The sequence below is a fragment of the Etheostoma spectabile genome, chromosome 1, assembly GCF_008692095.1.
Source record: "Etheostoma spectabile isolate EspeVRDwgs_2016 chromosome 1, UIUC_Espe_1.0, whole genome shotgun sequence".
In the NCBI taxonomy this organism is placed as follows: Eukaryota; Metazoa; Chordata; class Actinopteri; order Perciformes; family Percidae; genus Etheostoma; species Etheostoma spectabile.
The window spans coordinates 1,135,892-1,194,422 of record NC_045733.1 but is presented as its reverse complement, the minus strand read 5'-3'; the positions used below and the strand labels follow the sequence as shown (position 1 = coordinate 1,194,422).

At 39.5% G+C, this 58,531-nt stretch overlaps 3 protein-coding genes across 11 annotated transcripts; 2 read left to right on the top strand and 1 right to left on the bottom strand.

Annotated features, from left to right (window-relative positions):
- Positions 1–1,129: 1,129 nt before the first annotated feature.
- On the bottom strand, positions 1,130–5,042 carry nudt19 (nudix (nucleoside diphosphate linked moiety X)-type motif 19). 2 transcript variants are annotated; one of them, XM_032515901.1, is made up of 3 exons: positions 4,127–5,040; positions 3,297–3,504; positions 1,130–2,531 (listed from the first exon to the last, which is right to left on the bottom strand). In XM_032515901.1, exons 1-3 carry the CDS (start codon positions 4,913–4,915, stop codon positions 2,314–2,316), a joined length of 1,215 nt encoding a protein of 404 aa, XP_032371792.1. In that variant the 5' UTR covers positions 4,916–5,040; the 3' UTR covers positions 1,130–2,313. The 2 variants fall into 2 exon arrangements, with proteins under 2 accessions (XP_032371792.1, XP_032371799.1); XM_032515908.1 differs by having other exon boundaries at positions 2,290–2,531; positions 3,191–3,504; positions 4,127–5,042.
- A 1,831-nt stretch (positions 5,043–6,873) lies between these two features.
- Positions 6,874–20,307, top strand: slc7a9 (solute carrier family 7 member 9). Of its 5 annotated transcripts, none has more exons than XM_032515887.1 (14): positions 6,900–7,027; positions 7,428–7,429; positions 7,740–7,862; positions 9,899–10,046; positions 11,233–11,475; positions 13,234–13,359; positions 13,457–13,556; positions 15,897–15,941; positions 16,153–16,276; positions 17,714–17,817; positions 18,129–18,225; positions 18,506–18,655; positions 19,293–19,467; positions 19,671–20,307. In XM_032515887.1, the coding sequence occupies exons 3-14, from the start codon at positions 7,749–7,751 to the stop codon at positions 19,730–19,732; spliced, it is 1,488 nt and encodes a 495-aa protein (XP_032371778.1). In that variant the 5' UTR covers positions 6,900–7,027; positions 7,428–7,429; positions 7,740–7,748; the 3' UTR covers positions 19,733–20,307. The 5 variants fall into 5 exon arrangements, with proteins under 5 accessions (XP_032371771.1, XP_032371764.1, XP_032371778.1 ...); XM_032515865.1 differs by having other exon boundaries at positions 6,901–7,027; positions 7,743–7,862; XM_032515880.1 differs by lacking the exon at positions 7,428–7,429 and having other exon boundaries at positions 6,874–7,027; positions 7,743–7,862.
- A 10,818-nt stretch (positions 20,308–31,125) lies between these two features.
- Positions 31,126–48,092, top strand: LOC116689505 (AN1-type zinc finger protein 3 homolog). 4 transcript variants are annotated; one of them, XM_032516086.1, is made up of 6 exons: positions 31,126–31,524; positions 38,445–38,485; positions 39,330–39,521; positions 41,348–41,410; positions 43,239–43,439; positions 45,991–48,092. In XM_032516086.1, exons 1-6 carry the CDS (start codon positions 31,442–31,444, stop codon positions 46,143–46,145), a joined length of 735 nt encoding a protein of 244 aa, XP_032371977.1. In that variant the 5' UTR covers positions 31,126–31,441; the 3' UTR covers positions 46,146–48,092. The 4 variants fall into 4 exon arrangements, with proteins under 4 accessions (XP_032371977.1, XP_032371961.1, XP_032371969.1 ...); XM_032516070.1 differs by having other exon boundaries at positions 31,128–31,524; positions 43,233–43,439; XM_032516078.1 differs by having other exon boundaries at positions 31,130–31,524; positions 41,345–41,410.
- The last annotated feature ends 10,439 nt before the right edge of the window (positions 48,093–58,531 follow it).

The following is a 58,531-nucleotide window of genomic DNA, read 5'->3' as shown; positions in this document are numbered from 1 at the left end:
ACGGACTCTCCACCGCAAACAACACAGAAGGTTGAGTAGTGTTATTTCAACTCGCCCCCTTTTTTGCCACCACCATCCTACGCACACACAGCACTCTAGCAGGAGATGTAGTGTGAGGACAGAGCTCAACATGGGACCAAACCTCAGCACCCCACTGCCACGCTGACAGATGAAATGTGCCAAAACACTTTTTTTTTAATTGAATCCGATTGAGCCGTGCTGACCTGTTCTAGTGTCTCATCATTCTAGAAGAAAATGTTCCAATCAGGTCAGAGTGACTTAAAGGAATTGTTTGGATATTTTGAAGTAGGGTTGTATGAAGTACTTCAGTCAGTGTATTACTTACAGATGGCAGTCTGCACGGCCCCAGTTTGGAGAAGCAGGTGGGAATACCGACAGGGAAGCTAAGCAATGTACTGCTGTTAAAGAGGGCAGCAGATAAACGTATTTTTTAGACACCTAAAAAAAAAGCAATGTCACTCGTGTTTTAGGTTAGAACCTTTGTTATCACATACAGCAAACATCTCCTCACTATCCGTGAGCTGCCTGTCCCCAGAACACACTGTAAAAAAAAAAACACGGTCTCTGTTGACAGCCCAGGGTCTATATAAGGCAACAAAATCAAACTGTGCCCACCTGCACCACGAAGCATACACAAACAGTGTTCTAGCGTTCCAGCAAATAACCGACAAGAAGGATTTGAGGATGGGGGTTAGGGGTTAGTGCACGGAAGCACAGAAGGGAAGGGACGGGATGAGGAGGGAGGGGCAGGCTAGTCCTGTTTTATTTGAAAATACTTCTAACGTCAACGAGAAGTAACGTACCCTACATCGCTTAGAGCATCTTTAAACACTATATATAGATCTTTCTGTCTCTTCCTCTTTCACAGCCCCCTGGTCTGTCCCTGGCCAAAAAGATGAAGAATTTAGGCCATACTGTTACACAGATACTCCAAATAAACTGCCTGTTAGAGCAGGCACTGCAATAGTAGATGTGGAAATTTGTCACACATTAGACTTATTCTGTTTTATTCAGCTCACTCACTTTGTGCTCACATGTGCATCACACACTATCATAAGCATAAATCACCTAAAGGCAGTGTGAGACAGCATCAGTTAAACAAATCAAATTAATAATTAATACATTGATCTGATTAATAATAAATTAATTTATAAATGGCAGCCACAGGGAACAATCCATTCGACAGATTATTTTCTATGAGTTATCAATTTGCCATGGGAGACACTGCTGTGAGCAGGTAGACACCCAAAGGTGAAGCCCTGCAGTGCAACCTGACCCCCCCCCCCCTTACTGCATCTTGCATCACATTTGCTTAGATCAATACAAAGTTTAGATGAGGGCTTTTAAGGTACTGTAACCATAGTTTTCCTTTTTATAGTAAGTGTATGTGTGTCTTGTAATTGTGGGCCCCCACCTGGCAACTGCTTAGACACAATAAATTATATATGTAAATGTAATATTCATTCGTAATCAGCACATTTCATAAGAAATCGAACAACAGATCTCTGTATGGACTCCAGGAAGAATAGCTGTGGCTATGGCCCACGCTAATGGAGATCCCAATAAATCAAACTAATTTAATTTAAAATCTCTCTGATGACAATGACTGTGACATAACATGGACCTGGAGTCATGAACACAGTCTGGTTAAGACCAGTCATTGGTCATTGACAAGGTAACAATAAGCCTTTTCCATTTAATACATTTTGACATGTCAAGGTAGAAAAATCATAGAGAAAATTTATGATGAGGGAATTCCTTATAGCTGCTTCAGTTTCAGAGTCCTGGTATTGTACATGTGTCACAATGTCCCAGCTTTAAGGCCAGGACATGCCAACAAATATTTTTCAGCAAAATTAATTCCAATAGAATTACCGTGATCAAAGGATCGGCACAAGGAGGCAAAATTAATCCACGAGAATGGTCCACATAGAGTTTGACCTTGCTGAACTTTGACAGGCGAATTTGCTCTGTTAATCCACAGCAAGCTGTCTTGATACAGTGCTGACCTTTGTGGGGACGGAGACACAGCTTATAGCCGTGTGGCACCATTCAATTTTAGTTTACGTCGGAGTAAAAACTCTTCCACAAACAGCAATGGTTAGCAGACAGTTATGAGATAGGAAATATGTCTTCTGATTAAACTGCGTGAATTCATAATAACATTAGCGACCAAGTTAAACTAACCAGTTTGCCATCTGGTTGCCATCTGATATTATCAGAGTAGTAAACTTGTCTTGCTTCACAACATGTGCACAGAAGAGTTGTGGGGCTTGTCCAGCGTAGTGCAAGTCAAAGCTGACTTTCTGAGTCACGTGGGAACGTTTGCTCTACAACAGGTAGCAGATGTTTGTACTTGGGTGTGATGGTGATCTGTAGAGTTATAGTGGAGGGATCTATGATCACAAGGCGGTGCAGTGCAGAGTCGTCCTGAGGATCCTCCAGCTGAGGGTCTGCGCTCGTACCCACCTCAGACGCTCCTAAAGTGTCCAACGGGTAGTGTTTGTCACCTGGAAAGAGTGGAGAGCCCAAGAGAAAGCAGACAGAGATGGAAAACAAAAACAAATGGTTAATCTACCACAAGCATTCACATTACCGTTTCATCACTAACATTATGCTCATAAGTACGACGATGATAACACTAGAACAGCTATATATAGCAATAGCAGAGTCCAGCCACTACTGCTAAACTCTTAATCCGGTTTGTTTCTTACTATGGCCAAGTCTTAAAAAAATGAGGTTGATGATATTTTATATTTTACTTTTAACAAAGACCAAAACCAACAATACATCTGTCAACTTCTCAATACTTTGCAACTTTCACACCTGGTAAGCTAATTCCTTTGTACTACAGTATATATTTATCTTTACTGTGGTAATTGGGCAGTGTAGTTTTTAGCAAACATTACTTGAACAGGAGTACATTTGTTGGAGACATTTGTTATTTTCAGCAACAGATTTGGAGTTATAGTCCATATTTACGGCTTCAAGGTCGATGGATGTTGGGTTTCACTCAAAATAAACTACAGTGCCCATGTTTATTAAATAATGTGTCAAAAGTGTGGCTCACTGGTGTGTATTTCATAGTTTTTGGACAACAATGGAGTCTAATAGCACAGAGGAATAATACCACTTCTAACTATAGAATACAACTTTCACATTCATTCACCATATTATACAGCTGAAATGAAGATATCATTTAATTAATGAAACAGTCATTTGGCATGCTTCAATGTTGGTTTGGATGCAACTTAGACGTGATAGACAATCATCACCCGGCAGCAGTGATATGTAGTGTTGATCTTTTAGGTAAACCACAGGCAGCCACTGTTCACAGCCCTCTGTGGCCCGCTGGCTAGAGAAGTTGTGGAGGTCATTTAGCAAAGGGAGGCGGCACATGCGGCTGAGCTCATAGAACTGCGGAGGGGCGATCCATATCTCCCGTGCCTGGTAGCTCTGGAGGACCTCTGAGGGTGTGGACCACTGCAAACACAAAGAGAGACAAAGGTAGTGTTTAACAACTATACAAGTGTGTTTTCCATCTCCACTAAATACTGTAGTGTCCATTACCTTGATCAGCTATTGTTATGGAAAAGACACCAACCAGAGCCACTGTTATGTTGTGCACACAGTCTTGTACCTGCTTTCATAGTCAATGAAAAGTGCCTGGCACAATTTCCTAGAGTGAGTGTGTCCAAAGTGACATTTTCACATCATCTTATCTATTTATTTCCCTGTAAAGCACTTTGGTCAACATAGACAGATAGATAGATAGATAGATAGATAGATAGATAGATAGATAGATAGATGTTTATTGATCCCAAGAAAAATGGGAAATTCCAGTGTTACAGCAGCAAAATTAGTCACAAAGCACAGAAAATAAATATAAATGAAATACTAGGAAAAATATATATACATAAAAATATACATGAAATAATAATATGAATAAATTAAAAGAACAAATATTTGAAGGATGTACAGGATGGGAAAACAAAAATGTGCAACAGCTTAAATAATATGCTAAAATGTAAATAAACCAATTGTGCAGGTTGCACTTAGTGCAACATGTGATGTGTTCTATACATTTATTTGATTTATGTATCACCTGAAAGCGCACTATTTCCTTTTCATCTTGAAGTGTGTCGGGGATCTCCTGCAGGCAGCAGATGAAGAAAGCTGTGTCAAACCTCGTCACACCGTATCGGCCGGTGGGAGTCAGCCAGTTGCTCCACTCATGTAAAGCCCAGATGTTGGGCAACACCTCCAACTCTCTGCACATCCTGATGAAGTTGGAGGAGTTCTGGTTCACCAGAGCCCTCCACTTGGTGAGTTCACTGCTGCACAGATCACTTGCTTTGTTGTGTGGTACTTGATCAGTGGCACACCTGTCCTCTATGTTTTTTAACAAACTTTTCTCTTCCACTTTAGACACAACCAGGAGCACACCGGACTCCTCAAACGTCTCCCTCAAGGCGCAGATCCGGAAGGCGACCTCTCCCGGGATAGGAGAGCCTAGTTTCAGTCGGTCTGTGGCGAACATTGGAGGTCTAGTCTCCACCGGCTGGGTGACACTTCTCAAACCAAAATTAGGAAAGTTCCCGAAAGATGTAAAAATGTCCAGCCATTCACTCGAAAAGTCCGAAGAGTCCAACATGCCGCCGGGAAACACATACGCATTAGGCATGAATCCACTTTTGCTGCTTCGCTTAAGCAGTAAAACGTCGTAATCAAAGCAGGACTCGTGCGGCAGATGTGACCGTCCGGAGCTGCCCAGCGGAGAACCGCGGGCGGCTGTCACCGGTGTCCTTGCCGATAAACAGTCTGCACCGAGCCTGTGGCCTGCGACTAAAATAAGAGTTGCCGCCTCCTTCCAGTGCTTCAAATTGGTATTCATCCTAAAACTACCGAGTGTTGTCTTAATTACTACCGAGCGTTGTCTTTATTTTCGCTAAACGACACTATACCATGGCTGTGTTTTGGAAGCTTAGGGTTACCAAAGAATTTCAGCCGCCTACTACCTCGCGATATTTCTTCGAAGGGACGTGATTCGGGGAGGACACGAGTTGCTATCGCCATCTGCAGGCTGGATGACCTACCGAGATGCAAACATTAAACATTTCATAGAACTGATGGATTTGATTATGTTTCCTCAAGATATTCAAATCGAATAATTATTATATTTCACCCATGCTGGATGAATCTGAAAGCCCAAAAATATTCCTATTGTTATTGAGTTAACAGAGAAGAGACTGACAATAAAACTTTGGAACTTATGATGTAAATGTTTTTTCTTTTCTTTTACGAAGTACCTGTACAACATAGGTACTTGCCCACACAAACAAACAACTGAATCTAGAGTGGTGAAAAAAGATCTCCTATCAATTTGGTAAAGTTGTTTCAATTAACTAAGGCTACAACAATACAATGTATGGCCCGTATTTTGAATAAAATATGTAGTATGGACATTGAACTTTGTTTATGTTTTACATTCTTCACATGTCTTTCAAAAATTCAACATGATTTAGATAATTTGGATTTTGTTATTTAGCTCAGCACCCCAACCTTTGCTATAACTGATTAAAATGTGTAACATTTGAACTATGTCTGCTTTCTGGCAGGTCAAATTTAAGTGAGTTAAAAATGGTTCCCAGTGTTCAAATTATCTCATTATGTTCTACACACAGCAAATGTCTCAGATGCCTGCAAAACTGTTTAACTGAAATATCCCAATTCAGTAAATGAATACAGTCCATGACTGATTCCTGCTTTCTCACCATCTATTTTCTAATCTTTTGGGATTATTTTGCCCCAGTTATAGTTGATGTGCAGTGCTAAAAGTACACAGGCTCAAAAACCTGAATTCTGTAAATGCACTTAGTCAGATCTTACGCCCTAGTGGACATGTCTGAAACTTGCACTCTGTTATTAGTCATATATTATTGTTCTCAGGGTTGCTGAGATCATATGCTATTGTATTAGCTGATTACCACGAGCAGGCGAGGCTGTCTGTTTGAGGCAGCTGTTCAATTGCTTTATTGAGAACATGGCCTTTGAATGTGTGCAAGTGCCTCAAGAGCTGCAGCCACCAGATGAAGTCTGTGATATAAATCAATAGCAGATTAGAAGAACCTGCAGGTATTCGTGCATGTCCTTTTGTTGAGGATGTCATCTTTGAGATTAAGTGCCTTAACACAGACATTGAATCCGAAAATAACTGAACTTACATTTACAATATTATAAATAGTGTAAATACAGAATACACTGAAAACAATCACAAGAAGAAAGACAAGAAAGTCAGTGTACACGATATGGACAAGTTCTTCTTATATTCAGCTCAACCCATTCTTATTTTGAAGGCTACAATGGTCTGCAACCAAATGTTGGAGTCAAGTGGGTACTTCATTTTATCAAAATTTATGCTAAAGTGAATACGCGTTCATAAAACAATCCAATAATTTACAGATAGAAAAGTCTATTTGTGAAATAAACAGAAGGAAGAACATTACAGTGTAAAAGTTGTCTGACAGAGAGAAGTAGAGGCAGAGTAGAAATGGAATGCAACACACAAACCCATGAATGTACACACACACACACACACACACACACACACACACACACACACACACACACACACACACACACACACACACACACACACTCAGGTGTCATATATCCTTATCAAAGAAGCATTGTGAAGAAGGTCAGGTTAGGTCTGACTCAGAGGGGAGGAGGTGTTTCAGATTTTTCTGTTGAAAATTGAAACTTTTCCTGAAAGTGTCTACACCCACCTCCCATTCGTCCAGGGCTATCCAGGATGTCCAATCAGATCTGGGAACCTCCCACTGAAAGAGTGTGCTCACAGGGAGCCCCAGGTTTTCATTTGCATTAGACATTCCTGCTGTCCTTCATTTAACTCAAACCAGTAGAATTTGTGGGTTCATATCACTACCTGGTCTGAAACATTCAAGGTTCATGGAGCATCACTGAGGTGGTTTACATCAGTCATGTAAGTAAAACACTTTTTGAATCTATCTATCTATCTATCTATCTATCTATCTATCTATATATCTATCTATCTATCTATCTATCTATCTATCTATCTATCTATCTATCTATCTATCTATCTATCTATCTATCTAATATATAATATAGTAATCTATACACTAGTAAAAAGTCTCATAATACTTGTACTGAACTGCAGTGATTTGACTTAAAATCTTTGCACAAACATATTTATACAGAGTGTGTGACTTCTTTGTAATAATGGTGGTCCTCTTACAGCAAAGCAATAATCCACCCTAAACCAATATAAAGGAGTTTAGCTGTTTTTCAATAGATGAGATCTTTAAAATACTACACCTGTCAAACCTTTTGTAAGCTGTTCCACTAACAGTTAATCTTGTAAGATGTCTCTTGGTGGGGCTAGATTTGTGGCTCAGAAACATTTACAGTTGTCTTCATCTAGGAACGTACAACTTAAAGTCAAAAACTGGATAATTGGCATTTTATGGTAATACAATCTGTAAAATCACATTTTAAATACATTTGCTTTAAGTGGATTTTCACTGACTTGTTTTTACTTGTGTGAGCCTTATTGTTTAGCTACATACGAGGAGAGGGCACAGTGTTCCCCTATAATTCCTAAAATCAGATAACTTAAGCAACATAAACTTGAGCAACTTCTCTTATCAAAGTTAATGTAACTGGTTCTTCTCCAGCAGACAGAAATGGAAGAAGGAAACATCAGGAAGAGGAAAGAGTCGCAGAATGGATCCACCGGCTACAGCATGGACTGTCAGAATAAAGAGAAGCAGCCGAAAGCTACTGTGCTTCAAAAAGATGTGAGTGTATCTGTTTGCTTGACTTTGTGTGTGTGTGTTCCTGAGAACAAGTCTGATTAGATGTTCACACAGTGGGATCCCACCATCAGTATCTTTTTGCAATGAGGGGGTGGGGGGGCTGAAACTGAGTACCAGGCAGTACCTCAACAACTGTCTCTACATATTAACTCCACAATGATCCACTTAGTGGTGCTGTCTAGGCTTCCTAAGCTTCTGAAACCCTAAAGTGAATTTAGGGTGACTGAATGGATAAATCTCACTGGATAAATTAGGATTACTATGACAAATGAATACCTCATTTCCCCTTACTTTCTAAGGTAACATATCTGGTTAGTTGAGATAAAAAAAAGAATCCATGAAGACACACACCTTTGACATGTCTGCATGCTTGTGGTGGAGTAATTTGTCTTCTTCTTAAGCATTCGTTCCATGTGCAAATGGACAATAATCACATGATAGTGGTAATTATTAGGTTTGTGTGCTCAGATAAGTCTACAGCTATGAGATCAGATGAGTAAGGCTGGATAGTAATCTAAAGGCTAATGTCAACATACTAACATGCTTACATTTTGCAAGTAATGTTTATTCATTAGTGTTTTAGAACGCTAACATTTGCAAGTTCATACTCAACCAAAAACACTGCTGAGATTAGAGGAAATATAAGTAGTTTTGAAAGTATTTGGTCATTATTGACCTGCTGGTATTGCTGCCATACATGAAAGCCAGTGGCCCATTAAAGTTAGTAGAATACAGTATATCCTATGGTCACAATGGCTATGTGTACCAAAATTCATGGGAATTCATTGATTAGTTCTTGCGACTTTTTGAAAAGTCAGTGAATCACCAGTCAGGGTGCTTCATCCTCTGGAGACCATGAACGTCTGTAAAAGCAATCACCACAACCTCCAATAGCTGTTGAAATATTTCAGTCTGAATCAAACATCTAAACCAACCAATTGATCCCCATCATTGGACCCACTAGTGTGGCTGAAAAGTTAGCTTGATGCCAGTAAATATAAAAGTCAATAGAAAATAAAATATTACATTTTTATTAGCATAATAACAAATGGTGATAGGACTTTAGCACAAGCATATCGTTTGGATTAGAGTACTTTTCCAGGTGTTTATAATTCTGTCTGTTACCACAACATAAAATCACAAACGTGCAAGACAGAGTCACAAGACTTTACGTATGTGTGAAGTTCTTGTAAGCGTTTCATTGCATTCTGTGAAAACTCTGAACCAAGCCTTAATCTTCTGACTTATGTGATTGGTATCATACATTGTTACACATTTTTACTCCCTGAAGAATGATCTGCAGGAACCTACCTTGGAGCAATCCTCCTTTCCTCTGCTGACCCTTTCTATCTGCTCTCACATCATTGAAATGAATAAAGCGAGTTGTTGAGTTTGCATACGTATGTGTATTTATTGTTGGGTTTCTCATTAAACCTTTAGAACATCACAAAACAATTGTGATCGGATTGTTTCATGACAGTACTTGAGATCAAAATGAAGGCTGAGTTTGATAGGTGTGGTCTGAGCAAGGGGGGCCTTCACCTGATTTATTAGTGGGTTTACAATGATCTTTACACCTGGCTGACTTTGTGTGGCAAGATAGTTTAGATAAGAGGAACCTTGAGGATGCGGTATCCTTCAGATATCAAAATCAGTTTCCGCATTAGATATCTCCTTATGACGTGTTTTACAGGACCCTGTGTTGAACCTTTTAGCTGACAGACTAGCTGTCTGGCCAGCTGACCATTTATGTTTAAATAAACTGTAGGCTTAAAGTATTAACCAAGGTAAGGATTGACCCTAATTACAAGTTGTCCAGATCATAAATAACATATTTAATCACAACCTCAATCCCAGACTGTTTTAAGAACTATTTACATTAAATAGCAGAGAGCATGTAACAAAAAGTAGGTTTCTATATTCATATATTCATGTCTGGATGAATTTCACGGAAGCATTCAAGAAATTCAACTGTGAGCATTGAAGTAACCCCTCCACGTCTTCATCTGTGTGCTCAGGTTGGTCTGTTAAGTGGCATCTGTCTGATTGTGGGGACGATGATTGGCTCGGGCATCTTTATTTCTCCCAAGTCGGTTCTGCTGTACTCTGGAGCTGTGGGACCCTGCCTCCTCATCTGGGCTGCCTGTGGCGTGTTAGCCACTCTGGGTGAGAACGGCAACCAAAACCAGTACATAACTTTAGGCAGATCAGAGATGTCTGTCTCTCTATTTTTATATCAATAACCTGGATACAATACTTACAACAGCGTTTTGGTTGTAACACACTTATCTGTGAGATTTTTTCTATTGTTGAGGTCAATGGTGTACGGTACAAAGATATTAAGATATAATTTTGTGTTTGCTTGGCATCTTCTTTTGGGATATTTTACTAAAGCAAAACATACTATTTATGAGTAAAACTTGATTCTTAATCTAACTCTTATCCTGCTTAATGTTATTTACTTATGTACAGTATGTGTATGGCAACATCCTCTACAGAGAATATCAGGTACTAGTTTAAAATGTCAGTTGGTGCTTGCGTCCATTTTGTCTTTGTAACTTAAATAATGTAAGGTTCTGACACAATGGACACTGGACAGAATTATGTCACTGAAAGGACACACAGAGAAATCGACACAATAAACTGTCAACAACAAAAATGAATTGCTTGGTAAGGAGACTTTGATCGCTGCTGCAATTCAGTAACTGTTTTTGTATTGTACAGTTATGTATTAGACATGCTGGTGTTTTTTGCAATAGAAAAATGCCAACATTTCCACATAACGATGCTGCTCTTTATGGGGATTGTAAAATAATTTGTGTTAGTGTGTTAAAATGGGAGAATTTAGATAAACATAACTTTGCTCTTTAGTGTGGAGGTGGTAAATGTGCACAATAAAGGGTTGGTTTGCAAGTCTCACAAAGAGCAGCATTGCTGACTGGTCTGTGTAAAGAACATGTACAGTATGAGCTTCAGTGGTTTGTCTTCAAACGACTTTGAACCTTTATGACAGTCAAACATAATTTTATTTCACCATGGTACATGTTAGTATAGTTTATGGTCACTATGGTCTTGGCACACTTGCTTGACTTCTCCCAAATCCCAAGAAAAACACTGGATCTGGATTATAACACAGATATAACACAGCATTTTTTTTTACTGTCTTTGGCTTTGATGGTGTGCAGAGGGTTTGTTCAAATCCAATGTTTCTTGGTAGGACACATTTTAAAACTTTCCTTTAATTGTCTACCAAAAGAAATGATAAAAGTCCCCTTCAAGTTTTATTTAATTTTTACATCTGTCCTCTTCTCTCTGTCTCTGTTTTTGTATTTATTTGTATGTGTCGCTACAGGAGCATTGTGCTATGCTGAGCTTGGCACCATGATCACCAAGTCGGGGGGAGAGTATTCATATTTGTCGGAGGCTTTTGGCTCCCTCTTAGCCTACCTTTACTCCTGGACCACTGTCATGGTGCTGAAGCCCTCCTCTTTTGCCATCATCACTCTGAGCTTTGCAGAATATGCCTCTGCTCCTTTCTACCCCGGCTGTACGCCTCCTCTTGTTGTTACCAAGTGTCTTTCAGCAGCAGCCATATGTAAGTTTTACTTTTGAGCCTTGCGATTTAATGGTAAAAAGAAGTACAACACATTACTTGTTGATCACATATTTAAAACTGTTGTAATAAATGTTTTATAGTAACAGCAGATCAAACAACTACATGTAGGCTAATGTGAAATGAGTGACTCAGTGAGTAATGATAAACCCCAAGAGAATTACTGGCTCTGCAATTCCACCACATTTTAGCAAGTTTTAGCATTGTTTTGGTTTTACATCCAGTTAACCGCTTGAGTTGAGTTACAGCATCATTTTCAGCTAACAGGAATCTGTTTCAGCAAAAGGATGTTATAAACCCATTGTTCACTACCTGCTCAATCACATGACAGAAGACAGACAAAGTTGGTGACTGGCTGGAGCATTTAACAGCGAAAGAGACAGCCATTACCCTCAGGGGTTGGTGGAGACCAAAAGTGAGCTAAAGCTACAGTGAAAGTTGGGCTTCCTTTGTCAGGTGGCCAAAAACACAACTCCAAATAAATCCTAATGCTGCTTTACATCTGCTGGACTGTACGTATATAAGCAAGTGTTTTCTGCTGCGGTCACACTGAATTTTGACCTTGCATTACTCTTGTTGACCGAACAATCATTTGTGTTAAAGGAGAACTACTGGAAACTGGAAACTGGAGAAACTGGAGTTACTGCAGCTAATGGCCAGAGCTCCCAGTTAGCTACTGGTAAATCAACTACAAGTTGTTGTCGCAAAGGCATGACATGTTCTCTGAAGGACAGACCACAGACTCTGTTGCGGACTCTGTTGCGGACTCTGATGCGGACTCTGTCGCAGACACGTGCTTCACACCGTGAGCTGGCTCACGCGCCACCCCGCAGAAAAAAGAGAAAGAAAAAGATACGTTGTCCTTTGCTGTCTGGAGCCAGTTGATATTGCATTTTGTGTCTGCTAAGAGGCACACAGGCACACTTTAGAACATGCCCCCACAACTGGCACTGTAGCTAACTGGGAGCTCTGGCCATTAGCTGCAGCAACTCCAGTTTGCTAAGACCGTTTTTGGTCATTTTTTTCCCCTATCGAGAATACTCGTAGACATGTAGCCTTCAAGATTAATTAAAAAATTGGCCGGAACTCTCCTTTAAGTCGCTTTAGCCTACTCATCAAAAAGAAAGAGGGTCTCCTTGTAGATACCGTTGTTTTTTTGGCTGCAATGACTACTATTGCTGCTTTAAACGATGTTGTGTAAATCCCAGATATGTCGGAGACATTGTTGCGTCTGGATTCATAACATCATCCTGAGGCGCACACAACTCGGTTTCCCCATCACCAGACAACCACAGTACATTATTATTATTTCTACTACCCCCTAGTGGCCCCAAACTTTATTGTAGGTTGAAATGAGTTTCCCTGTCAAAAACATTGGCTAATCATTTTAAAGTGGACTTGCAATTTGCAGACTTGAAGAAAAAGGATCTAAAATGAAAGTAATTAAACAAAACAGCTAACCTGGTGGATGGTGTTCAGTACAGTTTGCAGTTAGCTTGTCTTGGGACTCTGGGAAATAAGAGGCAACGCAATTCACATAAGGGTTTGACAGGAGCCAACAAGACAAAGGAAACCAATTGTGAATTTTTACAAAATTGTCTACATCTATGTCAAAGGGTAATATTCAATATTTGAGTAATATAAGTATAGAAATAATCTTCTTTGAGGGACACAATTCATTTCAAATGTCTAAGTAAGAATGTTATACTGTATATTCTTCAGTTTCTTTTGTCTTCTCAGTTTTGATCGTCACCGTCAACTGTTTAAGTGTAAAACTGGCAAGTTACGTGCAGAACTTCTTCACTGCAGCCAAACTTTTCATCATTCTTGTCATCGTGGTTGCCGGCATGGTTATGTTGGCACAAGGTGGGCTTGCTTGCACTATCAGTGTCTTTGATACACAACTCCTCTTTAAATGAAAACGTTTGAATATAACCAGTGATATTTATGTCTTTGTGTCCAGGAAACACTGAGACATTCTCAAATGCATTTGAAGGCTCAGCATCGTCTTTTGGAGCAATCGGGCTTGCATTCTACAATGGGCTTTGGGCTTATGATGGATGGTAACGGTTATACTTAACTTTTTTTGCCTTTCAACATGATGTACAGTATAAGATTGACCACACTGATCTCTAAAGCAATGCATTGAAGTGTACTTTTTTAACCGATATGATGAGCAATGAGCATTTTCCTGCTGTACTAACTTTATATACCAAGCATTGTGACTAGCCTGTTCAACAACTATTTAGCCTTGTGCCCTTTCTCCAAATGTGTGGGTTCAACCCTCAGACAACTTTATTATTATCTCCAGAAAAGACCATGTTTCACAGTTAACCAACAGTTAACCAAGTTAGGGTTCGTCATCTTTGGCGTGTTCACCAGGTAAATGAATTCTATATCCACATGACGATAAAATACAGGTTGTTGGATTGTAGAAACATGGCAGTACCGTTGGGCCCAGTGGGTGGCAGCAACTTCCCCAGCGGTTTACTCAGGTCTTGTGCATATTAGATGCCTGCGGGTGTGGTTTGTGTGCAGCATTTTACTATTCCTCCATTCCACCAGTCAGCCATTGGTTGCTGTGTTTGCATCTGTGGTTGTACTTAAAGAATGCATTTACTGAATGGTTTAGAATGTTTAGGTCTGCCGTTTTGCGTTAGATTCTCCTCTTCAGGGGTCTCATTTATAAAACTGTGCGTAGGATCCTTACTAAAAGTGTACGTACGCCCAAAATGGCCTCTTATCCCGTCCTGTCAACAGCCACGGTGCCAGAATAGTTTAAGCCCTGCACACAGGCAAGTGCTAAAATCTAACTCTCCACAGTCTTACCCCCAATTTGTGGATCCGCTCCAGAACGGCAGCGGAGTCCTTAGGTTTCCATTAAAGTCAATGTGTGTATTTTCACTGACTGTGGAACGGCTGCATTCCGACTCCGTCCCAGCTCCAGTAGTCTGCAGCCCTCCGGAGCAGATACGCAGAGCTTCTATTTTAGCTGGAGGTTGGAGAGCTGGCTCTATTTCCTAATAAAATAGACCATGCTCACTGCGGATCATATCTCACTGCACTACACCTTGAAAACACAACACAGAGTTGTTTACCGTCTACTCCTTTGCCCTTAAAAGTATATGGCCACATTTACATGGGCACATTCTATGAGACAAAGCACCACGTGAATGCTGATCAGTATGTTAATGACCCTGGCAGTTTTTTTATTACACCGAATCATGACAACTGGTGGGGAAAAAGCAAAAAACTTCTCAGACGCTCAGAATTGCTGGAAATTGAAATATAATTTTGGACTGTTCTTTCACAGTGTAGGTAAACCTGATGTATCGACTAACTATATTAATAATACCATCCAAAATGGCAGGCAATGCGGCACTCGTGGACAGTTTTGATATACCAGACCTACATAAGATTTAACAGAACTTTATATTATGTCCAAACAAGCCTTACCGATAAAGTTGAAGATTATTATATTTAATTAAAACACTTATCTGTCTGCCATTTCCCTCTGGAAACAGCAGGTTGCCCCCAGAGTGGCGAGGACCTGTATTTGGACCAGGATGGCACGATTCCGGCGCATTGCCCTCAATACTGGATCCAATTTAGTACATAGATCCAAGAGCACAGCTTTAGGGAACTTGTATCAGCATATTAGCCATTCATTGTCACTAAAGCCTTTTTCTCTCCTGTTTCTTCCATTGGCATATTACTCCTGCCGTGCCAGCAGTGCCATCATGCAGCATTAAGCACAGGGGTCACCGCAGTATTTAAATGTTTCCAACAATTTGTGATTGCCAAAATCACAGCATCAACAAGTGGTATCCCCCACTTGAAAGTCTAATACGCAAACACATTGTTCATCATGCACGCTTTGTCATAAACAGTATTAAAGTTTGGCCCAATAATAAGGACATAAGTGTAACGGTTGCACGAGAGCTTAACGGCTGACTTTGACACTTAATGAGATATGCACAGTATTGAAGACAGATATTTAGTTATTTACACTGTGTTCTGCAGTTATCTAATGGTAGGGTGTTTGATGCTATCCTCTATTCTATGCAGTCGGGCCATCGAGGATTCTATTCTAATTATAGAGTGTCTAGGCATAGTCTAATTGCAAAGTGTCCTGAGATAACTGACGGGATTTGACCCTATAAATAAAATTGAATTGAATTGAATGTTGAAGGGGTTGCAGGGATTTCTTACGTAGGACTGCAGAAAATAAAAAATAGTGGCTGACTAAATCCATGCAAATTTCAATTTGGTGCTCTGCAGAGGAGAGTGATTAAGCTTTTGTGTTCTTTGTATCTGTGATTGAATAACCATAGTTGTTTGTATTTGTTATTTTATTGCATTACGCTACCTTAAGAAATGACACACTGTCCTTGTTTTCTTAGGAATCAACTCAATTTCATTACAGAAGAGTTAAAAAACCCCTTCAGGTAAGACAAACTAAAACTCATCTTTCCATGTTTATGAGTTTTTTTACAACTATTTACTACTAATAATGTTTAAGAGGGATCTTTACATGTGAAATCTGAATTTTTTATTACAATTATTTAATGTTATATGCAAATTCAGAGCAGCATGTCTGTCAGAGTAGGCTGCACAAAGTGCACTTGAGTAAATAGATTTTCTGTCAATTCATCTCAGGAACTTGCCACTGGCCATCCTCATTGGGATCCCTTTGGTATCTGTGTGCTACGTGTTGGTCAACATCTCTTACTTTTCTGTTATGACCAGCACTGAACTGCTGTTGTCTCCAGCTGTTGCTGTGGTAAGAGGCATATGTGTTGACATGGTTATAGAGAAATCCGGGTTTTTAAATTTGTTTTCAATATCTTAGTGGTGTTGTAAAATGGATTTACAGTAATGAGAACTGCCTATAGTAGCCAACAGAGATGGCAAAAGTACTCACTTACCGTACTCAAGTACAACTACAGATAATTGTGTTAAAAATGACTAAAAGTAAAAGTAGAAGTACTGATTTAACTTCTTTACTCAAGTAAAAGTAACAAAGTACAGGAAATTTACTTCAAGTATAAAAGTAAAAGTAGCCTTGTGAATGACAAAGCTACCTGGACCACAACCATGTTACAATGTTGGCTACATTTTAAATGGCTGTCTGCCAATAGGCTTAAAACAAATAACCTGTTTATTGTGACAGAGACTCCAGGTTAATACGATTCTGACTGAGTAGCAAGATATGAATTCAATTGTGAATCTGTGAGAAGTCTGTACATTACCATCCACTTAGATTAAATTTTGATGATGCAAAAAATAACGGGAACTCCACAGTGAAATGATTTGAAACTTGTTAGTGAGGACTAAATTAGGACTGTATTTAAAGCCCTAGTTGTGTCTGTTAAAAAACAGACGGAGACAACTTCTCTCTGTTGATATTACAATCAAGCAACAGTACAAACACGGGCATGGGTAGTTCTGCTATGGCTGTGTTTGTGTGTGGTTCTGCAAAGAAATAAATAAGGTTGTAAAGGCTACATGTAGGATTTAAATAATACACCTAAAGTACAATTGTGAGCAAGGGCGTTCAACAAACGCCATTATGATTTAACAGCCAGGTGTAAGGTAACAGGTGAAGCACACAAACAACAAAATCACTAGCTAACTTTAACTTTGCCAGAACTATAGACCAATAAAATGAAGTGACAACATATTGTAAGTTATACGACTTAAAGTTCTCAAGGACGCACACACACAATCTCAGCTGATTATCTTCCGGAAAGCTAGTCTCTTTTTCTTTTCTCTCATTTTTTTCTCCGTGTGCTGTGCGCGCCCGCTCGCGGTGTGAGGCGCGTGTCCGCGCTATTCTCCGACATGCAGTCACAATCCCACCTAGTAGACAAGGTTTTGTACAAAACTAAATTAACGAGCCAATTTTGTAAAATGCAAGGAGTAGAAAGTACCGATATTCATGTTAAAATGTAAGAAGTAAAAGTAAAAAGTTGCCAAAAAAATAAATAGTAAAGTAAAGTAAAAATATCTGAAAAATCTACTTGAGTACATTGGCAAAGTATTTGTACTTCGTTACTTCCCATCTCTGGTGGCCAATCTTTTTTTCCCACATGTTTACATTGTGTGTAGACAGTTTTTGTTCATTCCAGATAATTTTATATGAAACCTCACTAACTGCTCAGAATTCATTTACTCTGCTCCCTTGTCTTTTCTGGAATTTTTGCTTGTGCCTTTTTAGACTTTTGGAGACAGAGTCCTTCACCCTTTGTCTTGGATCATTCCTCTCTTTGTTGTCTTCTCTACATTCGGATCTGCCAATGGAAGCTGCTTCACTGCTGGCAGGTAAAAGAGACAATGTGACAACTGCCACATTATTTATAAAATACAGATGCAAAAGAAGTCATTCTTCTGTTTGTGTGTGTTAAACTATGTGGTGTGCATATTTGAATGTATGATAAATAAAACACAAGTAAACAGTTTGAAAGTAAAAGTGAGCATACTGACTTGCGCGAGGTAGAAAGACTTTGACAGACAAACAGATGAAAAAGATAGAAGTAGACTACAACAAGAATACAACGGCACAAGACATATTTCTATCTCTCTCTCTCTCTCTCTCTCTCTCTCTCTCTCTCTCTCTCTCTCTCTTCTCACAGGCTGGCCTATGTATCTGGTAGAGAGGGTCACATGGTGAAAATTTTATCGTATATTAGCTTGAAACGCTACACTCCAGCCCCTGCTCTCATATTAAATGTGAGTCCTGCATATTTAATGAGTTCCCTTGTATACATTTCAATTTGGTCACAGTACATCTGACTTTTTAAATGTTTAAGCAATTGCATGCTCTTTCAATATGTGCTGTGTACAGTTTGCGACTCTTTTTCAACAGGACATGAACCTAAAACATATTTTTAAAAGTCTCATCCATATTACCCCTAAAATATCCCATGTAGGTTTAGATAAATAGTATATTTACTGCCATGTAAAGTCAACAAGATATTTGAATACAATATTTGGTTTCTTTCTGTTTCAGGGTATGTTGGCTATTTTCTACATAATCCCAGCAGACATTAATACCCTCATTAACTACTTCAGCTTTGCTCAGTGGGTGTTTTACGGTCTCACAGCACTAGCGCTCATAGTCATGCGTTTCACCAGGAAGGAGCTTCATAGACCAGTAAAGGTGAGGCCCGCTGAGCTGGCAGACTCTGGTTTCCAGACTAGTGTTCTGCTCTGATGCATTGCTAACTTGACACTACAATCTGTAACTTTACACCAAAACACAAAATCGGATGAGTCTGGTGCCATGTTTCTGATGTGGTTTCAGGTCATTGGATGTTGCTATGCAGTGGAATTGTTATTAACTGATCATGTAGCAAGACAGTGAATATAAGACACACAGATGTGGTGAATCTAGACAACATCTGCATTGTACACTGGACAGGTGTGACCTGGTCAACATTTTCTAATAGAAACCCCAATATAGGCTTATTTTTTGAAAGTTTAACCAAGCTTTTGCAAATACACTGTTTTATTTGTGTCACCCCTATGCAATAGATCATATTTTAGTCTTATTCTTCTCTTCTGTTTTTATTGGTTGTCAATCAACCAAGTTCATTTTTGAATATCTTGAGGCTAATGTAATATTTGTTTGCAGTTGCAGGAATTGTAAAAGAATTCACCTGAAACTATATTTTGTTTTAAGGGAAATATACTCTCATTTACATAACCTTTTAGGAGATTTGGTGTTGTGAACACAGGGCAGAAATACAAATAAATACTAAACAGTGGATGTTGAGTAATTGTGTGATTACTTAAAGGTGCCGATTGTCATAGCAGGCCTAATGGTCGTGGTGTCCTGCTACTTAGTCCTGGCTCCCATCATTGATAAGCCAGAGCTGGAGTACCTCTACTGTACTATCTTCATCTTCAGTGGACTTCTTCTTTACTACCCCTTTGTCCACCGGAAGGTCAACTGGGCACGCAAACTCATGAGTAAGTTTACTTTTAAAAACTTATTGACAATCAAGTGTTTTTTTCTCAAAATGTTAGCTATTGAAATATTAATATTAATTATTGACCATCAGTATTGAATACATGGAAAAAACAGTGCTCAAATTGTCAAAAGCAAACCAATGAAATACAGTGTTATGTTGTGCTGATGTCATTGAGTCCATGTGACCTCCATCCCCCTATAGGGCCCATTACCATGCATCTCCAGCTGCTGATGGAAGTAGTTCCTCCTGAGAAAATTGAATGAGAAGGGACAGAGCTTACAACCAAGGTCAACTTCTGCTGCTTGTCGTGAATGGTTTTGGAAATTGAATGCTTCAAATCTGATTCCCAAAGTGGATCATAGCCAAAAATCAGAGCTCACCTCCGCTGAATAGCTGCATGAAAAAAGTATAAGGGGATGCAGTGCACTGCGGAGTGTCTTTCCACATAAAAAAATAAATCATTTACAAAAATAACTTTTGTTATGAATTTAACCAGCACCATCGTTAAGCAACCATGGTAAACATTTCTTCTTGTAGTTAATGTGCAATTAAGTTTTTACTGGGCCAAAGATCACTTGATGTAGAACTGCACTTCAGCAACAAAACATTGCATTTTCAATGCATTGCAGAGACAACGTGAAGGCTCAGTAGATTATGCAACAAGATGTGGAAACATGTATTTATGGTTTTGTGGTTGTAAACTGACACAACAGAGTTTCTTTGAAGATGTCTGCACATTGTTTAATAATAGTCTCACTCATAGCTCTAACACTGGAACATGCTGGAACAGTGCTGCATTGTTTTAGCTGATGGTTATTAAATGTATCAATCTTTTTGAGAGCAATTTGACATCAGTTGATAAAAAAATACAAATATCTCATACTTCTCTTGTGGTAAAAATGAATTTGGTGGTCTGTTCCTGTATTTGTGGGCTATGTGTAATACTTGATGCAAGAAACGTTTTAATGGAAAAGACTGGGTGATTATGTTTGTGCCTACAGTTATTAGTGAGAGCAATAACATTTGTGATTTGGTCCCAATTGTACACCAGATGTCAGAACAGCACCGCTGTACGGAACTGCAAAGGCATGGAGGGTCTGTGCTATCATTACCATATTTCTACAGTAGTAATATTACTATAGTATGCATTAATGTATGCATATTCAATATTTCTAATGATAGGTAATCATACTTTAATGTTATTGTGATTAATAACAGTAGTGGTAGCTATAATAGTAGTCAACGGGCAAAGATGGGGAGCAGTAGTCTTCATGATTGTTGTCATTATTGCCATAATATGTGAAAACCTTACCTTGGACAGCAGAATGAGTAAAGGTGACATGTCCCTGGCCAAGTACACATTCAACACTATAGTTTCATAAAGAACTGAGGCTATGAAGAAACTGCATTTGGTCTTTGTTGCCCTCTAGTGGCATACAGTCTTTCCTTACACAGTGAGTCAAAGTAGGATCACTCATGTGCAATTCCCTGGTGTAAAAGTGAAGGTTGTCTACAGTAAGTGCCACAAAATCTGCATTGGCTGTGCTGAGTGAGAGGGCATTTGCAGAGAAGCTGATTAGCAACTGATGCCAAATTAGAATGAAACTGTACCTGAGAAACAGCATGTTGGTTATTTAGCCTGTTGCATTTGGCTCCGTTTATAAATGTTCATGGTGCTTTTGTCAGAGAATGCTGTTGTCCCACAGAAGCAAGGCAAAAGGTCCCACATGTAGACTGAGGACAAGACGCAGGACTCTCTTGGCAATGGTCAGCTCCAAGTTTGAGTTGTGAGTCAATGCACACACAGTGGCTGTAACACAAATGCTCTGGCTTACTCAGTCATATCTCCTCCCATATACTTTTGGCTTTTTGAAATGTTGCACTGAGCTGAGATGAGTCGTTGCATTGCATTTCATCACTCTTTAATGGACATTACACTGGGTTCCAGGATGAAAGAAGCAACATTTTTCATTTGGGTCCTGGGAAAAAAAGTAAAACCACCCTGAAATTTACAAAAAACAACAACTTTGTGAGTGTGTCTTTATAAGGTTTTGGTGCTTTAGCGATGATGCAAGACAACTCATCGTCAGTGTAGTTTGGGTATTTGATGGCAATACTGGATGGGACAAGTGACTTACATATTTGTACATGTGAAATATAATTATTCATGTACAGAGATCCACACTAAACACTCAGTATACTTGACAATATGAGGTACTATTTATCCTGCAGCTGATGGTGTGGGGGCCACGGCAGATGAAGCAGTTTACTGTTCAGTTAAATGTCATGAATATAAGCCTGCTAAAATTGATAAGGCGCATATAAATTGCATTTAACATGTTTGATATTTTCACCTTTCAAAAAGCACATAAATCTGTTGACATTCTGTTACTTTGGATCTCTGGTGGAAGAAAGCACTAAAACTACCAATACAACAATGTATTTTTTTGCTTTTTGTGTAAAATGTGGGATAATTTTACATCTTTTTGCCTCAAACTGTTGTTTAAACCATACATTTTTATCTTTAACAATGCGTTGCATGTTATAAGCTTAGATCAGAATTGTAAACATTATATTGCAACTTCTAACTGTATATGTTAAATAAATGTAGTGCAAGCACAAGCTTTTGCTCTGAAATGTATTAGAAGTACTATATTAAGTAACAGAATGTATGTACATGTAGTAAGTACCTCAACATTTCACTTAAGTACAGTTCTTGAAGAAGCATAATACTTTTAACCATTGCTTTGAATTCACATTTAGAAGTTTATTGTAACACTCACCAGCATATTTTGCTATTAAAATGAGCTGAACCCAAATCTTTATAGCAGGCAAAGGACGTAATCAGAAATGCTACACAGTATCTGATGCTAACCTGAATTACAACCCATTCTGAACGTACAAAATCTTCACATGCTCACACATAAGTTTTCCAGACTGTATATCTTCATTTGAAAACTTTTCTATAAGCTGACTGTGATTTAAGTTCAGTTGCTTCCTGTCTGTTTATTACCAACTGGCTTGTCTTAATTAAACTTTGCATCAGTGCAGTGGTAGATTAATTGAACATTAATATGCTAAATATTCTGATGAAAGTGAATGCGCACTCTAACATACACACACTTTCTGTACATATGCATGCAGCCTTGTCTTCATTGACGCACACACACACACACACACATACGTACAGTACACTCAGATATCGTCTCATTAATGGATAGACAGCTCTGATGAGAACTCATCTGCATATTATTATCATCACATTACTGTGCTTTTCCAATCAGTTACTGAATTAGCATTTGGATAAGAACCTCGCAATCATTCAGCAACCTTTCCAAAAACTGCATTATAATGTGTCACTAATGAACATATGCTACGAACGAAGTCTGTGATTGTTCTGATTGTTTTGAAATAATGCTTCAAGACCTCAGAGAGAAAAAAGTATTCAGTGCACAAAACCTTTGAGTTTTTAATTTTCTAGGCTAGCTCAGGGTTTGTTTGACATCCTTGATTCACTGTATGATTTGCAATATTACTGTAAATTAGATTTAGAGATTAGAAGTGCCTGCAATTTCAGAGGTTAACTGTAAATGCACTGAGGTCACTGATTTTGGCACCTGAGGGCAGAGAAAATTAACTTACAGTGATAAATTACATTTTCGTAGAGCTCAAACACAGGTGGGGAAAACGCACCAAGAATCACTTCAACATCAAGCTGAGGAGTCTGTTTTGTCATCATGACCTGTTTTCCTCCATTGGAGGGCACACTTGAATCAGCAGTGGCGGTGAAGTGAGCAGAGCCATGCCATGTACACTGGGATTTTTTTTTACAGTACAGGATCCACATCCGTTTTTCCCTGACACATTCCCCAGATTTGTGGCTCACCCCCACCTGGCACTGCTCCCAGAAATGTCCTTGCATTGCCTTTAGTGTTAAGAACATTATGAAAAAATGCTTTTCATTTGAATTATTAGGTTTCAAATGACTGTCCTCTCACAAATGTCTCATTAATAACTTTGTTTGACAGCCATTCTCTTACCACCATCAATGCCTTTTTTGTCTCTCTTTTTTACACCTAGAAGATAGGCCTACAGCTGATTCACTTAAAGTGGGGTTATGTAACGTTTGCTGAATGATGTCACTTATGGCATTTATGGTATAGCCCTAATGACAATTTCTAAAATGTAGTGTAACAGAAGCAAAAGTAGAAAAGAGTATTGAAATAAACTCAGTATACTTACAGCAATATTTATCTAAACGTTGCTAATGTTTGCGGTAGCTAAGTTTAGCCACCATGAGCTATTTATCCTACCCAAGTCAGGCTGTAGCAGTGTACTGAATCAAGCAAAGTTGTATTTTATTACCAGCTGCAAAAGCGATGCTGGTATAGTTTTCAGCTAACCTGTCTGTCTGTCTGTCTGTCTGCGGACAGATTTTGTTATGGTGTCACAATCGTACAAGATGCAGCCACGTAACTTTACAGGTGTGTAATAAAGATCAAAATCAAGGATAGTTCGAAGATGTGTTTGGTCCGAGCAAGGGCGCCAGAAGTAGGGGGGTAGAAAGTAGGGAAGTGGCCATTGGGCCCCCCACTTTATGCCCCTGGCCTAATTTGGCGTGACCGCTGGTGTGATCCCATTGCAAGATGGGCGCTAGTTGCTTTGAACTTATGAGATGAATGTGCTCTTTTGTATTGCAAAAACTTCCATAGTGTTGCTTGAATTCCCAAGCATTGTTTGTCCTAAAATGCCACGATCATTTATTTGTTAATTTGGCATCTTGACTTGCCGTCTCACTCTGCACGCAAGCACACACACACACACACACACGCATGCACGCACAAAACACAGTTGCTCACCAATCTTAAAGAATGAGGATTTGTTTCAACCATTTTCAGGTGAGGGAGAGCTGCACCCAAGGCGGTGGATATGCTGCTGTTAAATTGTGAATGATATGAGTTGACCTCTGTTTTGTTACAAACAGCTGACAGGTTTTTACAATAAAAATGACTTTTGCAATGGCTCCTAAATCACTTAGTGGAGAGGCAAGTTATTACAACAGAAACTCAAATATCAGGGTGACGTTTTTGTGTGTGATGCCATCCTTTCTTTTTCTCATTTAGTACACATTCTGTCTCTCTTCCTCTACTACCCTTCTCTTTCAATGTCATCCTCCCCCATTGCCTTTCTCTCACTCGCTTTCTGTGTGCACTTTCTCATACATACTCTTCCTCTCTCTCTCTTTATCCTGCCAGAATTTTCTCTGTATTCCTTTTGATCTTCCTTCTCCTCCCCTCTCCTCGCCTTGTTAAGGCTCTTCACTAACTTTAATTGAGCAACTTAGAGATCAGTGGCTGATGCCATGAACAGTCATTCACAGGTGAAACCACAGTGGATTTAACATTGTACACACATCAAATATTAAGATGGCGGTTGAGATTAAGACATACTGTATCGATCACACAAAGGGAAATTTCATTTTTTTCAATCTGTTGTTAGTTATTACACACATGTATAAAGTACTTCAGACACAGATTTGAGAAAAAGTAAAAAGTCAAAAAAATGGCTTGCGTAGAAGTTGAAGTGCTTTATAGGCACCACATTTAAGTGGAATTACTAAAATATTCAAAAAAAATTGTGCTTAAGTGTTACAAGTAGTTTATTTTAAAATGTACTGCTCAAGTACTGAAAGTAAAAGTACAAGTATTGTCTTTTATAGTTATTAAAGAAAGCGGTCAAAAGTTTTAATATCCTATTTACATTATTTTGAATGTTTAGCCTAAAGGACATTCACAGTTCCTTTGCCTGTAGCAGCATGTCATGAACCATGGGTAGCTAGTTAGCTAACGCTTACCGATAGTTCAAGCTGGTGTGCCATTTGTGTATTATATTTATAGCTTACCTTGACATGTTTCTTCCAATTTGACAGTGAATTTTTGAAGGCCATTATTTTGCAATCTTTCGGGAGACAGAGTGGGCACTTCATTCTATATGAATTGTCTTTCACTCCAACAAATGAAAACATGGACGCTAAGTAGGGCCAGGGGTGGTCTCCTTCCTCATCCTCACCAGCACGATCACTCAAAGTTGAAGGTGTTGAAGGTGGTGTTTCTGGTTCTTCCGTCTCGAAGTGAACTAACAAAGGTCATGTGTTCTCAATACAGGCAGGCAGCAGAGCGAACGGCAGAATGAGAGCTAGCGCGGTCTTCTTGTTAGACAGCTTGATCGCTTGATTTGCTGATTAGAGAGCTTCATCAAACCTGGTGGCAGAGCCATCCACCACTCTGGCAGTGATAATGTGAACACACATTATACATGCACTAATATATATTTAATACAAGTAGAGATAATTGCATGTTTGCTTTTATAATTCCAAAATTTGTATGCACATATATGCATGCTTGTGTTTGTGTGTGAAAATTTCAGGGATCGGGAGTGAAATAAAAAAAAAAAAGCAGTGCTTGCAAATTATGTTTCCGTGCATGCTCCGCTCCCTGCTGTAGTTTCTGGCTGTTTAGCGGCTCTTTGATCAGCAGATAGTGAGGTGGTAGAGAGGCTGGTTATGCTGGCTCCCCCGCCTGATGCACGGGTGGCATCACCACACATTCTGCACGCAGTGGAAAAGCTGGACGGTTGATGTGTGTGTTTGTGCATTTGTGTGTGTAAAAGAACGAAAGAGAGACAGAAAAAAGAAAGAGTGTTTGTGGTAAAAAGAGAGGAAAGGAGAGACAATGAGAAAGACAGAGTAAGAGAATGACAGGGAATAATTAGGTGGCTTTCCTGGCAGGGTCCTCTCTGATGTGTATCCTGCCTGTGTGTACTTCTAAACATTACCTACAGCCACTGCTGCTTCGCAGTCAAGCTATGATCTCTCAGCTCCTTGTCAAAGATGGTTTTCCTCGTCTGTCAGTGAGCATTTTTGCACCTGAAAACGCCATATTGATGAAAAGAATTACGCTTAACATCATTTGAAGTGCAATACATTACGCTGCATTGCCAAGTGTTGCAAAAATACAGCAAGAGGAATGTCGTTAGACACTGAACTAGAATAATACTTTTAGGCAGTCTGCATTGGCTGCCTATACTCCAGATCGTTTTTGTTTAGTAGCAGGATTGCTATGTCAATTTGTAATTATTTTCCGGAGAACCTGGCCATCAGTAAATACCATGTAATCAATAATACTGCTTTCACAGTTATCTAACTAAACCAGGTAATCCTGCTTTCTGATACACCCCCTCAGAGCAAATCTACAAGCATGACATGACATGCTGCTTGTCCTCCAGTCAATAACACCCAACCTGCTGATCTGGTTAAGACATTGAAATATAAGAAGGACTCTCATTTATTGACAAATGTGTTTACAAAGACTTCCCATACAATTTATCTATAGCTTGAGAGAGAGCCTGCCTCTCACATTTGCAGCCATGAATCAACCCTTATTATCGACACATGGAGAAAGGCAAGTGTAGGGTAATCTGCATGCACACGGCTGGCTGTGAATTGTTTCTGTACCTATATAAAGATATTGTATTGGTCAGATGGATGAAGAAGTAACACCTTGGATAGTCATACTGGGTTACCCCAAACATAAATAAAATGTGCTGCAAAGCCACTTCTTTATATTTGATGTGAGTCATTGAAAACAATATTTGGGAACTGCCCTTGTGGAAGAAAGTCTGTTTAAAAGAACAAGCCTTCGAGGACCAGTGGCTGTATCAAAGTATTTATATTTGCATTTTTACAGAGATAAGGTGTTGTCCCTTAGTGTGAGGGGAAAAGCCTGCAAAATATCCCTAACCGTATCCCTCAACAAATAAGAGAGGGGTCAAGAGTCTGCTAGTGTAAGTTGTCCTGCTGGATCAGAAATGAAATACAGGCTTCCACATACATATCAAAGATACCCATCATGACAAGTTATCCCTGGTATCTTTATTGAGCTGAATTTACTAACTCGTGTTTGATCCAGTGTCTAATTAATTCCTTAAGTTCTTGTGTTTATAGCAGGAGAGGGGAGAGAGGGTATACGGTATATAAGGAGAGGGGATCTGTCTTTGAAGTGGTGTTCTGCAAATCTCTAGAGGATAACCAAGCCTGAGGCTGGACTCCGGCTGTGGGGAGAGAAGCAACAACTACTTTTCCACCGCAGGGCCAAAATTGGGGATTGCCATGGTCATGTTTTCTACACCGAATTACCATTGTCATCTGTTTATTTAAAACAATAAATCCCATCAGAAATACAAAGTCTTAAGGTGGCAAAAGGTCTACTGAGAAAATTTTGCTTTAATCAAGACTGAGAGGCAAATAAAAACTAAGCCTTTGCTAACGTTGTTTGGCCCTGCACTGGAATATAGGCTCTTAGCAACACTGAAAAACGAGACTCTGCAATCCTCTGCGGTATACCCCTCCCTGTGACTAACTAGCTAATGAACTATCAACTATCTATCTTCATTCCACCCAGGGCCCACTTGTCCTTCCCTGCAGAAGCTACTTCTTGGCAGGTCTTGCTTCAGGGCATCCAAACCTCCTGGCTCTAAAGTAAAGTGTTGCATTCTTCTGAAAGTCATTTTGAGGTGAAATACAGAATCCATTGATGCTATTTCTGTTGTTGCAGACAGCACCATCAATATTTGTGAACATGAAACAACCTCATCCCAAAGTTAGGTACCAGACATCTGCAATTATCTGTGATGTCAGCAAAATACTAAATTAAACTAGGGTTTCTTCAGTCATAACAAGTGGCAGACATTTTGCAGAGTAAATTATTTCTCAAAATTGATCTCACATGGGAAGCTACTGATTTGTAATTAATTGAGCAGCACAAACCTTGGCTCTAGTTTTGGTTGACTTGTCCCCAATTCAAGACCAACAAGAGACACTGTTATTGACACAATGTATTTAACTTCTCTTTGCAAACTGATGTTTCATGATTAGGCTACATTTTGTCAAAGGAAAACATTCTACAGTTAGAAATCAATTGGAAGCCATAATGTAGAGTTTAATGGTGCTATTTTTTTTTTTTTTCACAGAACCACCTGGGAAGCCGTCAGTGGAAACTGTTTGGAAAAGGGCAGGCACTTTCAAATGAACCATTTGTCATCATGTTCATCATGTTCGCCATTGTTGTGAACAAACCATTGCGGCTGTCAAACACACACACCAAATCCACGGCAATAGCTGCCAAGAGCTCCTCATTGGACGCTCATTGGTTCGGTTCGCTGCTGTTTGGATTACGGGCTACTTGAAGCCTGACAAGATGGATTGTTGTGTGTTATGCATTGCAGTCTGTGCAGTGATATGCGATCCCGCAATTCTCGCGTGATCTTGTGATATCCCAATAATCCAGCTGCCATGCAAGGTAAACTGTAGAGACACCCAAGACAAAGATGTCCAGTGCATACCAGATTAGAGTTTAGATGCTCTGCCCGAGCCTGGGCCTAAGGCCTGTGGGACGTTGGCCGGGTCGGGTTGGGTTGATATTTCTTACCACTATCGTTGGGCCAGGCCCTTGATCAAACATTTTTGTTTTTTTAATCATTATTTTATTGGCCTAACTGGGTGGGGAGAAAGCTATGCCTCTCGAGCTTCTCCCGTAGCTCTGGGTATGTCCTGCACTGACTTGAGTGTGAGGTAAACTGTGCTAAATTGTGTCTCCCCCATCTTTAGCACTGTCTTTGATAATTGCACAACCAGGCCAGATTGTTTCAGACAGAGTGCTTTAGCAGCAGATATGGTCTCTGCTACAGTATATCCGGCGCATTGTCGGCCTGTGCGTTGACATGCAGACTGTGGCGAAGGACAGTATTAATTAGGTGGTCGAGACAAGAAACTCTCCTATATGGTTCCAGGGCTTTGATTATGTTGCTGCCTTGATCTGTAACCCACACTATTTGGCTGAGGAAGCTAGTGTCAAGAGTTTTTTTTTTTTTTTTTTACGTTTCAGGCTTTATCTCAAAGTTCAGCTAAGGTTGAGAGGAATTCGTTCATTAGTTTTAGATGCGAGTGGAGATTCTGACCTGTTTGTTGTATTGCTCAAAAAATTCCAACTGTGACCACTACTTATTGGAATTCATCCTCATGGCCAAATACATTCAAGGCATTTTCCCTATTGTTTAAAAATTTTACTTGCATGTAATAAAATGTTGGACAAAAAAATGAAGGAATCTGACGACCGGCGACATTGAAATGGAACTTGGTTTAAAATTGTTCCCCACAATATTGTATTGCAGTTCAACGCACCCCTTTTGTGAGACTATTTCCTCCAGCATTATATGTATTATTTTATTTTTAAATTTCCCCGTTTTTTTTTGTTTTAGTGAGCCCCTTTTGTAAGTTTTTTTTATGTTTTGAGTAATATTTAAATTCAATCCAAAAGCACACTTGCCCAATAAAACTAATTCTAATTTTAAAGCCAGCAAAGATGCAAAAAACTGGTAAAGCAGTCCTTCACAGTTTAATTTAAGGCAAAAAAGCATTCAATTATAACTTGCAAAATAGACCCTATTGAAGGCATGCATGTTGTGTAAAGGCTGCATTCAACTTACTCCTAAAAGTCACAATGTGCAATACACATAAAGGTATACTAATAACTGGAAAATAGATCCCAAAATGGCACATATTAGGTTTATTGGAGTTGCTTGTCTGGGGGATATGCCAAAAAAGGCCCGGTGAACATGTGCAGAAGTGTTTCTCATGCTCGTCCCATAGACTTTACATTGTGGTGACATCACAGGTTTTAAAGTTGCCATTCTCTGCTCAAGCTTTTCAAATATTAAAATCCATGAAATAAAAATTCATAAAAGAAAGAGTCATTATCAACCTTGTTTGCAGTTTGAGGAGTCCTGGGGGATTTTTTCCTTGCAATTCGCAAGTGGCCACTGGAAAAGAGAGGCTGCAAGGCTGACCGTCCTTCTTGGGGCCTCGCAATACATCAAAACAGATATGTTATGCCAGACATTTTGACTTGTCATAGTAGGAAAAGCACAGGTGTTACTTAAAACAATACATGACTGACTGTCATAGTGCAAGTAAATTATAACACTGTGACAGGCAGGCAGCATGCACTATAAAAAGAGAATCCTAAAACCGAAGCAGCTAAATGGAATTCGGCCATTAACTTTGCACTTGTAATTTTTCTATTGTGACAAGTCAAATATATATATATAATATGTATTGTATAACAAAGGATTATTGAATTTCGTCGGCCCACATACAAAAAACAATAATGCAGGTATGATTGCCTAGTTTCACCAGCTTTTAGGAAGCAGAAAACGTGCTTTTCATTAAGATTCACGTGTTGCAAAGCACCAGATATCCACAATAACAAGGATGGCAAGTCATTACAACGAAAATGTGGGTCCAGCTTAACAAAATCTGATATTATCGTGGAAAATAAAAGGAAATAAGGACTAAATTTAATATGTCCTACTAAAATATGGTAGCAATGAGTACTGCATCACGGTGTTGAGGGCTTAGTTGTACGAAGATAGTTTGTATGGATCATACCATGTTAACTTAAGTACTTCTCAAAATCAACCCTTAAAATGAACTCTTTACTGAGTTCAATTTGCATTTTAGCATGTATGCTATGTAAAATGAATACAATTGTATTGTTTGTCACTTTCTGTCATCAGTTTAACTTTTTGCTGTCCAGTTATTGACACACATCCCCTCTCTGGCAGTGGTTTGCCCCTCACTCCAGCTGATCGGCCCAGGATTCCCCGGTGACTCTGCCCGTCGTTAGCTTTGACGGCTCCAATGTTTCGACGTCGATTTAAACTGCTTTAATTTTACGGAGTCAGTGGCCGCTCGTGTCGGCAAATCGTTCCTCGTCCAGTGAAGCTCTTGAGGGATAATCTGGACGGGTTATTGACTCTATACTTGTCAAAGACAGGGGATCTGAACGCAAATACGAGGCCCTCACTCCATCCCCGGATTCACCTGCTACGTGAAGAGCCTCACACGGAAGACCGACATGGGGGACACGGGCAGCGAGGGCAGCAAGCCCCCGAGTAACGTTAACGTAGTGCCCCCGCGCTGTCCATGTGGTTTCTGGGGGTAAGTCGAAAAACCTCTTAAATGTCTTCCTTGCAGATGCTTTCTTTCTCTACCAACAGCTAGCAGAGTCGCTAGCCACTAACGTTAGCGTTAGCAGCTCAAACAGGGATGAGCTGCTTTTCTTGTTATTACCCCCTCCCCATTGTTTTGTAGCATTAGCTGCTAGCTAACACCAGCTGGCCTAGGCAACCTTCTCTGGTAGAGTTAGAGAGCAGGGTAGGAGTGTAGGATAAGCCCTCCAGGTAATGTAACAGCTGTTACAGCGCTAATAAACTGGCTATATTTAAAGTACTAAGTAACGAAACGAAGCAATTGGCTACAGATACCAAACAGGACAGTTGTTAAACCATAAACTGAACCTGGGTGTAAATTAGGCACCGATGGTTTCATCAGTTCAAATTAGCTGCAAAACAGGATATGTGTTTATATACTGACACACATTGACACTTTCGCTTATTAAGTACAACTATCATCATGAGAGCATTTGATTTTGTGAAGTGTATTGGGGGGACACATGCTAACTTTCCCCCACTCAACAAATTAATATAAACCCAAGATATCGTAAGGTTTAGTGACGTGAAATACACTTCAAATAATTTTATTAGTGTCAGACAGATGTTTCTGTCACCAATCAATATCATTTTAATCTGCCGAAATAAATGTGAGGTTAACTAATACAGGCCCATAGGGCACATTTGCAATGGTAAACATGATTTAATAAGGCACTCAAAAAAGTATAACAGACTGTAAACATCAGAAATAAAAAGTAAAATACAAAATGGTGCTTTAAATTGAGAATCATTTACTTTTTGTTTACGATTTGCATTTCATGGGCTAACCGAATGGTTATGATGAGCCAAGTTTGGCACAAATATCCCACTCTAGATAGGGTTTGCTGTTCTATTTGGGTCTTACATTTTTAGCTGAGTTGTAAAAGAGTAGAAGCAACCAGACCAGGGAAGACTTCCTTTTGGTCCAGTATAGAAATAGAATTGCTTTTCTTTCTGCATAATTATTTATATTAGTTACAGGAGCTGCCCTAGTGCACTAAAGTACCATTATTTGCATTATTTAAGTAGTGATCTGCTTGGAGTTAACAGCTCACCCAGTGACTGCAATTTCAATCACCAGAGACAGTACTTGTGATGAGGACCCTCCTGATCAGAGTTCACCGGGGTTCCAGATAGTGTCTGCATTGTGCACCAAAATCATGGCATTTCGGCGTATTGTTTCAGTATCAAACATAAGCACTAATAGTTCCACATTTGCTTACAATATACATATTGTGATCACCAAAAACAGGAATTGTCAACAGTTTTTAAAATATCTTTAGTGTTTTATATCTTTTAACAATAATGATGCAGTCCTGCAGCCCCTGTCAACACGTAAAGTCAAGAATTTCAAAGTTTAGGAACAACACTTGGAAGAACAAACCGTGTTTCACTTAACAACATTGAAAAACGGTGTACCAGGGTAATATTTAAAATATCCATACAGCATACACACATCCATTTATCTGTAACGTCCCTGGCAACATTCAAGGTGATACACTTACCAGTAATAATGAGCACCTGAACATAATCCTAATACACATGATATGCTCAGGTTTATATTTTCTGACTTTATTAGTTGATAGGATGTCTTATTAGACAATTGACTTTGGATTGATTGATGTATATTGAGGATACACTGACAACATCATACACTGATGGTGTCCACCAGATTTGGGCAAAAGAAGGCTGAATTTCTCAGCGGTATTAGGAGGGATCTTTGAAATGGGGCAGGTCTTGTTGCCTGGTGATGATGGATTTCATATAGAAAGGGGTGACTGCCCTGTTGTCATTGAACATTGAACTAATGGAGAACTAACCTAACTGTAAAGGAATGCCATTGAATTGCCTTTTTGCTGAAAGGAGCTGTAGAAATAAAGTTGCCTTGCCTTACAACTTCAGCCTTTCAGTTATTTATTAGGGCATAGAAACCACTGTTGTACCTGCTTGTCTCGGAGGAAGTGTAACGTCTAGAGCACCACGACCGCTTTTAGCAGCAAATACTGTCTGCGTGAAGTTTTGAAAAACTGTAACCACATTTGTAACCACTTTATCGGCATCGCCGTGACTCACTGTGATCAACATAACTCTAGAGCCGACGTAGTTTGCCCGCACTTCGGCGCACGTGTGTGTCGGAGCTCTGCTCTCTGTCAATATGCAGAGTAACACATTAATCCACTCGTTATTTCCGCTTAAAAGTCCATCTGCTGTCAGCTTGATGGATCATGACAAACACGGCTTGTTTAGAATCAACTTTGCAGTTTTGTTGCATCAAGCATAATAAAGGTAACTTTAGCTGTTTGCCTTTGTAAAGTACAGAAATGATTGCTCGTTGCTACGGCTGTTAACGCTAGCCTCGCTATTTGTTGCCTGACCTGTGCTCTCTGACTTTGAACCTCCTGAGCTGGGGCACTCGCTTGCACAGGTACCATCTTGTGGCCACAGATGCACTTTGAATCCACACTCACAGCCCTTCTGTCATGAACAGAACTGTCTGATCTCCACTCGGGTATTACACATTTATTAAACAGACCCGGCAACCGAACGGGACACAAACCGGACCCAGTTGACCAAAGAAACCGTGAATCCAAAACCGTACGGTTAGGGGTTGGGTTCTAGGGTTGGGGTAGACCCAAGAAGCCCGCTATGTCTTTCTCTGCCTCAGACTTTAAAGAGGCACATTGAAGTGCACTGTTTATTTATTTGATTAGACAATGCACATTAATCAATATTTCTGTAAATGCGTCAGTGTTAGCCAGAAGGCTAATTTCCAAGTCTATTCCTAGTTACCTAGTATGCATATCTTTATGGTAGGAGGAAAATGGAACATCCAGAGAAACCCACGCAAACACTGGGAGAACAACGGCCTTGCCCAGAATTGAGATCAAACTCTGCAGTGGGGAAAAAAGTGCTAACCACTGATCCATCGTCCTGCCGTGTATGGTTTTGATTGGTGCTCTGTGGTTTTATTTGTCCCTAAGAGCGAAAGGCTGATAGATGAGGCAAATAAAGAAGGGGAAAGGAACAGTATCAGAGAGGTTCACTGCGTCTCTTAAAGGTCCCATGGCATAAAAATGTCATTTTTATGATTTTTTTTTTAACATTAAAATTAGTTTCTCCAGCCTGCCTATGGTCCCCCAGTGGCTAGGAATGGCGATAGGTGTAAACCCCGGGTATCCTGCTCTGCCTTTTGAGAAAATGAAAGCTCAGATGGGCCGATCTGGAATCTTGCTCCTTATGAGGTCATAAGTCCTCAAAAGTACTCAGAAATGGCACATACTAAGGAAAGCTCATTGTGGGACTGGCTCAAGTGGCTGTAATTCTGCACCAAGGCTGAATTTTGGGAAAGAGACTTCAGATATGTTATTAGGGGACCACTAAAGTCTATATAAAAGCATCTAAAGAGCACCATGTCATGGGACCTTTAATGATGATCTTGTCATGGATTGATGATTAATGACCTTGTGTGTGACTGCTTTAGTCAAATCGAAGTTTAGAAAGTAACTAATTTGGGAGAGCGGTACTGACTGTGGTTCCCCTCATGATATATGCGTGCATTATGTGCTATATCTACTGTCTGAAGTACACTGCATGGGATACATGAGAAAAAATTGATTTCTTAAATCCACACTACTACATTACCAATTTATTGTAATGATTTAATATTAGCACAAAAGATATATACCGCTGAAAAGTAATGACGATTGCTGTTGCCAAGGCTATAGAGAATTTCAGGATTAGTCAAGCAATTACGTCATCTATTAGTTTAATAATTAGCCCTGTATTGCTATTCATAACAAAACTGTTTTAGATTAACAAAAGTATTGAATGCATGGATTTAAACATGGAAATTGCCATTTTGAATCCTTGATGGATGGAATGAGCTTATGCTGCCCTTACAGTTTCTATTAAAGGGCCCATAAGCAAAGCAAAACTACAAGTTCAGGGTGCAAATGTAGAACTGGAATGTACAATCTCTCCCTTGTTACATAGAGCACAGCTGAGCCCTTCTCTGTCGCTATTTTGTTTCACATAGATATACCATTGTCTAATAACTAGTTCTGCCATTTGTGACTAACTGCTCGTGAATGCTCTCTATGAACAGACTTCTATCTGTATTTGTGAAGTTATTTTGCACTTTACACATGCACATGCTTTTGCTCTTTTGTGGCACTCAAATTGCATTACCAAGGTGACGAAGCCCATCTGCCTGTCTGTTCCAATCCAATATTCTCATTAGTAACAGCAATGGACCAACTATGAGATATCCTGATTGTGTGCCCTCTGTTCAAAATTCCCTCTAGCCTAACAAGCATGCAGCAGTTCATTTTCTGTTTGTGCTTTTCTCATCCTTTCTCACCTCTTCTAGTTCTTAATTATTGTGTGATTTAATTAGGCCTACCTTCTGAATTATAAGGTTGACAGGATATGACTTGTTTATCTAGTATTAGCTTCCTCCATGATGAGATTTCCTTTCCGTCCTTGCTTCTTGCTTCCTCCTTTATCTTTTATACCCAAGACCACACACCAGCATACTGACAGACAATTCTCAGGTTGACTGTAGCTGACCCTACATCTAGAAATGAGGACAGCGGTGTGCAACGAAGCACCCAAAATAAATAGAATGTGACTGATAGCAGCGACCGTCACGCTCGATGCACAGACAGAAAGGACAAGGACTGGAGAGGAAATGAGAGGACCCCTGTCACAAGACAACTAGAGCCATCTGTTGTGATAGAGTTGTGCCACTGAAAGCGGGCATGGCTTCGGTGATCAGTCCCATAACAAAAGCTATAGCAAAGATCTTAATCCATGTTTAAGAAGGTATAGAATGTTTGGAAGCGTTTGGAGATGCTAAAAAGGGCAAGTTATTGCGTTTTTTTTTCTCCAGTTGTGCCTCTTGCTCAACTTCATCCGTCCAGCTGAGTGGTTGTCATGTCAGCTGTGTACATTACATACATACACAGACGAGAGGCCACACATCTCTTTGTTGGAATTCAACAGTTTCTTTGCAAAACTGAACTTGTTCCACCATACTGATATTTTCAACCCCACTGCTACTACATTTTACAGAATCAATGTTTGTTGGTCAAAAACAACTGACCATTACCTATAACTATTTAATTATGTCACTACCATGAAAACTAAACTATAGGTTTCATTAAATTCCCGAGTGCCAGTTTGGTTTGAAATGTGCTGGGGACTGATTCGGAGGTTAATTTCCAGAAGAGCTGGGTGCAACAACACATTCATTTTTTATTTCTTTTGCGCAGGTCATGTTTTGAAAGACACTGTCCTGTAGCTTCCTAATGTAAATGAATAAAAACGTGGTTTAATGTACCTAAACAATGATCAATGATGATAACCAAATTAATAAGTCCCGTTATTATGGACATTATCTGACATTAAGTGTTTCTGCTTCACATTTGTCAGCAGAGCAGCGGAGCGGCTGTGGGTTGACTTCCCACGGTTCTCATGGGCTTTATAAGTCATAACGTGACAAAGCTTAAGATGATTTAATGTACCTAAACAACGATCAATCAATCATCACCAAATTTTTCATTAACATTTTTGGACAGTTTTCGGTGGTTATGAGGAATGAGAGAGAAATTTGGTTATCATTGTTTAAGTGCATTAAACCATGTTAAGCTTTTTCCTCGCCATAGGTGCCAATAAAGACAAAAACGTTTAATGTAAGATAACTTCTATAATCGTTGGAGTTCGGTTTAGTTTTTTTGACAGGCGTGTTTACAAGTGTTTATGACAATATATGGCCATGAGAAATTTGGTGAGCATTGACCGTTGTTTAGGTACATTAAACCACGTTAAGCTTTTTCACGTTAAGCGTTTTAGAATGTCCCGTCATAGACAGGCAGCGTTGTGAACAGAGAAGCGTGTTACCATCAGCAGAACAGCTGTGTCTCTGCCTGCCCTGTGAGGATAGAGATGTTTGTGGATTTATTGGCATCTGCCGCTCAAGAATTATGTTATGAACTTAACTAAATTGAGCTTGAGGTTTTCAAAAAAAGTGGTAGGTACAAAATTACGAAATCTGATAGGTACGCGTACCCACTGTCCACCTAAATTGATGCCTATGATTAAATTCCTGACAGATCTATGTAAAAATACTCAAAGAATAAATGAAAAAATAACTTTCAATCAATAGAATTGTTCTAATTATATTATACCAACAGGTGGCTTTTATTCAGCTCATATAAGCAGGGTGGCACAAAGAATCCAAAACGTAGTCTCCAAAGATTCTGTGTTTCAAAAGGTTCAGACACAGAAACACAGCTCAGACACAACATTGGTTTGTCAATTGTCCATGGTTACCATTTAAGCAAACTTGGTTTGCTGACAGTATTTACCTACTTTAAGTTCTAATTTTAAATAAAGCATCTCCCGAGAACAATAGCTTAATCTTAAGATTGTAGGAGATGCTGGGCTTTCTTCACCAAACACTAGTTTACCATGACTCCCTGTTGCTCTACAGTTACAGTTACCGGAAACAATGAGACTCGTGATTGAATGGTAATATTGAAAAAATGGCTCGTAGCTCGTCTGCTATTTAGACCTTGACAGCCTCGTACATAGCATGGCAGCTTTGGGTGATTAATTTAATATTGTAGCCTGGATCACACTCTTTATCTTGAATTGTTTCCTCACCAGCATCCCAAATGGAAATAAAAGTCTCAGCCTGCGACTTGGGATCATGGAAACATGTTGCTACTCTTGCTGCGTGGATACCCACCAGCAAAAGGCAGAGTTTTTTGCTGTTGTTGTTGTTGCATCCCACTCAGTATTTTGTTTGGAACTCTTAAACAAACCTTTTGATTAACACATTTGCTTTTTCTTTGTTCTTTTCCTCAGGTCTAGCAAAACTATGAATCTCTGCTCAAAATGTTTTGCAGGTAGGTGCTCTTTCTTCAATGTGCTTGTTTATGCGACTTATCTTATGTCTAAAGGTCTTTTCAGACTATGATTCTTGCTGTTTGTGATTTCCCTAAAATGTTTTCTAAACAAGACATAGACAGTGGGGTTTTTGCTTGTCAGATGGCACAAGGCTGAATTTATTGAGTAACGTCACGTTTGAACTTACATGAGGCTATAGAATTATGATTATGCTAACTTTAGCTATCAATAATAACAGTCTGTGGTTAACAAAGACTAGGATTGCCACTATTTGCTATAACTAGACCTGTGATTAGGGATATATGACACCACAGTCAACTAATTTCACTCAGTTGATACAGTATACAGTAGACATTATTCGTCTGGCGTCTACTTGCTGAGTGTTGTCTGACCCCGCGACTACACAGAGCGACTACACAGGCAAAGTGTTGCTTACCTGCTGAAAAGACCTTAACATTGTGTCATGGGGGGGGGGTTAAAACATATCTCCACTCCTGTAGCTGTTCTGGAAAGGCCTTGGAAGTAACAAAAAGTGGAGAAAGTCTGAGAAAAAGTGCAGTGTTATGTTCACCCCTATCTTCGTAATATTATACTTTTTAGAAACCTTTGCTCATGTCTCATAATATTTTGTCTCCTCTCACTCCGTTCACTCTAGTTCATCTGTCATCATCTGTCAAAGTCAGTGCCAGACATATGAGTAGAACACTACATTTATTTAAAAGAAAAAAAGATTCAAACCAAATGTTAGTGTGCCACCTTTTCTAAATGAAACTGAGCATCACACAATAATGTACCTGATGGATGTACTTGCATGCCCAACCATTTGACTTTTGTTTTTCATAGACATTCAGAAGAAACAGCCAGACAATGATTGTGCCCCAAAGGCCTCCTCAAGCTCCAGCAGCAGCAGCAGCAGCCAAGCTGACATCTTCTGTAATGAAACAAACGGCAGCATTAGTCACTCACTGATGTCGATGCCTAACACATCAGAAGACCCTGGAGAAACGGGAGTGCCATCCCTGTCTGCTCAGGACGGTAAGGCAGCAGTTAATCAGTAAGAAATGATAGGTTTTCTTTTCAGATCATATAATTTAGGGCCAGGGTCTCTGTTATTTCAGATGAGTGACTACACCTCAACTCGCTTTTCCGTTGAACCTTGGGCGTGTCCAAATCCACATTTGACTGCAAAAAAAAGGGTCCGTGCGCCAGACGCATGGTTCAAAAGGGTCGTACTTAGTGCTCAGTGTCATCTCCCATTCCCTTTAAAAGCCAGGCGAGTTTTCCTGGCGTATTGCTATTATGATGGCAGATTTGCACCGTAATATTTTCTTTTTTAATCTTTTGCATGCGTGTGTGCTGCTGTGCTTCCCTGTGCGTGTATGACAAGCATAGTGTGCGGGCGCTGTGCACAAGCCTAGGCACATTTTACTAATGTGCTGTTAAAATAACAATGCTAAATGCTAAAAGAAATGCTTGACTTTAGACCAGGTTTTTGTTAGTCAAAGGTGCGATCACTTGTATAAAACGCCAAGAATTCACCTGAACACACCTCCCTGTAGGACCAGCACGTCCATGGGCGCAAAGATGGGCACAGGTACGTTTGCTATTGGAACAATGTGGGCGCGGGACGGGAAATTAACAACGGCGTCTGTCTTGAAATAGGAAAAACACTTAGTGTCGGGCTTTGCGCCGGGTGCAAGATAGGGCCCAAAGTCTATGTAATGTGGTCGTGTTTAGTTTGTAATGCTTGCACTACACATTGAAGTAATTTATGCATAATCTTCTGAAAATTAAGACGTGTTTTTAAATGTAATATCTCTAAATTGAATAGTTAAAACAATAGTATTATAGCTTCTCGTCCAGGGCACCTTTCTGCAGAAATCTGCTACTAGTTTCTACCAGCAGCTGCAGCAACTGCCCCTGCCCTGGCTATATTTGTCCCAATGGCACAGATAAAGAGTATGATAGGAAAGGGTATCCATTCAGAAGTGAAGGTTTTAGGAGGACACCTACAATTGCCAGTTCATCGGTCATTGCTATACAGTGACAAGGTTATTTGTGGAGGCCGATCCAGGACAGGACAATAAAGTGACTACCAAATAGATTTTTTTTTTTTGGATTAAAAAAAAAAAAAAAAAGAAGCCCCTCATGGAACTGACTCATTATTCACCCATAAACTGAAATACTGCACCATCAACCTAGTTAAAACTTCCACTTAAATCCACCAATTAAGTTTATTAAAAGAACCCTATAAAATGAATGACTGAATACTTCCTCTGTTAACTTTTAGACTGATGCTAATACATTTCACGTTACTAGCACTGAAACAATAGCATTTTCAATTGAAAATTAATCTACAACTATTGTGAAAATTAACAGAATTTAGAACATGTTTACAGTGATATTGACATTGCCATTTTCTAGACCAATGGATTAATCAAGAACACAGTTAGTAGATCAATTGATAATGAAAATAGTTTTTTCTATTTGTAGCTCTACATTTTAAGCATGTTATATTTTTTGTTTTGGTAGATGGTATATACATATTTTGTTCAGTCAGGTGTGTGTGTTTGTGTGTGTGTGTGTGTGTGTGTGTGTGTGTGTGTGAAGGATTCCACACATCCTAGTCATGGTCTTTTTGTCTTGCTACCATGTGGAAAGCAGTACCACAGTAACCGGGCAGCCACCACAACACTCCAACAGCTTCTGTCCTCAGGCTGTTATGATTCTAAACTATGTTCCTTTTAGGGCAACCTAACATATGAGATAATCTGTCAATCATTTGCAGTTTACCAGTTTTTTATACAGTTGTTTGGCTTCTGTATTTGTTTTGATTTTCTCACTGTATCTCTTTTCAGAAGTATCCAGCACAGACATGGCCTATAGTTCACTCTCCACTCCCACAAAACGCTCCTTTGAGTCAGGTAGGCCTCAGCTCTACCATTGCAATGTCCATAACTGTGTTTTTGCACTGTGTGTTTGTAGAGTGGGAACCATTAGCATCAATTGATAATCATTGGATTGATCCAAAATAGCGAGGTTAATTGTACTTTCGGTGGAAACATATGTATATATTATATATATATATATATATATATATATATATATATATATATATATATATATATAATATATATATATATATATGTGTGTGTATGTATATATGTGTGTGTATGTGTTTATGTATATTAGTTGGACAATCCTAATGGTAAAATTCGCACAGAAAGGAGCAGTGTAGCTCATTAATTAGCACTGTCACATCTTGGGTTGGGTACCGATCGCTGTACTTTTTTGGGTACCAACCGAATTACATCACTACTACCGGGGACCGATTGACACTTAATCAAACGGTGCCAAATTTAAGTACCTGAGATTGAGTAATATGTCCTCTCTGCATGTTGTTTGGGAGCGGGGGTCCGACACATACACACACACACACATTTCAAGGAATAATTATTTGATTAAATATAGATATAAGTTTGGGAGGGGAGAGGGAGGGGTTTTATTTTTGACACTTTGGTGCAAGTTTTTAATGTTTCATCCGGAGTAAATTGGCCACAGCGATTTATCAGAATAACAAAAGGCTGGCACAACATGCACTTGCACATGTACAGACACACATGCTCTCGCACATATAGGGATCGATGGGACAGGTTAGTGGGATCTGGCTGCTCAGCTTGGCCTAGTTCTCAGAGATTTATTGAGCGCTGATCAGCATTCGGCCGGGCCAGGGAAGAAGTCTGCAGGATTGATGAGAAAAGCTGAGTTGAAATTCTAGCCGACCAGTGGAACTCGCTACATGCTTTCCCTGTCTCAAGTGCTGGACTGAATGTAATCTAATGCAGGAGAATCATTAATCTTCAAAGCACCTTTCTATTTAACACATTTTTTTGGTTTCAGCGGGCCGTCATCTGTTCTCTCCCAGTTTAAATCAAAGTTGTTATAGAGCTTATTATTGGAGGGCTTAAGTTTTCTCTTGGAATTCTAGTCAACACTGCTGTCCTTGACACACAGGAGACAAATGCTTTTTGGATTAATCTGTGTAGGGAGACTAATAAAAGGTGGAGAAGGTTTGGCTGTAAGTATATTGGTAGATGAATTATTTAAAACCATTTCTTGCAAGTCTATTAACCTTCACATGCTTTTGTGTCCGTCCGCAACAGATTTCTTCATAGTTATCTATTTGCATAATTCTGTATTTCTGACGAGCTGATTTTGAACTACCACAATTGTAATTGCCAACATTTCCCCTTCAGTCTGTGAATGGTGTTGCTAGAATGATGTTTTTATTTTTGCTGACAAGATCACAATCATTTTCACAATTGTTGGACCATACAACCTGACTTTAGGCATTTTCAAATACTGTAAAACAGACATTCTGCCCAAGATAAATATTTGAAGTTACCATTATTCACCAGATGTTTAGTGAATTGCCCTTTGTTGATCAGTGAAGTATAAACAGATGGGATGGGGATGTGTAATTGCATTATACAGTATAGACATGTTTTAGGCCAATAGGAATAGAATAAATATATCTGTTGACCTATCATTGTTTTAGTTTTACATTTTTGGCTTCAGACTTCCAATTGTTCACAGCATTAGCAATACATCCAGGAACTCCTGCTTTACGTTTCCTTAATTTTGTGAAAAATGATAAATATGAAAAAGAATTTATGGAGTTGGAGAAGATACAGTGACTGCAACTCACAGTATCTTCTCTTTATTTTTGCTTACATGTGTCTCCTGCCTCAGAGTCGGAAAGCGATGTTTCACCTGAGAAGCGAGCAAGAGTGGGTGATGTGCCAGAGGGTGAGGAGTCTTCATCGTCGTCTTTGTCCGCATCACCATCATCCTCGTCTCGCAGCGGCTCTAAACAGCGGAGCCGCAAACGTTGCCATCGCTGCCAAACCAAACTGGAGCTGGTTCAGCAAGAGCTTGGTTCCTGTCGCTGTGGTACGATGATACAACTCTACACGCACAAACATACACAAGAACATATAATTTAACCCACAACCAGATGTATGCCAGTAACTGTACACGCACAGGCCCACTCACACATACAAGGCCATACACATTCAGTAGTGGTAGCTATTATTTAAGATCTTTGTCCTGCATTTACATAACAAAATAAATTACTTTATCATTATTTAATACAATGGAAGTTTCTTTTGTATTGTTTAACACGTTTTTTATGGTCTTGTGAATACATAAAACCACGTTGGTTATCTTAATTTTACATCCAGTGCAGTGAAATGCATTTACTACCTGAGCATGTGTTTGTGTGTTGACGGAAATGTCGATGACCAGAGTGCCTTTGCTAGCCTTGGGGGACCATTACAGAAAGCCTGAATGTTTCACATTGCACATAAAACATAAGCCAATTACCACAAACACTAATGCAGTTTAAAGCAATACTTGGCTTGCTAATTAACTTGTTTGCATACAAATTAAAGTACTTAAAAAGTCACAGCTCTTCATTGCTTTAAGACCATCTGCTTAAACCCACGCAATAATTTCTAAATTGGAAATCGACTTGCTTTTTTTTTTTTTCTCACCACGCGCTGCTTAATACATGGGCCATCCATCCTTAATAGTCCAAAGCTTACTATGAAAACATGCTTTACACAAACTGAAGGGGAAATGGTGGCAATTACAGTGATTTCTGACTACTGCTGTAATTGCAGATTACTTTGCTAATGGTTCTGCAGAAGGCTTTACAGTGTAAACCAAGAAGGTCTGATAATTAGTTGAAAGCACAAATGTTTTTCAAATAGTAAGTAGGGGACAAAATAGAGTTCCGGTGGAAGATCTGATCCCTTGTTGTCACACTAAATACACACATAACACCCTTATTTCTCAAAGCCATGTGAGCACCTTACCCCGGTTAAAACAACCGGTTCTCATAACCTGGTTAACAGAGGTAGACAACTCCTTCAGTAACCGGGCTATGATTGGTTTAAGTGTCTGCATATGCTTCAACTGTCCCTCCCCGTTGTGCTTGAGTGGCTTTTGAACCGGAAATAATCAGTCAGCCTTGCGACTAGTTGTTGTTGCTATGACACCATACAGCAATGCCTGAATTGACAGGCCATTGTGAGAAAGAGCCTGAGGTCCATCTGTTTTACTCCTCGCCGAGGCAGCAGCAAACTCCGGTAGATGGCTAAACCGGTCGCCGGATTGTACGGGGGTGTCAACGCTGAGTCTCGGCAGAAAAGTAGTGGGGCCAAGCAACCCGAGCAGCGGCCACTGGCCAACGTTAATGTTAGTTACTTATACGGGGAGAACTGGCCTTGCCAGCATGCTGTTGTGTGCATGGTGTGCAGCGGCAGGTACTTATTAACATAATTAGCCAATAATTAATGTATTTTCTACAATAACTGGTTATGTTTAAGATTTAGTTTAGTGTGTGTGTGTGTGTGTGTGTGTGTGTGTGTGTGTGTGTGTGTGTGTGTGTGTGTGGTGTGTGGTGTGTGTGTGTGTGGTGTGTGTTGGTGTGTGGTGTGTGTGAGAGTGCATGCGCATGCGCTTCTTTTTTCAATTGTACCTTGGGTAGAACACACTTTAAGAGTGCTTGGATTCAATGCAAGAAAAACTTTGATAACCTGAAACTTACTGGACGCACATGGATTTTACTATGTTACACAAAAATCATTCAAAAATCACTACATTTTCTTTCAGCTCATTGATTGTTTTAAAACTCTGCTTGATTCACAGTTCAGTTACAAAAACAAGTCAACTTAGTGGAAAAGTTTTCATATGAGGCTTCTAATTGGGGAATAACAAAATCATATCCCGAATATAATAGTATTTTGAAAGAGTCCACCCCACAGTTTTGGGTAGTGACTAACGATCCATCCGTTTTTAAAAGCTTACACATATTAAACCACTTTCACCCATTCACTTCATTTGCACTGTAATCACAGAAGTTTTAATTGTGTAGCAACCAGCTGTCAAACTGGGCTTTTAATCATCGCTCATTGAATGCCAACAGGGTTACTATGCGTATTAATGAATGAATTGAAGACGATGAGAGCTAACGAGCTTCTCTGAGCTTAACGAGCCTCCTACAGTGGCAGGGCCTTTTGTTGAGAGCGCTACAGTAGAGACAGAGAGTCAATGAGAGAGATGAGGGTTGTCTGCCTTTGTTGAATGGAGTCAAAGCAGGAAGCTATCAAATAGAATGTCTTCTCTGGTAACTAGACCTTTTACAAAGGCATGGTTGCAAAGCAATACATATTATCTGCTCTTGGTCGTTTAAAAAGACTTGTATATTTAAAGAGATCTTTTATCCACCTGTATTGGCATCTGTATTGTTCAAACATTTTCAAGTAGTTAGCATCTAGAATAATATGATTAATCTACTGTTCATGTATTTTTACTATGATTGTTTGTATTGTGTATCCTGTATTTTTATTCAGGTTGTTATAATATTTGTATATTTGCTGATCTTGGCAAATTAACCACTCTCCCTCTCGTGCACCCATACCCCTCGCCCACTCTCCAGGTTATGTCTTCTGCATGCTCCATCGGCTCCCAGAGCAACATGAGTGTCTGTTTGACCACCTGGGCCGCGGTCGCCAGGAGGCTGTCCTTAAGATGGTCAAGCTGGACCGCAAGGTGGGCCGCTCATGCCAGCGCATCGGAGAAGAGTGCTCCTGAGCGGCCGTTCCCTCCAAAGAATCGCAGCCTTCAGACGGTGTCTTAGCACCAACAGGGATCCGATTTTTTTTTTTGTTTGTTTAGTTTTCTTCTCATTTATTTTTTTTTCAAGATTGTTTGCAGGTTTTTTGGATACAAACCTCCATCCGTTTTCTTTTAAATTATGCTCGCTCTTTTAAATCCCACCGTTACCCATGTCCCGTTGTTTTCAGCATAGGTTGACTTGATCATATCCCTGCTGCTAAGATGCCTTTTGGAAAATCAACACCCGGAAATGACAGAACAATAAAGAGCAAAGGAAATATACAATTTCTTCACTTTTTTTGCAAGCTCCTGACTACACGCGTGTGAGCAGAGTAAGACCGAATAAAAGAATGACGAGAAGAAATACAATGCTTTATATAAATGTTTATCCCGGAAGCCAGTCTAAGACTATACCCTTTACCTCAAAAAAGAAAGACAAGAAGGTGAAAAGGATGCTTATCCTTTGTGTACACTTCTGCTTTGGCGCTGTTTATAGACTGTGCTCTTTACCTCAAAATCAGACAGAGCTGCTTTGTACTCTGCGCCAAGCATGGACTTTGTGAAGCAAAACGAGCAAGCCAGCCTCGGTTTAAGTCAGTGTCTAACCCCCCTGGCTGTCCAATACCCCTAATCCTTTGGAAACACCTGTTAATCAACCACCTCAGGTTATCAGGATATCAAAATACAATCTTCACCACTCCCCTCACCAACTTGCATCCTTCTTTTGTTCCTGTACAGGATCCCTTTCTACTCTTATGTTTGTTTTAAGATTGAGGAGGCCAGTGTGGACGATGAAACTGGGGTGGTCCTGTAAGTCCAAAATCACAACTTGCAATGTGAGCCGGACGCAAACACATTATGCTGGTGAGAGCGAGCTTCTTGGCCCTGGATCGCACACAGATCTGTCTTTAACGTTGGGAGGTAATTGATCGAGACTTAATTTGTCACAGATTTCCTCTGTCTTCCTCTCTTCATCCCCTTATTCCCTCTCCACACATCTGTTTTTAGCAACATGTGGCTTATGTGTGGTGGATGTGTCCAAACTTCAGGAAGACGACATTTACAGGGCATGACATACATCAAAGTGTGTGTATGATTTATGACTGGACCTGAAATGTCTGTAAAAGTCTAGAGATTTGTGGGCAATGCAAATAAACATTCTCTCTCTCACACCTTTATGTTGTTGTATGTGCTCAGCTGTTCACCTTGAGCACAAGCAGGTAACATCAACCATTGAGTTTGGACTGAAGCTGAGATGAGTGTCACTCAGTTTCCTGCTTAAGATGAATGATGGTTGTTATAGTTCAGGTTTCTTAAAATGTTTTAGACCTTCATTTTAAATCTCCACATCTTGAAGGTACTTTGATAAAAGACTATTCTTTGGTTTTCAGTACTTAGTACTATGTCCTTATTTCCTTTTAATACCCCATGCTTTCATTTCTAGCTTGCACAATGAGCTCATGCATTCTCCTTCTATTCTCCTGCCTTTCACTTTCCTTTTCTCATCTTTCCCCTATTGATTGCTCTATTTTTCCTTATTTCAACCTCTTCCCCCCCCCCCCCCCCTCCTTTCTTGCTGTAGAGGAGGGAGGTGGTGGCTGGGGTGAGCAGAGTGCTGCAAGTTAAAATCAGCAAATAATTACTTTCCTGGTATAATAATGTTTTCCTGGTGGACTATAGAAGGAATGAACAGAAAATGCATAATGAATGAATATTCTGTATCTTAAGAAAAACCTTATTTAACCCCTTTTTGCTTCTCACTTACACTTTAGTGTAGAGCTGCTTTTTTTGTTTATAATGTGGTTATAAAATGGGAAGGTAAACGTGGAAAATTCTATATTTTTTGTTTCCATTGCTTTACTTTATGATTCCCCGTTCCAACATTTTCTTTTACTGAGAAAGAATAAACTGGATAAGAATAAGTGTGAACATCTCTAGTGTGCTTATTGACATGATGGATGAAAACATGAGTCCACTCTGGTTTGATTTTACAATTGCGTTCTCCAAGAGGAAATTTAGGGGTGGAATGAGCTTATATACAGTACCTGTCCCAGCCTTCTTGCACCATGATGCTGGCTCTCTGCCATGTTGAAACATGCTGCTAATTTTTTACAGTGCTGTAAACATCTGTTAACTGCTCACAGAGGGCTGCCTTAAAGCTCTCATTCTCTCACACTCTCATTTACTTAACAAATCTGTTTATCAGCCTTGTGGGCTGGCTGCACTAATTAATTTTAAGAAAAAAGAAAACTTGTGTAGCCATGATCAAATAGCATCTTCAAGCGTTGAGAGTTGGCCGACCGCCAACCTGAGCGTAATCTCTCACCCTCCTCCTCACCCAAACTGAGCCAAAACTAAGGAAGTTAGCACCCCATGTGAAGTAGTTGTATTAGAAGTTTCTCCTTTATCAAGGTGGTTGAAACTTTGAACAACCCTGCTGGGTTTACAGACAGAATTTAGATCTCTTAAAACCTGCTTTGTGTGTCCTTGTGTAATTCTCATTTTACATCCTTTGTCGATTTCTTTTTTCGTCAAAGTTTCTCAGCCTTGTTTTGGGTCATTTGACATGCAGACAGTATCAGGAGATCGCCAGGCTGATAAACTGGTATTTGTTTTACATTTTTTGAATAACAAATAGACATGGAAAAATATCATTTCTATATGATCCATTTAGGGCTCCCTCTATGCTCTTGTTTGTACAAAAGCATGCCATATGTTGAAATACAACTCTAAATGCTGAAATATATTTTTTTGACACTGACTAATGAAGAGTAAATATGTTTCTGTTTTTCATTGTTTTGAATTTGGCTGGAATACATTTGGGTGTCTTCTAATCTTTTAAGTCGCCCTCTGGCTTAGAGCCCTCTCTTTGTTTTGGTTGTCAGTGCCTGCACTCTATTGCTTTTATGTTGTCTTGATTATATCCTGACACACAGGATGAAGCACAGTGCCAGGGTTGGGTGGCAACAAGGAGGATGAGATCTGTATTTGATGGAGCTGCCTAGTGTTAGAGAGGGATTTGGGGAATAAGATGTCATGGCCGGTGGTAAGTAATCTCCTTACAGCTCAACAAACCAGGAAGCCTGCCATTCTTACTGCCTTGGTTAACATCAGTTATAAACACCATCATTGTATTGTATTTCATCTTCATGTCTCGATTATTGAAACTTTTATTTTGTACTGTACAAGAGTGGCATTTTAGTTCCTACTTTAAAAACCAGGCACCACTATAATCCTCCATTAGGGAAAGAATGATCTCAGAAATACATTAAATGCAATGGAAGGAAACAATGTCCATAGTAATCAGTCTCAGTTTCACAATCTCATGTGTCATGGTCTCTTTTCCAGGCAGCGCTGGTGTAACCCAGTGTAATGGTAAAGTCACTTATTAGTCTTATTAAATCTGTTGAGCACTTGTCAGTATGAAAGCATGTCTGTAATTACATTGGATGCATTACATCCACTTAAGACAGATGTTCCTTCCACAATTATTATGCAAATAAATGACATACCAGGACTTCACAACACAGCATATGTACTTGAGTAAAAAATATTTTAATACGGTAATACTATGCTTCAAATGTGTTAAAAATCTGAATTTACCAATGAATATACAGTATAAGTAAAAGGCGTTCGCTTTGGTTCTACTGCAGGGAATTTATTCAAGAAGACTGTATATTATTTCATATTGTGAAAGTAGAAAGTAACAGTTACACAGCAGCTGCAGAGAAAAAAAATCATAAAATTATAAAGGTCTAAATTCTTACTTAAATTGTACCAAAATCAACAATCTATGGTGGGGATCCAGGTTAAAATAAACATGTTTGCTGTTATATTAGTTTACTTTTACAGTGTTGTGTCCAGGTACATTCTGCGGTTGCTTTTAGTTTTGATGCACCCACTGTACACCTGCCCAGCGCAACAAAAGGCTGGTGAATACTGTGGTGTAGCATTTAGCAGCTAAAGTGACAAAAAGGTCCCTTAGGAACTGAAAGAGGGTGAATGTTGGATTTTAAGTATCCAGAAGCACGACTCCAAAATGAATGATGAAGTTGCTCCATTTCTGTTGATTGTGGAGTAAGCAACTGTTTGTAAGTTCACCATATCAACCTTAGATGTTGATGTGTTCAAAGCTTGTTTCTGCTACACCCAAGTGGATACAAAGTTATGTCAGCTTTATACACATTTTAAACTGTGGTAATTTTCTGTTTTGTTATAGCTCCCCTTAAACACAACATGCAAAAATGTCATCAAGCCGTGGGTCCACTATGTACATCTCCTCCAAATCAGGTAGAAAGTTTAGCGGTGATCCAGAGATTTAAAAAAAAAGAAAAGATTTGTCTGTGTCTGCAGAACATTCTGTGAAAAACTCAGCATTTGTGACTTGCCCTCTTCACTGCTGTTAAGACTAAACTAAAACTGTGGGGAAAAAATTAGCAAACTTTCATTAATAATCCCTTTCAAATTTATTCATCATGCATTCCTACCAATGTTACCTATATGTAATTAGCATGCATCATAAATTGAGATGCATCCCTTAAAGCTTTAGTGCGTACCTTTCTGATATTAATAAACGTCCGGTTCATTTTAGCCATTGCCACATGAGTTGGTGTGAAGGTAATTCTGTCATCTCCACGCAACTCTCTCTGTATTTCTCAGTATGGCTTTGTTCAGGGGCCAGTTGTTCCAAGGTAAACTGATCGGATTGGATAAATTCATGAAAATGGGTTTTTCAAAAGGGAAAGAAGGAATCTGAAATCAGATTAGATCACATAATCCAATCCTAGTTTTAATCTGGATCAAACCCCCAGTTTGTGTTGTTCAAAACTTGTCAGTAGGATTTGGATAACTTTGAGCCAAAAAAAAAAACAGGATTATCCTGATCCCAATAGGTGGTAGGATTTCAAGGTGGATTTCTGGAAGAAAATGTAGTAAAACTTTAAATTGGTCAAATAATACATTTGTATTATTTAGTTTATATACTTTTGTTTCTATTTTGCACTTGGCTTGTGTAATCCTTGTAACAGTGATAAAGTAGATAAAGTAGACATAGGCAACCAATAAAGCTATTCAGTATAGTAAAGTAAAAATAAAATTGATCTTGTCTCCATAAAATAATTCCCCAAACAGATTTAAAAAAACAAACAAAAAATAATATATTCCATTTTTCTGTCATTCATCACTGTATTTTAATGTAAAAAAATATATATTCAGAGATGAGCCTATCACAATTAATTTCTAACAGTTGCATCCCTTACTATACATCCAGGCAGTCCCTCATTCTGACAGAATGCCAGAGGTTGGTCTGGTTCTTCAACAGGCTCAGGTGCATCATAAACATCACAGAGAGGGACATTGCGCCTGGTAGCGATGTTGTACAGGACGATACGTGCAAGTATTATGTTTCATGCTTCCTGTGGTTCCACTCGCAAGTAGTTAAGGCATGCAAAGCGTCTCTTCAGAACTCATTTAAATGCTCAATTGTACATCTTGTTTTGCAATGAGCAACTTTGAAGCGTGCCTGCGCAGGTGTGGTTGCTGCAAGAAAAGGAGTCATCATCTATGGTATGAGTAGATAGGCACTGTCTCCTAATATTATGCCATCCGGTCGGGTGGTTTGGAGCTCTCTGTATAAAGCACTCTCTCTCAGGATACGTGCATCATGAACAGACCCAGGCCACGACACAGTTTGTGATGATGAGGTCAGCATTTCAAGTTTGATGTTGATGCCTCCCCTTTTGGTTGAAGTACTCCCAATCTCTCTCATGAGATGTTTGGATATGCACATGAGTGCAGTTAATAACCCCAACAGCATTGGGCATGTTCCCCAAAAGAAGAAAAAAATCTAGACAAGTGAAAGTGAAACAAACTGATTGACCAGGCTGGCCAATGCAATTGACACAGCTTTCACTACATCACTCACAGTTGATGTGTCCACTCCTATATTGTCACCAACAACTTGGTAGAAAGTCCCAGATGCATAGAAGACCAATAGACCAATTCAACCTGTTCTTCCACAGACAGACTGTGACTCTTTCGGGTTCTCCGTTGAAGTTTTGGCCTGGCAAGGTCTGGAATGTACTTAATTCCCTAAGCGAAAACGTACAGTTCTTTAGTGGTGCATTGCGGCAGTAGTTTTGCACGCTCAACATACACCCTCTGACGGTATCCTCTTCCACCAAAACGCTGGTAGCGATGGACAATACCTACCATGTCAGTGGCTCACTCTAAGTCCTCTGAAAAAGGCTGAATATAAGATGGCTGTCAAATACCTACCCACCAATTATCTGATGTGCTGTGGCTTGTGTTCAATTAAATCAATCATGGCCAAGGCCTATGTTCACTACAAACGATGAGGTGGAACCATGGACTCAAAAGGACCCAATTTCACTGTTGCAGAAACCCATGCTCTACTGGAGGGTTTTAGGTGCCATTATGCCTCAACAGTAGGAAGCACTGTTGCGGGTGGAATGGAAACTAACAAAACTAAGAGACATTTGGGTTGAAATCACCCTAAATGTGAATGCAATGGGGTCTGGCCAGAAGAGGACCTTGGAGCAAGTGAAATTTAGATGGAAGAATCTGAGGGCCAGAGCAACACAGGAAGTTGCTGAAGCAAAAAACACCCAAACAAGCAACAAACCCTTTAAGAAAGGTGAATACACAGATGTGGTTCTGGACAATATTGGAGGTGAGAACTTTAAAGTTCTGTACGGGATTCAAGTTGTTGTAGGGGATGGTGAGCCTGCGATTGTAAAGTGACCCAGTTGCTCTTAATGCAGAGGAATTGAAGATTGAAGAACAACCTGGATCCTCAGAGCCAGCAGTCACAGGAGCTCAGAAAACAGGCTTGAAGCGTCCTTTGCTGAATAATAATGAGGATGCCTATGAATCACTTCTTAAACGAGAAACTGAAAGCGCAGAAGAACAGATACTCCTGGCAGAGGAACAAATCAAGCTGACCAAACTGCAGCAAACCACAGCAAAAATTCAGATCCGCCTCCTAAAAGCAGGGAAAAGGCTTGGAAATGTCTGGTCTTGCCTCCTCTTAACATAGCTGGTAACCCACATTATGATATGTGGTCCCATTTAGAGCATTGGTAATCTGGATTTAGTCAGTTTGAAAACTGTGTGTCTGTATCAGGGTGATCCAGTCCAATGTTGCTTTGAAAAACCGTCATGAAAGTAATACGGATTACCTGATCCTGAATAGCAAAAATGGGATTTCCAAATCCGCATCATTTTGATCCAGATTAAATGTTTTGAATAATGTATCCCAGAAGATTGTTTCTTCCAGGGAGTTTTCAGCGCAGACGCTCAAGTGAAGATAATTACCACTTCTGAATAATCCATGATGTTTTTGGAATCCTCCGTGTCACCCTTAGCTGCTAGCAACTGCATCGACGAGGGGTGGGGGCGCGATTGCATAGGGCTTGTATCTTGTGGACATGTCATTGTTCTCAATACTTAGAATTTGTCATTGGGGCGACAGAAACAAGGCACAATAGCTTTAATATTCTTTGAGTGTAACTCTATACTGAGACACATAAGGCATAATTCCCTCTCATACCATAGCTAATGACTCCAGCACCATTCATTAACATCCCAACCGTCTTTACCTACCACAAACTGACACCGTGCTGCAGGAGCCTCAAACTAACACAGTGCTGCTGACATTTCGTCAGATTTAAGAAGAAATAAGCGGTGACAGTGGAAGATCCAATCCCGGTGTAGCCATTACTGTCAGCTGGACAATTTTTTTTTTTCTCCATGTGACCTTTAAAGAAGGAAGCTGAATGCACACTTCTCTTCAATTACTGGAAGACTTCAACAGAGTGAGGTAAACCAGTGGAAAGGGTGACACGTTACAATGAGAGGCCTGTAAAATATTAAAGGACAGGGTTATAGGTTTCAAATAGCAAAATGACAAACTCAGCTTCACAAAGCTATATTATCCATCTAAAACCTTACCGGCTGTGTGTAAAATTTTAATGCTTTAAATTTGTGTTAATTTTGAAAATAAATGTTCAGTATGCAGCTGATTTATATCTTTTTTTGCCTGATTAGATGCCCTGCTTTACACGTTATGTGATGGTTCAAAGTTCTGAAGGCTAAATCCCCACACTCAAAAAACATATTCAAAATCACTCCCACTAGAGCAATTTAATTGAACCCTTAATAAAAATAGGTAGAAAACTATATGCTGGTTGCAGATATATTGAAGGCTTTCGGTTCAACCTATAAGGTTTTCTTTGCAACATTTCATGCTGTTCAATCTTGCACATACAGTATTGATTTCACATTAGACCACTCTGAGGTAATGCCAAAGGGTAAACAGCACATTGTCAAGTCTAATTACTTGCCCAAAGCAATCATCATCAACATGAGCATTATTATGCTTTGTGTGTTTGCATTACATTTTATAATTTTGCAGCACAAAATATGTCTTATTTCTCATTTCACAACCAGGCCACAGCATACTATGTCGTTCTATTTTGCCCAAAACAGCATTTTCCTTGTTAATGTGTAGTCATCATCGTTTGCTGTGTGCCACTGTACAGTAAAGCCTCCATTATTTGGCTGCCTGGGTGGCCGCCGCTACATGATTTCCTGTTTCCTGGTTCTCTAAGGCAAACTGGACAGCTCGTATGGATCTTCCACCGTCTGTGTCTCTTCTCAGCTAGGCTTCGTCTTCCAAACCTTTTATCTCTCAACTGTCCTGCCTTATAGCTTTCCTCTCTTTCTCAGTCATTGGTGTAATGTTCTGCTCTGGAATGCTTGATCTGGTTCCAAGGCCAAGAGGTGAAAAAAGTTGAAACCAGTTTGGCTTTGTAAGCTGCAGCAAAACATGCTGCCCACTTTGTGCTTCAGTAGATTTAAAAGACCGCATTGGATTTTGTTTGTTTGTTTATGGAAAAATATCCCCTTTTTCAACTGTCTGACATCTGATTAGAAGTATGGTAACTGTAATGCTTCTCTGTTTTTAGTTTTTAGTGCTATTTGACACGTCCCGTCAATATTGCATGTGCATTAAGGGTTTCAATGCAATGGAAAATACGACATTACAGGAGCACAATTTTATACACAAAAATCAGTTTACTCCACCTTCAGAAAAACTACTGAGTTGCTCGTAAAAACATGTGCGTGATGCTATTTGTTGCTCTTGAGCTTTTTAATATCTGAGAAAATAACCCTGATGTCATCAGCATTACCTCTTGATTTGGATCCACAGAAACCCTGTGTACGTACTTGTGAACTAGTGTAAGGACTAATACAATTTGCTTTAAGCCTTCATTAGGATTACAGGCATTATCAATTAAAAGACATCCATAAGTTGTTACATTTAGTCCAGTCTATAGCCACGATGTTCAACTGCCTGGATTGCTCTCGTTCTGCCTAAAATTCAGCCTGATGTCACACTTTTCGGATGTCTGTTTTCGGATGTCCCTTTCCTTTGGCTGTCTTTGTGTTGTGATTTTACACTCAGGGTGATTTATGAGGCGTATGGTTAACTGCTCCTCAGATCTCTGCAAGGTAAATCGAGACAGCTAGCTAGACTGACTCCAAGGTGAACACACTTTGCTGTAGGGCTCTGACGGGTAGGACACAACCATCATGCTGTTTGTCACAGTCCATACGCTCAACCTCAAGAGAGTGATGACACAAACAGAGCCACCGCCTTGTCAAAAGAACATCACCAAGTTACTGGGAATACTGGCTGTTTGCAACCCACAGACCACACATCCTTGGGAATAACTTTTTAAAGTATAAATGTCAATGAATTTTGGAGCTACTCATACTGCAACTGGTTTTATTTAACTCTGCTTTGGCTCATATTCCTACAGACGAATGGAATTTATTTTTAATGAGGATATGTGTACATGTGTTAGATGTTGACATTTGGTGCTGGGTTGTAAACGTCATGCCCAGCAGCACTGTAATTTTCTTAGTTTGAAGCAACCAAAATATGTATTATTCGTTCGCAACACTTTAAGACTTATGAAACATTATGATGCATCATGAATAATTTATTATATAAATTCTTGAGACATATTTTGCATTTAATATAATATTTGTAGTACATTCTACATATGTGTGTCATAGAAAATGTTACCAACTATTATTTTTTTAGAAGACACACCAACATATTCTGTGGAAAATTACATTTTTAGAGATTTAACTTATAAATGTGTACTTTCTTTTTAATGAAGATGAAAACTATAATTGGACTTTATTCTATTAAAGACATTTTTCTATTTAATTTGTTTTTGCCACTAAAGAGTATATTTTTCATGTAAGTACAGTGTGTGTTGCTTCCATCTGTGATTCACGTGCAAATCACGAACCGCCAGCGCAGTGGTTAACAGTGGACCTAGTAATAATTTCTCACCTTTGCTTTTTTAAATATAATTCAAAGGAAAAAGTAGCTGTGCACATTATCCAAGGTTGCCTAATGTCCTTCAGATTTGCATCAGTTCACTCTGTGATAAGAAAGAGATTTTGATATATGTTTCTCATATGTGTATTTTCCACTCTTATCATGCCTGCATTCTGTTTGTCCATACCAAACCTGCAGCCATTCTCACATGGGTGCTGCTTTTACCCAGCTGAGTCACAATGCTCCACTGTCATTAGTCATGTTATTAGTCACTTTCCCAGCCTAATGCAGCATACAATCGCATTGCCTTTGATGATAGATACTACCTTTTTTTAGGGCTGCAAAATATTATATCAGCACTGGGTGACATAATTTAGTCATTGGATCGTCACATCTTCAGTCTCCAAGTGTACCTCAAAATGCCATACAAAGCAATTCACATTGAAAGAGTACAGTCTAGTAATTCACACTTCTGAAAATTACCTGAAAAAGCAATTCACATTGAAAGAGTACAGTCTAGTAATTCACACTTCTGAAAATTACCTAAAATGTTACTCCTGTTGAAGTCACCTTATTGCTTTTGTGTATTGCAATTCCAATCAGACCCAGTAAGAGACATGTTGGCCAATGGGATGCAGATAAGGGAACAAAGCAGAAAAGATCTGATGTTGATGCATGAATTTGCAGTCACATTGAAGGGTTTTTGTTTTTTTTGTTCAATGAACTGAGCACAGCTGGTGTGTGTTGTAACAGTGGCTGCAAAATACCTGCAGCATATGTCCTAAGTTACCTACGTTATGATGGGGCTGAACCAAGAAATATCTTTCTTTTTTGGGACTGTGCTTGTGAACCATTTCCATACATGTCAAGGACATCAATACCCAGAATTCACTGTTCCCTAAAGGCCATGACAATTATTGCTCCACTGACATTATTTTGGTTCATGTCAAGTCACAAGCGTCAAAGCTGTGTATTTGTGTCATGTGATCTAATTTTACGTCCTCTGTATATAGAATAAGCTAAAGAGCCAAATGAAAGATGTATATGAACACACACACACACACACACACACACACACACACACACACACACACACACACACACACACACACACACACACACACACACCACACACACAACACAAACACACACACCCCACACGCTACATCACGTCAAGAGTCAGTTAGTATCAGCGCCATTTAAAAGACTTCCATTTTCCACCACCTCACCTTTATATGCGCTCACGTGCGCACGCACGCACAGGTTTAGCAAAGCCAAGGAAACCACATACATGGTTTATTAATCAGAGGACGGCTCTACAATCCATTTCCTTCTCTTTCTCTCCCAAGTGGGAAAGCAATCCAAGCAGAGGCCTGTCTCCTGAAATGGGATAACCAAGATAACCCAGGATAAACCCCATGGAGTGTGTGTGTGTGTCTCTCTCTCACACTGCTCTCCTTATCTGCTGCTGATCTTGCAACTTTATCGGACCAAGAGACATATGCGCACATCTGTATGTATATTTGTAACTTCATGTCCACTTAAAGGCATTTAAATGTAAAAACAAAAGACGTTTTGGCTTTTCATCTTCCTGAAAAAGACGTTTGATTTTCAGTAATAAAGCTATAACAAATGTGGCTAACATACTGCTCGTCCGTGATGTAACAAAGCTGTCTTCCTGTAGCCCTTCATCACTCAGTGATTTTTTTTTTTCACTAAAGCTGATCAAAACAGCTGTTGTCATTGACATAATGTTTTTTCTGCTATCAGCTGCAAGTACTCAAGAATGATTGAGAGTCATAAATAATACCACCCCAGTAATCACATCTTGCTGAGCAGGTAACATTTATGACCCTTGATCATTGCCAAAGCATAATAATGTGCTTTGGCAATATGCCTTTGGCAATCGCTTTCTCTGCAGATCACACTCCAGGCTATTTTGGAAGTCTGATGTGGATTGCCCAAATACAATGATTGGGTTCCT

Coding starts and splice junctions, on each gene's coding strand:
- nudt19 (XM_032515901.1), bottom strand. CDS start 4,915: ATGAATACCAATTTGAAGCACTGGAAGGAGGCGGCAACTCTTATTTTA. Junction 3,505..4,126: donor AGGAAATAGTGCGCTTTCAG/GTGATACATAAA, acceptor TTGTGTTTGCAG/TGGTCCACACCCTCAGAGGT. Junction 2,532..3,296: donor CTACATATCACTGCTGCCGG/GTGATGATTGTC, acceptor CACTCTTTCCAG/GTGACAAACACTACCCGTTG.
- slc7a9 (XM_032515880.1), top strand. CDS start 7,749: ATGGAAGAAGGAAACATCAGGAAGAGGAAAGAGTCGCAGAATGGATCC. Junction 7,863..9,898: donor CTACTGTGCTTCAAAAAGAT/GTGAGTGTATCT, acceptor CTGTGTGCTCAG/GTTGGTCTGTTAAGTGGCAT. Junction 18,656..19,292: donor AGCTTCATAGACCAGTAAAG/GTGAGGCCCGCT, acceptor GATTACTTAAAG/GTGCCGATTGTCATAGCAGG.
- LOC116689505 (XM_032516063.1), top strand. CDS start 31,442: ATGGGGGACACGGGCAGCGAGGGCAGCAAGCCCCCGAGTAACGTTAAC. Junction 31,525..38,444: donor TGTCCATGTGGTTTCTGGGG/GTAAGTCGAAAA, acceptor TCTTTTCCTCAG/GTCTAGCAAAACTATGAATC. Junction 39,522..41,344: donor ATCCCTGTCTGCTCAGGACG/GTAAGGCAGCAG, acceptor ATCTCTTTTCAG/AAGTATCCAGCACAGACATG.